Source organism: Pan paniscus, chromosome 9 (assembly GCF_029289425.2).
Source record: "Pan paniscus chromosome 9, NHGRI_mPanPan1-v2.0_pri, whole genome shotgun sequence".
Lineage (NCBI taxonomy): Eukaryota > Metazoa > Chordata > Mammalia > Primates > Hominidae > Pan > Pan paniscus.
In genome coordinates, this window is record NC_073258.2 from 124802573 (window position 1) to 124874661 (window position 72089).

The 72089-nt window shown below is 38.0% G+C and overlaps 3 protein-coding genes across 7 annotated transcripts in view; 2 read left to right on the top strand and 1 right to left on the bottom strand.

The window, feature by feature from the left end:
- LOC100976920 (olfactory receptor 10N1-like) overlaps positions 1–316 on the bottom strand; it is a 982-nt gene extending 666 nt beyond the window's left edge. Inside the window, exon 1 of the mRNA XM_003820111.2 lies at positions 1–316. This exon is cut by the window's left edge and continues 666 nt beyond it. Coding sequence (XP_003820159.2) covers positions 1–273 — 273 coding nt within the window. The 5' untranslated portion in view covers positions 274–316.
- Positions 317–9524: 9208 nt separating this feature from the next.
- Positions 9525–40743, top strand: VWA5A (von Willebrand factor A domain containing 5A). 5 transcript variants are annotated; one of them, XM_003819947.4, is made up of 19 exons: positions 9525–9684; positions 10768–10882; positions 11701–11758; positions 11877–12079; positions 12370–12592; positions 12714–12889; positions 13156–13270; positions 17138–17307; positions 17542–17630; positions 17836–17980; positions 18414–18493; positions 29075–29189; positions 29965–30129; positions 30397–30497; positions 30832–31085; positions 35410–35553; positions 36254–36384; positions 39051–39177; positions 39680–40743. In XM_003819947.4, the coding sequence occupies exons 3-19, from the start codon at positions 11716–11718 to the stop codon at positions 39757–39759; spliced, it is 2361 nt and encodes a 786-aa protein (XP_003819995.4). In that variant the 5' UTR covers positions 9525–9684; positions 10768–10882; positions 11701–11715; the 3' UTR covers positions 39760–40743. The 5 variants fall into 5 exon arrangements, with proteins under 5 accessions (XP_003819995.4, XP_034789829.3, XP_034789830.3 ...); XM_034933938.3 differs by having other exon boundaries at positions 35449–35553; XM_034933939.3 differs by lacking the exons at positions 39051–39177; positions 39680–40743 and adding an exon at positions 38781–39039.
- Positions 40744–52292: 11549 nt separating this feature from the next.
- On the top strand, positions 52293–56982 carry LOC100976596 (olfactory receptor 10D1B-like). Its single transcript, XM_003820110.4, has one exon. The coding sequence runs from the start codon at positions 52293–52295 to the stop codon at positions 53226–53228; it is 936 nt and encodes a 311-aa protein (XP_003820158.4). The 3' UTR covers positions 53229–56982.
- Positions 56983–72089: the final 15107 nt, after the last annotated feature.

Here is a 72089-nt window from a genome sequence, read left to right on the forward strand (position 1 = left end):
GACTGGGCTCTGGCCAGAGAGATACAATAGCATCTTGGGACATGTTACAGATGGGAACAATATGTCAAAAGTAGACAGGCGTCCCAAGAAGAAATACATAGGAGTGTGAAGGGTAGAGGAAGAAACAATCGCTATAAGGATGAGTAAATTTCCAAGTAGGGTGAAGAGATAGATGAATGAGAAGACAGCACAGAGTACAGCCTCCAGTCCCTCTGTCTGAGGTATTCCCCGTAGAATGAATTCATTCAGCAATGTGTGATTCCTCATGTTCATGGAAGGGTAGTCTGGGTTTTCACAAAATGTGTGAAAATATGAATTTGGAGGCTAATTGGGATAAACACAATACCAATACATTCATTGGCACCAATTTTTGTTTAAACATTAAGTTGATGTTGAAATTAAGAATTAGAAATTATTCCAAAGACATTTAGGAATTAGTAAAGCATGCATAGGCCTTCGTATCTTCAGATATATTCCTTCATGAATATAGACACAAAACAAAATGAAACATTAATATGGTGAAATGTTGGATGGGCTAAGAGAACAGAGAACATAATTAATGTCCACAACCAATTATACGTTAATGAATGCCCTAAAAAGACCAACTTGCAAGTCAGATCCTCCTGATTCCTCTTCAGAATATTTCTACAGTTACTCAAAGATGTGATCAGATGCCCTAATTATTCACCAAAAGTCAATTTGGTCATTGACACGTCTAATAAGAATGATGGATTGAGATACAATGCAGTGAGCATTAAGATTTGGGTTGTATTAATATCATTCTAATTATAGATAAACTTTATTTTTGGCATGTTCTTATTTGGAAATATTCATTTGTCTGAAAAGAAACTAACAGTGACTAATTTGGTTATTACTCTGGGGTTTTAAATTGCTTAGAGATTAGCAGCTGAGATGTATTATTATATCCTAGTTTTAGGTTTTAGTGAAGTAGTATCATATATAAAGATGCAGATATGAAACATTTAATCTTTGCTAACAATTGGAATTTTTGAATCCTTAGAATAATGAAACTAAAATATTTCAATTCTGAAGCTTTTTGTGTGTTTTTATCTTTAAATTTTTTTTTATTATTTTGTTGTGTAAGAGCACTTAACATGAGAAGTACTCTCTTACCAGATTTTCAGTATAGAATACAATATTATTATTAACGATATAGGGACAATATTGTACAGCAGATCTCCAGACTCATCTTGCATTAATAAAACTTTAGAGCCATTGATTAGTAACTCCGTCTCCCTCTCTTCCCTGCCCATGACAACCATCATTTTGCGCACAGCTTCTATGAATTTGACTGTTTTATTTTAAGGGAAAGAGGTAACTGTATGGGCTGAGAACATGTAACTGCCGCTGGGGTATGACAATGCTTGAATACAAAGGCTCTTGTGAATCATCCAAGAAGGATGTTTTCGTTTTCAGTTTTTACTTTTTTGATATATATATTTTTGATATTCCCAAATATGAAAACAAATAATTGCCCTTATCTCTACTTACAATTTCTGGTCAATTTCTCTGATCCTCTTTATAAGTAATAGTTATTGATTGATAATTTTAGCCTCTAAAAATATGGAAGTGGTAAGATAGATGAATATCATCCATATATACACAGGAAGTACTGAAGGAATTGAGTTCAGGTTCTGTTAGACTTCCAGATCCCTGAGAGTAGTAGCTATAATTTGTCATTGAATCTGCAGCATGTGTCACAGTGCTTCTGAATAGCTGGAATTTAAATATTTGTTAGAGGAATGAATGAATGAAAAGTTGGAAATTAATTTATGGATATTATCTGACTGTGAGTTCTATGACGAGACCATGTTTATTCTTGCTCATCATTGTATCACCAGGATTTAAGAAGTAGCAGCACCCAGTAAGTGTGTTTATTTCGATCAAATTTTTGAATGCTCTAGAATTATTCCTTTGGTCCTTCGACTATTTTAAGTCTTTTTTCTTAACCCCAGCAAAAAATGGTTGTAGTCGGCCTACTTTTGGCTTCAGATACATGCCTAATAAAAGGAATTTAGATATTCATTGAAATGTAGAGTATCTAATTGCTGAACTAGGAGAGATAGGATGAGGATGAATATCTTCAAAATTGCTGTAACTCATAATTACCTCTTGCTGGAGGAGAGTTAAGGAAGGCAAATGGACCTTTCTGAAGAGAAGGAAAAGAACAAAATTATGATTAGTGGAAAGTTCTGTCACAGCAACAACTAAAGAATGTGAAAAGGAGTTATTGTAAACAGTATCTTAAATAGGACAAAATTATTCACACAACCTTAGGTACCAGATTTAGATCCTATGTCTTAGATCATGTGATAATCAAATCTGGAAAAGTGTTATCACAACATATTAATGAAATTGATGCAATCTATAATTGTCTTCAGGCATCAAGTCTATAGAGATTCTGTTTATTGTATGGGGTTCTTTGAATTTTGGGGTCCTTTGGGGTTTCTTGTTGGGGGAAAGCTAGTATTCTTCATTCCCCTCCACTACCCCACCTCCTTACTCCAGGATCCTTTTGTCTTCTTCCTCTGGGGGATCATCTGGATCTGAAATCAGTTTGTATGTGTGCCTTAGTTGTTGAAGAACAAGTGCATGGCCACTGGGTGGCCTCCATGATCTGGATTAGTCATCTCTTCACATAGGTATCTTGGGAGGTTTCTGAACAATTTCAGTTAGGCTCAATGAACAGAGGACAAATAGAGTTAACTGCTATGTAGTTATTTTAACGCATTTGTAGAAAAAGATGTTTAATAACTCAGCACAGAAAAGTGGAGTGTAATATGTGACTTTTAAACTAAGAAAATCTAGGGGATAAATGGAAAAACTAGTTTGATGTTAGAAATCAAGATCAAGTCAATGGGAAAATATTGCCAAAACGTGGGATGTTCTTATAGTTGTGCTTGGTATATAGTGAGTATCCACTAATGTTTGTTTTTGATTAACTGAGATAATACTTACCTCACAGAATTGTGTAAGGATTACATATGATGATATTCCTGATATAACCTTGAAAAAGATAGAGAATTCTATTGTTCTCTGCTTGGATGAGAGGAGCCAATAAGGCAATGTTGATAAGGAAAGACAAGATTTTAAGCCAGGCAGATTTTGTTTTACATCTAGGCTCTTGCTTACTAATTCTGTGACTCTGCTATGACTTCCATTTGCTTATCTCCAAAATAAGGATGGTATTACATTCTAAGGGTTGTTTGGTAGACTGAATGGGATAATGTAATACAAGGCATCTGATAGGGTGTCTGATATATTTCAGATGCCCAGCAACTTTTACTTAGTCCTTTACTCTGACAAGGGTAAAAATATTCTTGTAATGTATTGACTTAATATCAGCATGAGTATAGCTAATGCTAAGTAACTCACAGTTTGGGGAAGTGTTTAGAAAATACCCCTGAGCACTGATGGAGGTCTCCTCTGAATTATATTGAGGTGCAAAAATAATATATGTGATAGAGGAGATTGGAAACCATGGCTTAAGTGCCTCCTGCATCCTCCACACCCACAAGCAGGAACCCCTCCCAATCGTTCAAAAATGAATTATGCTAATACATGGTATCAGTGATAGAGAAAGTGAAATGTGAGTTACTCAGCTGTTGACACGAAAGCAGTACAATATAAACATGACTTTCTGTAAGATAAAAATTCAAAGAAAAGGAGATCTATGAGAAATAGCTCATGAAAACGATACCATTTCAGGTTGAGATTTTATTAACCATGACTTTAAGAAATTTCTGTCCTTATAACTTCAAATATTATTTTTTAAAATTTTAAATATTTAAGTTCCTCACCATTTCTAGACCCACAACCAGACAGGTTCACAGCCATCAAAGAAATGAGGAACTGAGAATGATAATTTAAATAGTAATTTAGGGTTGCAACCATAATAGAAATAAATATAGCTTTCCTAGAAGATTCTATTCAAATCCAAACATTTGTCTAGAAAAGAGACATCATAGAATATTAAAAAGAACTTAAATCAGAGGTTTAAAGATTCAAGCTCAAGTTCTGCTATTTGGTGGTGTGACTATGGGCCAGTAATTTATATTCTCTGAGCCTCGGCTTCCCATCATTACAGAAGCAGAAAGTATTCCTTGCACCAGTAGCCTAAACCTTAACTAGGCAGCTAAAAATTATCATTCAAACTAGGACACTTTAAGAGCAAAGGGGAGCATGATTAATAATTAAGGCGGGACAATAAGGGTAAAATAGGACAGTTCTTTGTGTTTCACCCACCTGTATTTTGATATCTACACTATAATTGTGCTTCTTGAATATGTGGAATGTTCTTATAATTGTGCTTGGTTTATACTAAGCACCCACTGATGTTACTATTAACTGAGATATTTATCTTACAGAATCGCTGTAAAGATTAAATATGGTGATGTTCATGAGTTTGATACCTAATAAGATGTTATATAATAGTTCATTATTATTATATTTACTGTGGGGAGTCCATATAATATATATAAATAATGAATATGTAATATTCATTATTATTATATTTACTATGGGGAGTCCCATGCTAAAGAAGATTGGAAAACTCTTTAGCATGGGGACTCCCCATAGTACGTATAATAATAATGAAAATGATAGTCAATGTCTTAAGCCTGAATGATATCACTAGGAGAGATTGGTGTAGTCAAGACAAAATAGTACTGGAGGCCAAACATTGAGAAATACTACATTTTAGGAAAAAGAGAAGGAAAGGGAGTCATTTAAGAAGAAATGTACATATCCTTCAGAGAATTAGGAAGAGAACCAGAAGAATGTCTGTTATATATATATTTGTCTGCTAAAGATTATTTATTTTCTCCATGTCAAGCAATATATCCAACTAAATTTTAATTCTAAGCAACTCTGTGGGGCTTGGAATGTGATGGATGCTGAATTCATTAGTAACAACAAAAGGAAAAGAATCAAGAAATACATTCCTAAATGCTGTATGAGAAGGTGAGTGGAGGAAAAGTCTCTAGCTGCCATATAGAATGAGAAAGAAGCACTTCACGGTGATTTCTTCCAACAATTCTTGCTACTCAGGTCTTTGGAGTGAGGAAAACAAGTAAAAATTAAGGAAGTTGAGGAGAAGCTCTGAATACTTACATAGTCACAAGGATCACGACCAGCTCAATTAAGGAACACAAATGTTTTTAACCCTTCTTTTGTCTTCAGTTTCTTCTATAGAGTATGGGGCTCTCCATCCCAAACATCTCATTTCTCAGCGTGCCAAGGAGTTGGGTTTGAGTTCTCTAGTTGCAGACCCCAAACGGCTTTTTCTTTTTCATTCAGAACAATACAGAAGATATTATACATCTGATGGCTGCCCTATGGCCTAGGATGACTTCCTCAGAGTTAGCGAAAGTGAAAATATCCCCTACCTTTGTGGAATTTTAAATGGTCTCATAGTCCCTTGGAGCCTCATCTATGATCTATCCTGAGACAGGGAGCAGGAGCCCTCTGAGCACAGGGATCAATTAAATGGCAGATATTGGAAGAGTTTAGGAGTTAGCAAACAGGATGCAGTAATCACAATACCTTTTAAAGGAATTGGGAATCAAAGAGCTGTGGATCCCTCCTGACCACCCTATTTTTCTGGTTTGGGTAGATATCTCATCAGTCTCTTTTGTTCTGTGTAGACTTCAGGGATTTGGCCTGCCAAATCTGTCATTTTTCCAGTTTCTACCCATCCCTGTACCTCTTATGGCTGTGGAAGAAATTATAACATAATGAATAGAATACTCACTTTGGAGCCAGAAGGTTCTGAGTGCTAAGAACAAGTTTGTTTCTCATTAGCTATATGTCCTTGAGCAGGTACCTGGTGCTCTTTGAGCCTTCACACTGTGTTGTGTAAAATGGAGTTATGATAGTATTTCACAGGGTGATTGTGAGTGTTTAGATAATGCTTGTAAACTTTCTGACATATTGTGTACCCATGAGATTTATATTTCTTGAAATTGGATTAACAAAGATTTCTCACCTCTTTAATTTCATTGTTAGAATCCTTCCTTTTGCTTTTCCCCCCGCTTGCTCTTTTCCTCTTTTCCTTCCCAATTTTAAGATGAGGGTTTTTTAAAAACAATGTTTGGTGGTTTTGTTTTGTTTGTTTTAACGATGAGTAATTAAAACCAAAAGATGGTGAGCAGAAAAAACTACCAAACCAAAACTAAAATAATGTTGCCAGACTTAGAAAAAGTATAAGAAATCTCAGAATCCTTTTTATGAAAGTAGCCTTTCTATGTGGAAATCTAAGTGGCATGTAGTTTTCCAGATTCTCAAAATTCCGCTGGCCAACCCAACAAAAGGAAAGTGGAACTAACATTTAGAGAATGCCAACCTGTGACATATGCCTTAAAACTTATTTCATTTAATGATTACAACATACATATAGACTAGGTATTATCAGTTCATTCTACAAATGATGACATGGACTCGGAGTAGTTAAATTGCTTTCTCACAATGATACAACTATTAAGAACTAGAGGTAGGACTCAAGCCCCAGACTGAATCTAAAGCTCATAGACTTAATTATGTGACAGAGCCAAGTAGATCCTGATAAATTAGAACCTGGTTTCTTGTTTTCTCTACAATTTTCCGAACCTCTGGATGAGCAATATATGTTCTTTACAAGCCCTCATAGATTTTTAGACACTTGAGCTGCATCCTGCCTATCCCCTTTGGCATTTGTCTAGGCTTTGGGTTTGTCAGGAGCATATTTGCTTGTAATCGATGAAAATTGTTACTTTTAAGCAATGGTCACTCTCATCCAAGAAATTTCTGACAAACTACTAAGTGATTTGTGATCACAGACATTATTCCTGTCTGTAATTAATGTAGTTTGACATACTATGTAAAACACTTAGCACTGGTTTCAAATAGGAACTCAATATATAGTACTATGCATATTTTTAAATTCACTCTATCTATCCATTCATTTATGATAAGTTTCTGCTGAGCCCAGGTTGTCTGTGATATCTTCAAACACTTAATTTCCAAATTATCAGTGATCATATGAAAATTATAGTATTAATTATAATTGTTATCACCAATATGTAATAAATGCTTATAAGATTTGTGCACATGTCTGAGCATTTGTTATTTGATCTTTTGAAATCTATTCTCCAGTATCTATAGTGGATTGCAATCACAAGATCTAAGTGTATATACAACCACTGGGATTTGTATGTATTTATTCGTTAAACAAATAACTTCCTGCATTTTAAAAACTTACTTTCTTAAAGGTTTACAATTTTAAGAGCACATAAAGGGCTCAAGTATGATAAAAACTGCAGGAAGTTTTAGATGAATTGCTGTGGAAACATCAGAGGAGAGAGAACAAGCAGAACTGGACACTTAAAACTCCATGATGATAGAGAACATTGAAGAAAGAGAATAACAGAAATGAGACAATGACCGAAACGACTTATTGAAAGTCTGTTCTGAACCAATGCTAAGCACTCTAGGACAAACAGCCTTTTTATTTCAGGAAGGGAAATGGCTCTCAGAAGAACTGAAGAAAAATAAGTAGCAAACTATGATAAACATAATCAACACACAGCAGCATAATTCAGGGCACATGTGTTACAGTGGTGGGTGCTAAAATAAATTGGATATCATTCTCATAATATACAGATTTCTGTTTCCATTATAAGCAAGTGTGCTTTTCATATTCTGAAGAAGATAGTTTCCTTAAAAGTCTACTTTTTAATTAATCATAATCAAATGTATTAGGGTAAGATAAGGACCCAAAGAGCTGTTATAAACCATGGAGAAATTTGTTACTTTATCCTGTAAAATTCTGTGATGATACAGTGGCTTGCTCTATGAGAGTCTCAGGGGCTCAGGATCTTTCTGTCTTGTTGCTTCTCCATTTTTAGGGGAAATGCTCTAGGCTTTATGATCTAGTCTTTATGGTTCAAGCTGGTTCAGTTACCTGCATTCACACCAATGAGCAGGAAGAGGGTAAAGTGAATGGGAAGCCATCCTCTTTTCTTTGAAAGGGCATGACATGGTGTTGCACTTATTTCTTGTACCCTATGGGCCAGAGCTTAGTTACAAGGCCACACCAGCTTTAAGGGAGGCTGGGCAATGTTTTTATTCTGAATGGTCATAGACATTGTGAAACTTGGGGTTCCTGTTAGTATAAAAAAGAAGGTGAGAATCAACCTTGAGGAATGCCTGGCAACACTAAGACAGACTTTTAAGTGAAGATATCTCATCTGTATCGGTTTAATTGTGTATATTGTGCTAGGTTATGGGAATTTTCACATAGTTGTTTTTTCAACAACCAGCAACTTCTGTGTGTTTCCTGATTCAGTGCCCTCTAACCACGCTGCATGCCTGGTCTGTGGCAGACTTTTAGTGCTAATCTCTAAGACCAGCAGGATCAGATGATGAACTCTGCCCACGTTTCCAGCTCCTCCCTTTTGTTGCTCAGATGTTTCGGCCAATGGAAAGAAGGCACAGTCACAAGGAACAATACCAGACATGATTTCTCTCCAGAGAAAAGGATAATTTCCTCTCATAATTAGTTCAGTACATGTAAAAAACATGGTTGTAGGGCCTAGTACTGATAAAATAGAATTTGTGCTTATATTATGCTTTACTATATATGCATATATTACATGCATGTAACTGTATATACATGCATGGGTGTACATATATACACATATATACATCTATGCATGCACATCCATGTATATAAATGTGTATGTGGGTGTATATATATATGTATACATATGTATATATGTGTGTGTGTGTATATATATATATAAAACTTTTATAGCCACTAAGATTCATTAGATCTCACAAAAACAATCAGTGGAGGTTTGTCATTATCCCCGTTTCAGATGAGAGAACAAATAACTTGGGGAGAGTAAAATATCCACAAAAAATACATCACAGAGACCAAAATCAAGCTGTGTTTTCCGTATGTATCATGTATTCTTTATCCTATAGACTCTCAACAGCAATATGACACTTTAAGTCCCAGATTTAATAGGTTGTTTTGAAATAGAGAAGCCATGGGGACCTTGATCGCTTCTAATGTCCTTTAGCCAGGTAAATGAGCATAGACATTCTCAGTTACTTACATCGTTAACCCAAACATTTGGTTTCAGGATCGCATAAGCGACCCATGACAGGAAGACTTGGGCTTCCCTGGCTAGAGCTTCTCTCATTAGAGCAGATGTGTGTGCCTTATCTTTCCCCGTGCTGTAGGGGAGGGGCAACTTGGGGGAAAATGACTCACATTAGAGATAAGGTGTCAATGATATAATCTCCATAAAGCTTTGATTAACAGGGCCCAGGACACAGTAAGCCTTTGGCAATTAAGCTTTTACAAAAATATGCAGTTTTTAATGTCATTGTTGTTGTTCCTGTTGCAGCATTTTCCCTTGCCCTCTTTGCCTGTTCTCTGATTGTTCCTTAGCAAAGAGCAAAGAAAAAAACCAAACGTTCCAAAGTCGAAGACTTTTCCTTTGATACAGACAAGCGACAGTTCGATTATTTGTTTAATAATTTTCCGTTGATCCCTTAGTCTTGTAGTCGCTACTTTATAACCGGTCCCTAGAAGGGGGCGGTTCTTTCCGGAAATTATGACTGCAGCTGTTTTCACTCCGCTGTGACTCAGAGCGCTCCGGACTGCAGGAGAGGAAGGTAGGGGACCAAGCTACCGGTGCAGGGCCTGGATCCAACCCCTGCTCTGGAAGACTGAGAGCTCCACATTCTAGCTCCCTTTCCCCAGTCCCCAAATTTGTAGGGGCTCCTTGAATTGCACGCCCCGTGGGTGGAGGATTTCATCCTGATGTGTGATCCCCAGGAAGGTTCCTGCAAGTTTGGCAGTTTAGGGGAATCTTTTGGAGGTTGAAGGAGGGATTTAGCCATCTCCTAATCTCAAGGCCCTTCTTCCTACTTTCCTTCTCTTTTACTTTGCTTTTTTTCCCGCTTTCTTTCTTTGATATAGACAATTGATGTTTTCTCAGTTTCGGGATAGTGTAAGCTGAGGAAATGAGGCTGTAAGCCTCATCTACTCCAATCAGTTGCAGCCCCTAAGCCCTTCTCTATAGAAATGTAAGAGACCGACGCAGTCTCTTCTGTAAATACGTGGACATTGGAAATCTAGGACTGAATGGAAAGGTTAAATCAATCTCTGATTTTATCCAAGCCCCACTTCTTACCCCAAATCTCCTCCTTGTCTGGTTCCGAGTTCTCCACTTCACCCCTGCCACAGGCCGCAGGGGTGTGTGTGGCCGGTGGTGCCACCCAGCTCCCCTCCCTCCCTCCTAGCTGCTGAGCGGCTGGTGCTGGGACTCTGCATTCCTGAAGCAGCTACCTGGCTAGGCCGGAAGCCTTGTATTCTCCCAGCTGCCTCAGATTCATGGCTTTCAGCTTGGTGGCCAGTCTCTACCTAAGCCTTGCAAGTTGCCTTTCTGAAGTGCCATCCTAAGAGACAGAACTAATTCTGACCCAAACTAATTTTGTTTGTACTGGAAAGAGTGGGGGGCAAGGGTGCAGAATAGCAAGTTTTCCTCAACGGAGGATTTGTTCTGAGCTTAGAATCAGGAAGCGAAGGCTATTTCCTTGTAGGGGTGCCCTTTGCGTCTCTCTCTTTTACTCAAGCCAACCTTGGTGAGTATTGCCCAGCCTGAGAGCTTCTCTTTCAGCTGTTTTACTCCTGTGTGAGTCTCCTGCTTTAGGCTCTCTGCTTAATGTGTTATTAGAAATTCTTCCCTCCCCCAGCCCAGCCTGTTCTACCAGAGAACTTGCCCAGGTCAGAGGTCTGCGTAGAAGCCCTTTTCTGAGCATCCTCTCCTCTCCTCACACCTGCCACTGTCCTCTGCGTTGCTGTCGAATTGTGAGTCATTTTGCCACACTCAGTTTTTATCCAATTTCTCAAAATAAAAACAGATATGGAATGAAAAGCCTGATTTATTGGTGCTGTTTAGTGGGGGTGCAAATGTAGGCTATGTGCATATATAATATTCAAATATATTAGAATATCTTGGATGGATACAAACAAATATACTCGTATCTTTTAATTTTGGGTCCCAAAAGAAAAGCCACAAGGTAAATGGCCTGTGGCAGGAGTCCATCTTGGATCACACAGCTTCTCACGTGCAGCGCGTCTCTGAATGCCATGATCCAAAGTGAATGGTGGCAGAGGTTTATTGATTAACAGTAACAACAATAATAGGGACAATAGTGATGTCTGTCATCATTGATTAAATGCCTCCTATGGCCCATGTGCTATTGTAGGGACTTCACATGTATTAATTCATTTACGATGTGTGGATATTATACTACTCATTTTGGAAAGAAAATACTGAGGCTCAGAGGGATTAGTGACACCTACTCCATATGCCCAAGGAGTGGTGAATTAAATACACTTTTGAGAAAGTGGAATTGGTGTTTGAACCAGCCTCAGGGTGTTTCAGAGATTTCCTGTTTAGTAGATACCAGTGAATCTTACACCTTCCCCACCTGGGACTTCCATTTAAAAGGAGCCTTATGATTGAAATCTTTGTCTCCTTTTTTTTTAAAGGTTCCAACTTCCTAACTCCAACGTTAACCCTTTGAATGTATTCTTATGCCAGAGAAAGGCACATAAAGTACTGGTGTTTGAACAGATAACTTCCAACATGTCTCTCTGTTTGTGACATGTCTTTTCTGCAGAAATCTTGCATCACCATGGTGCACTTCTGTGGCCTACTCACCCTCCAACGGGAGCCAGGTAAGCCTAATTTGTGACTCTTACTTGCCATTGAATCTTTGGCACCTATCACAAGGCTTGATCTACAAGGAGGCAATCTATTGAAGCTTGATGAACTTGAACTCTGGTCTATCTCCAGTGCCGCTGAAGAGTATCTCTGTGAGCGTGAACATTTACGAGTTTGTGGCTGGTGTGTCTGCAACTTTGAACTACGAGAATGAGGAGAAAGTTCCTTTGGAGGCCTTCTTTGTGTTCCCCATGGATGAAGACTCTGCTGTTTACAGCTTTGAGGCCTTGGTGGATGGGAAGAAAATTGTAGCAGAATTACAAGACAAGATGAAGGTAGTAGAGATTACCTCCTCCCTTCTTATTTCCTTAATGCATACTCTTTATGATCTCTGCTAAATGTACCTTCACAAAACATGCTGATGTTGAAAGCTCTTTCTTCCACTCTTTTCTAACTGCCATTTTTCTAAAATCATTTGGGGGAAGAAATCAGTCAGAGGCATTCAGAGTATAGCTGTGATTAGACAAGACCAATCACACAGTCGCTCTGCACTGCTCGTCTCTTTTTCAGCCGTGTCACCTTGGATGTTCCCTTTCTTTCCCATCCCTCGCCCTGTGCTTCTCAGGCCCGCACCAACTATGAGAAAGCCATCTCCCAGGGCCACCAGGCCTTCTTATTGGAGGGGGACAGCAGCTCCAGGGATGTCTTCTCTTGCAATGTGGGTAACCTCCAACCTGGGTCGAAGGCGGCAGTCACCCTGAAGTATGTGCAGGAGCTGCCTCTGGAAGCAGATGGGGCTCTGCGCTTTGTGCTCCCAGCTGTCCTGAATCCTAGATACCAGTTCTCTGGTGAGTACCTCTCCCCTTTGAATTCTAGTGATGGGTGACATAAATGGGGAAATTTTCTTAAGGTTGAGAGTGTCATAAAAAGTGTTGGCAAGGAAAACAGAACTAAGGTCATCTTTTATAGGGTCGTCTAAGGACAGTTGCCTTAATGTGAAGACTCCTATAGTCCCTGTGGAGGACCTGCCCTACACACTCAGCATGGTCGCCACCATAGATTCCCAGCATGGCATTGAGAAGGTCCAATCCAACTGCCCCTTGAGTCCTACCGAGTACCTAGGAGAGGACAAGACTTCTGCTCAGGTAGTTAATGAGAGGATACTGCTATTGTCAGTACCTCTGTTGCTTGAGTCTTGACTTGGTCCCCACCCAGTTCTTCCCAAATGGTAACCCAGAGGGGGTCCCACATGCTCCTTGCATATCGTCATTTAATCTCCAGAGCCTTTTCTCCAGCCTCACCTCTGTTCCTAGTCATGCTGTCTTATGGAGGAGGACTGCGCCCTAACCTCAGCCCCAAGAAGCAAGAAGTTATGATTCTAATGTGGCTCCTTTACCTGTCCTCCACTCAGGTTTCCCTGGCTGCTGGACACAAGTTTGATCGGGACGTGGAACTCCTGATTTACTACAGTGAGGTGCATACCCCCAGCGTGGTTTTGGAGATGGGGATGCCTAACATGAAGCCAGGTATTTTCTTTCTTCCTTTGTAGTCATCCCCTAAGGGGCAACTCCCTGTCTTGGAATTACTGTCAAATTACTCTTTTCTTTCCTTTCCTCCAGGGGTGGTTAATACATGTGAAACACTGAAATAGTTTACACTATGTCATGCAAAAATGGTTAGGTTTAATGACTGTCATGTGATATGTCTTGTAGGCAAATTTAAGTAGATCAGTAGATAATTGGGCAAAAGCCAGGAACAGATAATTTACAAGAGAAAACATGGCCAGTTTATAAACATGTGGCAATGATCAGTCTTGACAGACATCCAAATAATCATGTGACATTTTCACCTTTCAAATTATCAACGATTTCCAAATCTGATGCCTCATGCTTTAAAAGGTTTTCTTAAGGTTGTGAGTGCGCTAAAAAGTGAACTAACCTTTTGAGGATAAATTTGGCCATATGTGTTAAATCAATGTTAACTTTGGTAATTTCACTTTTAGAAATCTTGCCTAAGGAAATAAATCCATATATAAGTAAAAATATGCACTGAGATGTCCCCCACCATTTTAATAATATCGAGTATTAGTAAGCAATCAAAATGTCTCTTATTGGCTAAATTTGCTATGCTAGGTATACTTCATGAGTTAATATGCAGCTACTAAAATGGTGTATATTGACAGATTGAAGTAATTGGACAAATGACCTCCAAAGAATGTTACGTAAAAGAAAAGTAAGTTATAGACAGATTACCACTATAAAATACTCTGTGCTTTAGGAAAAACATTTTAAAACACAGGAAGAATGCAAGTAGTCATTGTGATTAGATTGACTAAGTTTAATTCTTAATTAAGAAAGTTCTTAATTTCTTTTTTATCTAATACATAATTTCTATTGATTGATTCATCACAGCTACATGCAGTCTCAACTGAAGTTTTTTTCTCTTTTCGAGATATAATATATGTAACAAAATTGACCATTTTAACTGTTTTTAAGTGTACAGTTCTGTGGTCTTCAGGACATTCACCTTGTACAACCATCACCACCCTTCATCTCCAAAACTTTTTTGTTTTGCCCTAGCTTCTTAATTTCTAAGACTAAGTTTAGCTTCTTAATAACTTTAGTTTCTTAGTTTCTTTTAATGTTTATTACTTTTGAAATTTTCCTTAATGTACATGCACTCTTTCTTGGAATTTAAATTGGTATAACGCATGTCAGTTTGCTGTGTTCTTGGGGCCTTCCTGGGCTGCCATGCTTCTGAGTTTCAATGACACAGGACTGGAGTGCTATTGCCACTTCTGAAGCATTTACACATGGTGGAATGGACATGTCCTTGGTGACAATCATATTCAAAGTGGGACGGCTTGGGTTAGGCTCTTGTTTTTACAATTATAGCTGTTGTCAAGAAAATTCCCTGTAGTTGTTTTTCTAGAGTACCCTACTCTCTCATTGTTAATGTTTGCTTCCAAAGTAGCTTCATACTTGAGCTCACAAATTGAGCTTTTTAGTTTTCCCTCACTTGTTCAACCACTCTTCCTCAGGGCAAGCTCTCCATGCTAAGGTCATTCAAGGGGCTCCCAGCTTCCACCAGATTTGCTGTAACCATCTCCTCTTCCACGAAGCTCCATGCTCTGTCTTTGTACGTTAGTTATCTGCTTTTTCCTTTCCTTATGGTGACTATTTCCTTGGGTGTCCATGAAATATTCCCATAACAGTGACATACTTGTCAGTTAAGATTATTTCAAAGGACTATTTTCACCAGAGAAAGTTCCATAATGTTGGATCTCAAAAGGTAAGGATTGAGATCTCAGTCCCTGTTTTTCTAAGAAGTTCCCCTGGCCCCTATGCAGATTTTCTCATCTAGTCCCCATGACCAGCTCTGAAGGCCAAGGGGGGACATCAGGGACAGTCTTTACAGTCTTGTGAATCCCTTCCAGCAGGACTGCTCAAGTCTTGCTTCCCAGGTCATATATTTAGTCAAGATGACTTGCTGTTCTCATCCACACAAGGAAGCGAATGACAGCTTTAAGCGGCAGCTTGTCTCACTGAAACCGTTCAGAGTTCTGCCAAATGAAACCTACAGATATGTGACAAAAACACAGTATGTTATTTGTTTTACAGACTTAGAACAGATGTACTTACGATATTAAGAACATGTTTTTCTAAAATTAAATTTATAATTTAATTTAAAAATTGTATAAAAATAAAATTTACAAATAATTTTATAATATTGGTTATTATGGGTTTAATCTGAGTTGAGCCCTAAACTGAGTTCCTTAAGTACATTATATTACTTAGCTCTTACAATCAAGCTTGTTCAACTCATGGTCTGTGGGCTGCATATGGCCCAGGACAGCTTTGAATGCAGACCAACACAAATTTGTAAACTTTCTTAAAACATTATGAAATTATTTTGTGATTTTTTTTTTTAGCTCATCAGCTATTGTTAGTGTTAATGTATTTTATGTGTGGCCCAAGACAATTCTTCTTCTTATATGACCCTGGGAAGCCAAAAGATTGGATACCCCGGCTTAAAATAATCTTGACGTAGGTGTTACTACCTTGACTTTTCAGAGGAAGACATGAGGCTAGCAAGCAGAGGAGCTAAAGTTTGAAATGCCTCATTTGAAAACAAAGAAGCTGAGACTCATGGAGGTGAAAATAATTTGAGCCAGGCTAAAATTATAGTAGATAATCCACATATAACGCTTACAATTCATCTGGCATTGTTGTAAACAGGTTGAATATGTTACCCCATATCATACTCATGCCACCCTTTCTGACTCCTCAATATAGCACCAGCTCCATTTAAACCAGCTGTCTCTGAGAATGGAAAGGAACCTTGCTCATCACAAAAGCTCCTCCTCCATCGTATATCCAGACATCTGGATTGTGTAAATGTTATTTTTTGAACTAGTGTCCTATCATATATTTGATGGGCAACACCCATCTTATTTAGAAGCCAGTTTGGTGCCTGGCATATCCTATGGAGAAGAAATTAAACTGAGCCAGATTCTATTGTCATACCAAATCCCAGGACTACTGAGAATATAAACCTATGATCCTGGAACTGCTTCTTAGAAATGGGATAAAGGAATTTAATTATATAGCCTCTTATATTTTCTGTAAAGCTGGAGTTAACCTAGCCATTCTCATTGCATCTCTATCTCAATACTAGCATTTCAATTCCTGTATCAGCCCTCACTTGCTTCTAAAAATAGTCACAGCTGTGGCTTTGACAACATGGCCAGATAGACTGGGCTCCTGTGGTCACCCCCACACCATTGTTTGGATGATGATAATAGAATTCAACATGTGTCTCAGTGTTTCCCTTTCTTCTGGGGACTATCAGCGAGTTATTCACACCCAAAGCAGACAGACTTACCTTGGTGGGTATAATACTTATACTCTCAACACTTGTAAATTGTCAACCTAAAAATTGTCCATGTGAGTATCACTTTTTTCAAAGCTGTAATTAAAGACTTAAGGCCCATGTGATACATTTCCCATTTATTTGATTTGAAGAAATTGTTTGATTCTTCAGATAAACTTGTCTGATTCTTTTGGCAAATGCTGGAATATTTTAACCTAATGTATTTCATTCATTTGCCTAGCTGCCAGGAAACTAGTAATCAGTGACAATGTTTTAACTATTGCTTGTGTCTGCTAACTTCTATCCTCTTTCTTCTCTTTCATATCTGTTCTGTTTTTGTCTGTCTTATATGTTTATAACTCACCTTGACCCCATTGCAAGCAGTTATGGTACATGAATCATCACAGTGTTTTAGATTTGAGTTCTCCTAGCTCTTAATTGAATTCACTACCATTGATTCTTAGGTACTAGGATTCTTGAGTTCCTTTTTGTCTTACAGTGGCTTTATCCTTTCTGAACAGGTCATTTGATGGGAGATCCATCTGCAATGGTGAGTTTCTATCCAAATATCCCAGAAGATCAACCATCAAATACCTGTGGAGAGTTTATCTTCCTCATGGACCGCTCGGGAAGTATGCAGAGCCCCATGAGTAGTCAGGATACATCTCAGCTGCGAATACAGGCAGCCAAGGTAAAGCTAGTTTCTTTCCTCTTCTGGGTCACATGCTCAAGTGAGGATGAATCTGAGGGGTTAAATAAGGGTCTGTCTGGAGCCTGAGAGAGCAGCACGACCACCCTGAGGCTAGCCTTGGAATGTAAGAAGGCACAAGGTGGGGGATGGCCCACATCCTCAAGAGTCGATTGACAGGGCCCATGTGTTTTGGCGAGCCTCTCACTCTGTCTCTTCATACTCTCTTACCTTCAGGAAACACTGATTTTGCTGCTGAAGAGTTTACCTATAGGCTGTTATTTCAACATCTATGGATTTGGCTCTTCCTATGAGGCATGCTTTCCGTAAGTTTCTGGAAAGACAATAGGGAGTACAAAACGAGACTTTAAAGAAAGGGACTAAATTGTTAAAGGGGTTACTGCGGAGTTGACTTTGGCACTGGGGGTTTCGGATAAGACTCTCTTTTAATGGGGGTTTCTCAATTCAGGGACGCTATACTGGGCAAGGTTAAGTAACCCTCATGTAACTGGGTGTGTTTGTTTTTCTCAGGGAGAGTGTGAAGTACACTCAGCAAACAATGGAGGAGGCTCTGGGGAGAGTGAAGCTTATGCAGGCCGACCTAGGGGGCACTGAAATCTTGGCACCACTCCAGAACATTTACAGGGGACCCTCCATCCCAGGCCACCCCCTACAGGTAAGAAGTGGAACAGAGCTAACAGAAGAGACAGGAAGTGTGAAATCTCTAAGAATCTATGCCCCTGAGCTTCATGCAGTATGTTGAAATATAGTTTGCAATTCACAGTCTTCTATCATATAGTAAACAGAAAAAAAAAAAGATGATGCATTTGTCTTCTTCCTTAACTCCATGTGATGGACACTGGAAGGCCTTTTATGGAGTGCCACAATAACTGAGATGCAGCTAGGAGGGGAGGTGCTAAAAATTCCCAGGGTTCTGAACAGATCATGTGAGAATGTGGTGCCAGCGACTGAAACATTAGGGATTTCATGCCTCTTTGAAGAGGCACCAGAGCCTCTGCAATGAAATAGGTGGATTTTTCAAGGGCAAATTCTGGTTTCTTAAAATGAACTTGACAAAGACCTGATGAACATTTTCTTTCTTTGTATAGCTTTTTGTCTTTACAGATGGAGAAGTTACAGACACGTTTAGTGTAATTAAAGAAGTTAGGATCAACAGACAGAAACACAGGTAGGAAGAAAATGTGATTTCTGGGTGATTGGTGCTAAGTAGTGACACACAGACTCTAGTGCTACATGATGCCGGTGTTGACCTTCCTTGAAGAGGACCAAATGATTTCAGAATTTAGTTTTAGCAGCTGAAAATTTATTTCTCCCTGTAAACATTAAAAACAGTTTTCCAAATAACATCAACAACACAGCAAAACCATTGTTTCTTATTCTTTCTAAACTACAACGGACACAAGAATTGAATAGTAAGATGTTAATTTTTTTTACTATAAACATTTTTAGAGAAGTAAAACATGCTGAAAACTACACAAATTATAAGTATACAACTGGACAAATTATCACAGTGAATGCACTGTGTGATCACCACATAGGTAAAAACTGGAATGGTAGTAGGCCTCTCCATCTGTACCCTTTTCCATCATGTCCTATTCCCTGTCACTACACACTAAAACTTTCCTGACTTACAATACCATGGGTTATTTGTGCTTGTTTTTGAATGAAAATAAAGAAGTTATACAGTATGCTTTTGTTTCTGTGTATATTGTTTCTTTCCTTTCAGCAGTGTGTTGAGAGATTCATATATATTTTGAGTATAGCCATAGTTCATTTTCATTGATGTATAGTATTCCACAAAATGACTATGCCATAATTTATATATTGATTTTAATGCTGTTGGACTTCGATTTGGCTGTTAAAAATGATGCTGCTGTGAACAGTTTTGTATTCTTGTACATGTATTGTTTTGCACACACGTGTATATGCGTACATACCTATTTATATACGTAGATTTTTCTCTGAGTAGTCAGAGTTGTGGAGTTTCTAGGGAATGCCAAACATTTTTCCAAATGATTGTACTAATTTAATTCATTAAATTGTAGGAGTGTTCCAATCGCCTAATTTCCTATCCAAAACATGATATTGTTTGTCTTTAAATTTTAGTTTTGTGTGTGTGTCATGGCATCTTATGGTTTTGTTTTGTTTTTTCTTGAGATGGAGTCTTGCTCTTTCGCCCAGGCTGGACTGCAGTGGCGCTATCTCGGCTCCCTGCAACCTCCGCCTCCTGGGTTCACGCCATTCTCCCGCCTCAGCCTCCCAAGCAGCTGGGACTGCAGGTGCCCGCCACCGCGCCCAGCTAATTTTTTTGTATGTTTAGTAGAGATGGGGTTTCACCGTGTTAGCCAGGATGGTCTCGATCTCCTGACCTCTTGATCTGCCCGCCTCGGCCTCTCAAAGTGCTGGGATTACAGGCGTGAGCCACCGCGCCTGGCCCCTTATTATGGTTTTAACTTACATTTTCCTGCTGATGAATGAAGTTTAGCACCACTTCATATTTACCCGCCAGTTGGATGTCCTCTTTTGTGATGTGCTTTTAAGTCTTTTTCCTGTTACTTATTTATTTCTATTAGATTGATTTTCTTATTGATCTATATAGTTCATTCTGTAGTCTGGATACAAGCTCTTTGTTGACTGTATGTTCTAGAAATACTCTATAGTTTGCTCTTAGCTTCAAAATGTATTTGAGTAATAGTTGTTAATTTTAATGTAGTTCGATATTTTTCAGTCTTTTCCTTTATGGTTAGTGTTAGAATTCTGTGTCCTGTTAAAAAGTCTTTCCCTATCCAAAGTTTCATATTTTTGTAATGTGGATATCAAATTGACCCTATTCCATTTATGGAAAAGTTTGTCCTTTTCTCAGTAATGCACAGTGTCATCTCTTTCATCAATAAGCACCTGTATACATGTACATTGTTTCTGGATCCTCTGTTCCATTGCACTGATCTATTCATCTAGACGTGTGCTAGAACTACACCATATAAATTAGTACAGGTTCATGATAAATCTTGATTTCCAATAGTGATAAGTCCTCAATTTTGTTCATTTCATAACCAAGACTGTCTTGATTACACTTGACTCTTAGTATTTGTATTTTAGCATTAGCTTGTCAGTTTTTACCAAAAAAGGAAACCTATTGGTATATTGGCTGGAACTGCATTGACTAGATCTATTTAAGCAGGACTTACTATTTACTATATTGAGCATTCCAGTCTATTTACATAGTATATCCTTTTATTTACTTTGGTCTTTTCTGATTTCTCGAAGTGTTTGTTTCCAACATTTTATTAAGAAACCTTAAACATATAGAGATCTTGCAAAAATACAACAATGGGGGCTGGCCGCAGTGATTCAAGTCCTGTAATCCCAGCACTTTGGGAGGCCGAGGCAGGCAGACCACGAGGTCAGGAGTTTGAGACCAACCTGGCCAACATGGTGAAACCCTGTCTCTACTAAAAATACAAAAATTAGCCAGGGCAGGGTAGTGTGTGCCTGTAATCCCAGCTATCAGGAGGCTGAAGCAGGAGAATTGCTTGAACCCGGGAGGCAGAGGTTGCAGTGAGCCGAGATCACACCGCTGCACTCCAGGCTGGGTGACAGAGCAAGAATCCGTCTTGAAAAAAAAAAAAAAAGAACAATGGACACCATATACCCTTCACCCGGTTCTACCAGTTGTCAACATTTTACCACATTTGTTTCAGCTATGTTTTTTGTCTGAAATATTTGAGGGCAAATATTTGAGGGCACTCATCTTCTATGAACAAGAACATTCTGCTACATCACAATACAACTATTAAATTCAAGACATTTAAAGTTGAGATAACACAATCTAAATGCAGGCCATATTTGTCAATTTTTCTTTATGTTCTTTTTATTAAGTTCTGGGATGCATGTGCAGAATATGCAGGTTTGTTACATAGGTATACATGTGCCATGGTGGTTTGCTGCACCCATCAACCCATCATCTGCATTAGATATTTCTAATTCTATCCCTCCCCTAGCCCCCCACCCCCTGACAGGCCCCAGTGAGTGATGTTCCCCTCTATGTGTCCATGTGTTCTCATTGTTCAACTCCCACATATAAGTGAGAACATGCAGTGTTTGGTTTTCTGTTCCTGTGTTAGTTTGCTGAGAATGATGGTTTCCAACTTCATCCGTGTCCCTGCAAAGGACATGAACTCATCCTTTTTTATGGCTGCATAGTATTCCATGGTGCATATGTGCCACATTTTCTTTATTCAGTCTACCATTGATGGGCATTTGGGTTGGTTCCAAGTCTTTACTATTGTGACAGTGCTGCAATAAACATATGTGTGCATGTGTCTTTATAGTAGAATGATTTATAATCATTTGGGTATATATCCAGTAATGGGATTGCTGGGTCAAATGATATTTCTGGTTCTAGATCCTTGAGGTATCCCCACACTGTCTTCCACAATGGTTGAACTAATTTACACTCCCACAAACAGTGTAAAAGGTTTCCTATTTCTCCACATCCTCTCCAGCATCTGTTGTTTTCTGACTTTTTAATGATCACCATTTTAACTGGCGTGAGATGGTATCTCGTTGTGGTTTTGATTTGCATTTCTCTAATGACCAGTGATGAGGAGCTTTTTTTCATGTTTGTTGGCCACATAAATGTCTTCTTTTGGAAAGTGTCTGTTCATATCCTCTGCCCACTTTTTGATGGGGTTGTTTGTTTTTTTCTTGTAAATTTGTAAGTTCTTTGTGGATTCTGGACATTAACCCTTTGTAAGATGGATAGATTGCAAAAATTTTCTCCCATTTTGTAGGTTCCCTGTTCACTGTAATGATAGTTTCTTTTGCTGTGCAGAAGTTCTTTCGTTTAGTTAGATCCCATTTGTCAATTTTGACTTTTGTTGCCATTGCTTTTGGTGTTTTAGTCATGAAGTATTTGCCCATGCCTATGTCCTGAATGGTATTGCCTAGGTTTTCTTCTAGGGTTTTTATGGTTTTAGGTCTTATGTTTAAGTCTTTAATCCATCTTGAGTTAATTTTTGTAAAAGGTTTAAGGAAGGGATCCAGTTTCAGTTGTCTGCATATGGCTAGCTGGTTTTCCCAACACCATTTATTAAATAGGAAATCCTTTCTCCATTACTTGTTTTTGTCAGGTTTGTCAAAGATTAGATGGTTGTAGATGTGTGTCATTATTTCTGAGGCCTCTGTTCTGTACCATTGGTCTATATATCTGTTTTGGTACCAGTACCATGCCGTTTTGGTTACTGTAGCCTTGTAGTATAGTTTGAAGCCAGGTAGTGTGATGCCTCCAGCTTTATTCTTTTTGCTTAGGATTGTCTTGGCTATATGGGCTCTTTTTTGGTTCCATATGAAATTTAAAGTAGTTTTTTCTAATTCTGTGAAGAAAGTCAATGGTAGCTTGATGGCAGTATGGCCATTTTCACAATATTGATTCTTCCTATCCATGAGCATGGAATGTTTTTCTATTTGTTTGTGTCCTCTCTTATTTCCTTGAACAGTGGTTTTTAGTTCTCCTTGAAGAGGTCCTTCACATCCGTTGTAAGTTGTATTCATAGGTATTTCATTCCTTTGTAGCAATTGTAAACGGGAGTTCTCTCATCATTTGGCTCTCTGTTTGTCTATTATTGGTGTATAGGAATGTTTGTATTTTTGCACATTGATTTTCTATCCTAAGACTTTACTAAAGTTGCTTATCAGCTTAAACAGATTTTGGGCTGAGACGATAAGGTTTTCTAAATAGACAATAATGTCATCTGCAAACAGAGAGAATTTGACTTCCTCTCTTCCTATTTGAATACCCTTTATTTCTTTCTCTTACCTGATTGCCCTGGCCAGAACTTCCAATTCTATGTTGAATAGGAGTGGTGAGAGAGGGCATCCTTGTCTTGTGCCCATTTTCAAAGGGAATGCTTCCAGCTTTTGCCAATTCAGTGTGATATTGGCTGTGGGTTTGTCATAAATAGCTCTTATTATTTTGAGATATGTTCCATCAATACATAGTTTATTGAGAGTTCTTAGCACAAAGCGGTGTTGAATTTTATCGAGGGCCTTTTCTGCATCTATTGAGATAATCATGTGGGTTTTGTCATTGGTTCTGTTTATGTGATGGTTACATTTATTGATTTGCATATGTTGAACTAGCCTTGCCTCCCAGGGATGAAGCTGACTCGATCATGGTGGATAAGCTTTTTGATGTGCTGCTGGATTCGGTTTGCTAGTATTTTATTGAGGATTTTCACATCCATGTTCATCACGGATATTGGCCTTAAATTTTCTTTTTTTGTTGTGTCTCAGCCAGGTTTTGGTATTAAGATGATGCTGGCTTCATAAAATGAGTTAGGGAGGATTCCCTCTTTTTCTTTTGTTTGGAATAGTTTCAGGAGGAAAGGTACCAGCTCCTCTTTGTACCTCTGGTAGAATTCAGCTGTGAATCCTCCTGGTCCTGGGCTTCTTTTGGTTGGTAGACTATTAATTACTGCCTCAATTTCGGAACTTGTTATTGGTCTATTCAGGGATTCGACTTCTTCCTGGTTTAGTCTTGGGGTGGGGGGTGTATGTGTCCAGGAATTTATCCATTTCTTCTAGATTTTCTAGTTTATTTGCATACAGCTGTTTATAGTATTCTGTGATGGTAGTTTGTATTTCTGTGGGATCAGTGGTGATACTCCCTTTATCACTTTTATTGTGTCTATTTGATTCTTCTCTCTTTTCTTCTTTATTAGTCTGGATAGCAGTCTATTTTGTTAATCTTTTCAAAAAACCAGCTCCTGGATTCATTGATTTTTTGAAGGGTTTTTTCGTTTCTATCTCCTTCAGTTCTGCCCTGATCTTAGTTATTTCTTTTCTTCTGCTAGCTTTTGAATGTGTTTGCTCTTGCTTCTCTAGTTCTATTTAATTGTGATGTTAGGGTGTCGATTTTAGATCTTTCCTGCTTTGTTCTGTGGGCATTTAGTGCTATAAATTTCCCTTTAAACAGTGCTTTAGCTGTGTCCCAGAAATTTGGTGCATTGTGTCTTTGTTCTCATTAGTTTCAAAGAACTTATTTATTTCTGCCTTAACTTTGTTATTTACCCAGTGGTCATTCAGGAGCAGTTGTTCAGTTTCCATGTAGTTGTGTGGTTTTGAATGACTTTCTTAATCCTGAGTTCTAATTTGATTGCACCGTGGTCTGAGAGACAGTTTGTTATGATTTCCATTATTTTGCATTTGCTGAGGAGTGTTTTACTTCCAATTATATGGTCAATTTTAGAGTAAGTGTGATGTGGTGCTGAGAAGAATGTATATTCTGTTGATTAGGGTCAGAGAGTTCTGTGGATGTCTATTAGCTTCACTTGGTCCAGAGCTGAGTTCAAGTCCTGAATATATTTGTTAGTTTTTTGTCTCATTGATCTGTCTAATATTGAAAGTGGGGTGTTAAAGTCTCCCACTATTATTGTGTGGGAGTCTAAGTCTTTTTGTAGGTCTCTAAGAATTTGCTTTATGAATCTGTGTGCTCCTGTATTGGGTGCATATATATTTAGGATAGTTAGCTCTTCTTGTTGCATTAATCCCTTTACCATTATGTAATGCCCTTCTTTGTCATTTTTTATCAAAAAGCCCTTGAAGAAATAGTTTTTAGTGAATATTGTTTTTAGTGAAAGCAATAAATAAAAATCAATATTTGAGTGTTACGTCTGTTCCTTACTATTGGGCTGTTATTTATTCTTGGCATTTTCAACAGACAGAACTGGCAAATGTTTTTTAAAAATTCTGAAATTTTTACTTATGCCCCTGCTTCAAAGGTAGCAGTGTAGCATTCTTCCTCTTTTCTCCAATTCTGTATTTATGTCTTCTTTTCTACAGTGAGATAAACCTAGCTTCCAGCAAAATCAGTAAACTTACTCATTTCTTCAATCTACCTATAAGTAGTCCACCCTTATCCATCAGGTATACCTTCCAGGACTCTTAGTGGGCGCCTGAAACTGTGGATACTATACCAAACCGTATATGTACCAATTTTTTTATACATACATACTTATGATGAAATTTAATTTATAAATTATAAATATCTATCTGATACCTGAGGCTGCTACTAAGTGATTAACGGTGATACAGACAGCATGGAGATGCTGGACAAAGAGGATTCATGTCCAGGGTGGGATTGAGCAGCATGGCACAAGATTTCATCATGTGACTCAGAATGGGATGCAATTTAAAATGTATGAATTGTCTATTTTTGGAATTTTTTAATTTAATATGTTTGGACTGCAGTGGACCGCACATAACTGAAACTATAGAATGTAAAACTGCAGATAAGGGAAGCCTTCTGTACACACAAAATCTCTCTGTAATATTTTATAATTCTCTGTGTAGAGGGCTTTATGTATTTTTTTATTAAATTGTTTCCCTAGGTGTTTGATGCTATTTTAAATAGTATTTTTTAATAATTTTATTTACTGGATGTTTATTTCCATATAGAAATGAATTTTAATAGCTTGTTTTACCTTGACTTGTATTTAATGATGTTAATTAATTTAGATATTAATTAAATTATATATTTGCAGACTTTTAGATATTCTATGAAGAATCACATTTGCAAAAAATATCAGTTTTATTTTTCTTATTTTTTAAATTTTTCTCTTTTTCTTATTTTTTTTAAAAAAATTTTCTTCCCTTCTGGATTAGCCTGGAGAGAACCTCTAACAGAAATCTGAATCAAAATGATCATATCCTTATTTTATTCTGGACCTCAAAGGGAACATTTCAACTTTGCACGATTAAGTATGGTGTTTGCTGTAAGGGTTTCCCTTTTTTTGTAGTTATCCTTTCTATGATTAAGGAAATTCCCTTTTATTTCTGTTTTGAGGGTTCTTTTCTCTCTTTTCTTTCTTTTGTTTTGAATAATTAATGATTGTTAAATTTCATCAAATGTATTTTATGCATCTGTTTAGATGAATGTGTGATTTTATCCTTTATTCTTTTAAAGTGTGAATTCTAATGATAATTCTTAAATGTTAGACCAACCTTGAATTTCTGGAATAAACCCAAAGTAGTTGTGATGTATTAATCTCTTTCATATATTTTTTCATTCAGTTGGATAATACCTTTTTCAGGATTTTGAATCTATTTTCATGGGAAATATTGACATATATTGTCTTATCTTGTTAGGTTTTGATATCAATTTTATGCTAGTATCATAAAATGAGCTGTGAAGGTTGCCTTTTTTCCTTGCTCCAAAAGGTTTTCTTTCATAAATATTTATTAGAATTTGCCAGCAAAGCTCTCTTGGCCTGGATTTTTTTGAGAAAGTTTTTGTTTTGAACTATTCATATTTTATGTGTTCTTATTTTTTATAAAAGTTTGTATATTTTATTGAAGTTCTTTGCATGAAATTGTCCATGATATTGCCTAATAATGTTATTAAATTTTGTAGAATATATAGTGATATTACCTCTTCTTTCCTAATGTTGGTTATTTGTGCCTTTTCTATTAATATTTCTTTCCTTGCACTGGATATTTATCAATTTTAATAATAATTTCAAAACACCAGCACCTTTGGGTTTGTTGGTACTTTCTATCATATAAGTGTTTTCTATTTCATTAATATCTGCTCGAATCTATCTTTATTATTTTCTTTCTTTTACATTCCTTGGGTTCATTGGCCATCCTTTTTTAACATCTTGAGACAGATGCTTGATAGTTGATTTTTAGACTTTCTTTTCTAATGTGTATATTCAGAGCTATAGATCTAAGCACATCTGTAGCTGAATTTTAAATATGGATATGACATTTGCCATTGTCATCCACTTAATATTTTCCAATTATCATTATGATTTCTTTTTTAAGCTTGTATAATTCACAAGTACAGTGCCTAATTTCCCAATATTCGAGGATTTTCTATTTTTGTTAGTTGTCAAAGAAAAAATTATAGAAATTAGATGATCCTCTAGATGACGTCTTCCCTCTGAGAGGATTCATTCTTTTCATTCTTTGCTTCTGAATGGTCGCTGGATAGACTGGGAACAGATCATGTTAATCCAGTCGGGGTCTGATGAACTTCAGTCGCGGTGATGGCTGGTCTATTTCTGATTCACCTCTACCTCTGGGATGTGGTCCTTCAGGGTTTTATCCTAAATTCTTAGTTGTTTACAAGAACACTTTGGCTGTGGAAAGTGCAAATTGATATTTTGTTCCTCCCGCCTGCGTGTAACCACTTAGGTTTTAAGTCATCTGCTTTTGTACTTGGCACTTGCTTCAAAGGGTCAAGGAACATCAGATGCTGGGCTCATTTCTCTTGGCTTCTCTCTTCTCCCAGGTCTTGGCCTATAGATTTTTATCTTGGTAGACCTTTGATGTTTTCAAACAAATTATTGTAAATATTGTATACAGCTTTCCTAGTTCTCTGCTGGCTTGAAACAATTTACAGTGGCATTGCTGTGAGCAGAACTTTCCTAGGGTGTTATATTTTAAGTCAGAAGTCATTGATTTAAGTTACAGTTCTGCTTTCCTGCAGAAGATGAATCAGCTCATCTCTCCATGCCTTAGTTTCCTCACATGAAAATTAGAAACCTGATAGTACTCACTTTACAGATTTATTGTTATGGTTAAAAGAGTATACTTAGGGAAAGTATTAGGAACTGTGCTAGATAAAAAGTAAGTGCTATATAAAATTTTGCTATTATTGTAATATTTTAATTTTTATTATCATCCACATGCAGCACTGTCGTGAGTTCTAGTTAGTCATCAATATATTTTTGTTGTTGTTGTTTGATTGTTTAGAGATGGGGTCTGTCACTTTGTTGCCTAGGCTGCTCTTCAACTCCTGGCACTGGCTTCCCAAAGTGTGAGCCACCACACCCAGCCAATATTGTTTAGTTTTGATTTTATACAAAAGACCTTAAAAAATATAACAGCACTTCATAACATAGGCTACAATTCAAAGATCATGTTAGAAATTTAAAGGTTGTGATATCAAGATGCTGTCAGGCTGTAGTATTTAGGATGTATTGTTACACGTAGGTCCAGTTAGAAGTCTGTTCCTGAGTCTTACAAGCGTAGAGCATTGATCCTAATGCTGATGCCACTAGACTTGGGGATGATGGCTCACACTAAGAAAGACTGATACATAAACCAAAATTGCAGGGTATTAATTTACAATGAAAACTCTGTCTGTCATGCCTTCCAAAAGCGCCTGTGCTAGTACTACCAATGTATTCTTTGTTTATATATAATTCTATTTGGGAAATCGCATTATGTTTAAGAAGTTACTTGGTGCACATGGACTGAGGCAGGGCAAGAACTCTCCATTTAGAAGTGCAGGAGGCACACTTCCTTTCTCTAAGAATAGTCTTGCTAGGGGAGATATGGTACCAGCACATCATTAGGTAGGAACTGGTGTTAGTTTCTATCTTTCTGTTAGTTTGTCACAGGGATCTTGCAGTAAGACAGATCAGTGCTCCAGTGACATTGCTATCATTTAGTAGTTGCATGATCTTGGAAAGATTTCTTAAATTTCCTGGGCCTCCGTTTCTTATCTGCAAAGTGAAGCAGAAGCCTGCCTTTTAGGGGTCTTGTGATGATTAAATTGCATCATTGATTTAAGGCATTTTTATACCTCCTAAAATATAGAATATGCTCAGTAAATGGTAGCTGTTACACTTTTGGTCAAGAAAGTAGATTATTTCCTTATGTATTTTTGGCCATTATGTATTAATTTTATATTTTCACTGTTTAATGCCTTCCTCTAACCTCTGTCCTGTTACAATTGCAGGTGTTTCTCATTTGGTATTGGAGAAGGCGCCTCCACCAGCCTAATAAAAGGTATTGCCCGGGCATCAGGGGGCACTTCAGAATTTATCACAGGCAAAGACAGGATGCAGTCCAAGGTGAGGGACAGACTGACTGTGTCTGTCTGGAGGTGGCAATCCAGACCAAAGTGGAACGGGGTGGGGAACACTGTGTAAGGGCAGGGGTAGCAACTTTCCTCCAGGATACCTGTTCCTATATCCCCAAGGCCTTAGGCTGTATACTTAGTCGGGCTACTTTTGGCCTCATGTAATAGAAGCCCACTGTAGTATCTGGAAATATGACATCTGGTCCCAGTAGCTGCAAGCTCAGAGACAAGATGCTGACAGGGATCTGGGCCTTTGCATTTAAGACCAGACACAGACAAACTAAGAGCTTTGACTGTCAAGACTGCGATTCTAGGTCTGCGCTTTAGAACCTCTTTTTGTACTACATGCATCCTCCATGCAAAAGATACAAAGAAAAGGAGAAGGAATAATCATGATATGTCTAATGGATCGGAAGAGGTAGTAAATTGCTATTCCATTTCATCTTTCTGCAAAAGGAGAAGACCCCTCTGGTGGTATTTCTAAGCTCCTCTTTCCCAGTAGGTGCCACCTCTTATCTAATCCCCTTCTCCAAGGGTCTCGTTACTCAAACATTTTCTTTATTTACATTTACGTTACTAAATATTTCAGCTTTGGCTTATTCATATGCAAAGCTTCTTCATATATAAAGCCCATCTCCTAGAATAGTATTGAGGAGTAGGCATGACATGTATTATGTATCACATCTGATACATAATAAATGTCCAGTTAACTGTAGCTGCCATTGTCTGTATCATTTGTGTTTATTCTGTTCTCTTCCCCACATTAGGCTCTCAGGACTCTGAAACGCTCTCTGCAGCCTGTGGTAGAGGATGTCTCTCTGAGCTGGCATTTGCCTCCTGGTCTGTCTGCTAAAATGCTTTCCCCAGAACAGACTGTCATCTTTAGGGGTCAGAGATTAATCATCTATGCCCAGCTGACCGGGAGGATGCCAGTGAGTTCCCATTCTTATTTGTTCCTCTAGTCAAAGAGCTACCACATGACCATTCCACTAAAGCTGGTAGGTGGATTTCAATCTCAGCCAGAGACGGCACTTGCCAAGTATAGCTAGCCTACTTCCTTCCCATCATTTCAGGTCTCTGGTTTCCTAGGCTACCTGATTCTTCATCAGATATTTTCATACATTGTTTTGGGTACCTGCTCTGATCCTTCCATGGATGATCTCTTTCTTCCGTCATTTCTACTCATCTCTAATTTGCAGGCAGCAGAGACAACAGGAGAAGTATGCCTCAAATATACACTCCAGGGCAAGACTTTTGAGGATAAGGTGACATTTCCTCTACAACCCAAGCCTGATGTCAAGTGAGAATTCAGTTTTCCCTTCCTTGCTTCCTTCCTTCCTTCCTTCCTTCCTTTCTTCCTTCCTTCCTTCCTTCATTCCCTCCCTCCCTCCCTCCCTCCCTCCTTCCTTCCTTGTTTCCTCTGCCATCTTTGGGGATTAGATTTCTTCTCTTAATTCTGGGCTCCATTGTAATTGTTTTCCTACAATCATTTTTTATTTCTAAACCACCCAAGTCTTATCTCTCCCCTTATCTGACTTTATCTTAACTCTTCTATTCCTAACTTTTAGGAGCCCTGAGAAACTGGTATATGGATGTCTTTCCCTACATTTCAGTACTTTTTTTTTTCCTTTCAGCCTCACCATTCACCGCCTTGCTGCCAAGTCCTTGCTCCAGACCAAGGACATGGGCCTCAGGGAGACTCCAGCAAGTGATAAAAAAGATGCATTGAACCTTAGCCTTGAGTCTGGTGTCATAAGCTCCTTCACAGCTTTCATTGCTATCAATAAGGAGCTCAACAAGCCGGTTCAGGGGCCTCTGGCTCATAGGGACATCCCAAGGCCAATTCTGTTGGGTGCTTCTGCCCCATTGAAGATAAAATGCCAATCAGGTAATGAGTTTTATTCCATTCAAACTCATATAGAATAAAAGATTCTGACTATCTGAGCACATTATTTAAAGGAAAGGGCTGTGAAATGTTCTCAAATTGCTTTGTTTTCCTTATACCTCCACACCTAGGATTTCTGGTTAGTGTTAAATTTTTCTGTCCCAGGGAACTGGAATGCATCCCATTGGCAAGGAGATTTAAAATAATCCAAGAGAAAACAAAAAAAACAAACGTTAAAATGTAGAAAGTGCAGGTAAACCCTGAGTAACCAAACTGCCTAATCTGAAGCTGATATATCTTTTTTATTGAGATATAATTCAAATATCATACAATTCACCCATTTAAAGTGTACAATCCAATGGGTTTTAGTATGTTCACAGAGCTGTGCAACCATTGATTGCCACAATCAATTTTAGAGCATTTTCATCACCTAAGAAATAAACCTCATAACTATTAACAGACATTTCCCATTTCTCTCCCTGACCCCACCTATCTTCTCCTCCACTCCCCTCTCCACCAGTCCCAGTAATCACTTACCTACTTTCTATCTCTATACATTTGCCTATCCTGTCTTTATGTATTTGTTCTGGACTTATTTTCCTTCTTTGTTTTTGAGACAGGGTCTCACTCTGTTGCCGAAGCTGGAGTGCAGTGGCACAATCATGGCTTACTGCAGCCTCAACCTCCCAGGCTCAAGCAATCCTCCCACCTCAGCCTCCTGAGTGGCTGGGACTACAGGTGCATGCCACCATGCCCAGCTAAATTTTTTTGTATTTTTCGTAGAGATGGAGTTTTGCCATTTTATCCAGGCTGTGGCTGGCTTATTTCACTTAACATAATGTTCTCCAAGTTCATCTATGTTGTTGCAAATAACAGAATTTTGTTCTTTTTTATGGCTGAATAATGTTACATTGTGTATATATAGTACATTTTCATCATTCATTCATCCACTGATGGATACCTAGGTTGATTCCATGTCTTGGCTATTGTGAATAGTGCTGATATCTCTTTGATATTACTGATTTCTTTTCTTTTGGGTATATATCCAGCAGTGGGATTGCTGGATCATATAGTAGCTCCATTTTTAACATTTTAAGGAGCCACAGTTTTCCACAATGGCTATACTAATTTACATTCTCACCATGGTGTGCAAGCATTCCCTTTTCCCCATATCCTCGCCAGTACTTGTTATCTTTTGTCTTTTTGATGATAGCCATTCTGACAGGTATGAGGTGATATCTCATCGTGGTTTTGATTTGCAATTTCCTGATGATTGGTAATGCTGAACATTTTTTCATATACCTATTGGCCATTTGTATGTCTTCTTTTGAGAAGTGTCTACTCAAGTCTTTTGTCCATTTTTAAATAAGGTTATTTGCTTTCTTGGTTTTGAGTTAAATTCCTTCTGTACTTTGTATATATTAAGCCCTTATCAGATGTTTGGTTTGCAAATATTTTCTCCCATTCCGTAGGTTGTTTCTTCACCCTGTTGATTGTTTTCTTTGCTATACACAAGAGGTAACCTCGTTTATCTATTTTTTGCTTTTGTAGCCTGTGCTTTTGAGGTCATATCCAAAAATCATTGCCCAGACCAATGTCGTAGATATTTTCCCTTATGTTTTCTTCTAGTTGTTTGATAGTTTCACCTCTTACACTTAAGCCTTTAGTTCATTTGAGTTGGTTTTTCTATGTGATGAGAGATAAGGGTCTAATGTTATTCTTTCATATGTGTGTATCCAGTTTTCCCGATGCCATTTATTGAAGTGACTGTCTTTTACCTATTGTGTTCTTAGCACTTTTGTCAAAAATTAGTTGGCTGTAAATGTGTGGATTTATTTCTGGGCTCTCCATTTCTGTTGTATTGGTCAGCGTCTGTTTTTATGCAAGTACCATGCTGTTTTGGTTACTATAGCTTTGTAGTATATTTTGAAGTCAGATAGTATGATGCCTCCAGCATTTTGTTTGTGTGTGTGTGTGTGTGTGTGTGTGTGTTTTCTCAAGGTTACTTTGACTATGTTTTTATAATTCCATACAAATTTACAATTTTTTAATGCTGTGAAGGATGTCTTTGATATTTTCATAGGTATTGCATTGAATCTGTAAATTGCTTTGGGTATTATGGCCATTTTAGCAATATTTATTCTTCCAATCCAAGAACATGAGATATCTTTACATTTATTTGTGTCTTCTTCAATTTCCTTCATCAGTGTCTTACAATTTTCAGTATAGAGATGTTTTACCTCCTCAGTTAAATTTATTCCTAAATGTTTTAATTATTTTGTAGCCATTGCAAATGAGATTGTTTTCTTGATTTCTGTTTGAGAGAGCTTGCTGTTTGTGTATAGAAACACTAATGACTTTTGTATGTTGATTTTATGTCCTTCAACTTTGCTGAGTTTGTTTATTCTATTTAACAGGTTTTTTTTTTTTTTTGGTAGAGTCTTTAGGGTTTTCTATGTTTAAGATCATGTCATCTGCAAACAGGGGTAGTTTAACTTCTTTTTTTCCAATCTAGATTCTTTTTATTTATTTCTCTTGCCTAATTGCACTGGCTAGGACTTCCAGTACTATATTGAATAGAAGTGGTGAAAGTGAGCATCCTTGTCTTGTTTCTGATTTTAGAGGAAATGCTTTCAACTTTTCCCTCTTCAATATGATATTAGGTGTGAGTTTGCCATAATTGTCTTTATTATGTTGAGGTACCTTTCATCTATACCTATTTTTATCATGATGTTGAATTTGTTTAATACTTTTTCTGCATCTATTGAAATGATCATGTTTTTGTCCTTTTTTATGTTAGTGTGATCCATGTTTATCAATTTATGTTTATTGAACCAACTTTTCATCTCTTGGATGAATCACATTTGATAATGATGCATGATCATTTTAACGTACTTCTGAATGTGGTTTGCTAATATTTTGTTGAGGATTGTTCATCTATGTTAATCAAGGATATTGGCCTGTAACTTTACTTTTGTTGTTGTATCTGGTTTTGGTGTCAGGGTAATGCTAGGAAGCTTGTTTTTAGGGTAACACTAGAGAGCTTGATGGAAGCAAGCTGACATATAGGAAAAAAAGTAGAGAAGTCAAGAACTTAGTAGTCCAGATGAGGTCAAAGATCAGGTAAAACAGAAATCTCTAACTTAGAAAACTGGAAAAATCAGATATTATATTTTAAAACTAGGAATTTTTAAATTTTTTTTTTTTTTTTGAGTCAGGATCTCACTCTGCTGCCCAGGTTGGAGTGCAGTAGTGTGATTGTAGTTCACTGCAGCCTCGATCTCTTGGGCTAAAGTGATTCTCCCACCTCAGCCTCCTGAGTAGGTAGGACTCTAGACATGCACCACCATGCCTGGCTAATTTTTAATTTTCATATTATTTAGAAATGAGGTCTCACTACATTGCCTAGGCTGGTCTCAAACTTCTGGCCTTGCGTGATCCTTCTGCCTGGGACTCTAGGCACATGTCACCGTGCCCAGATAATTTTTAAAACTTTTTATAAAGATGGGGTCTTGCTACTTTGTCCAGGCTGGTATCAAGTTTGTAGGCTCAAGTGATCTTCCCACCTCAGCCTCCTGAAGTGTTAGGATTACAAGCATGAACCACTGTGCCCAGCTTCAATTTATTTTCTATGAGTGGAACAATTCTGCATAATAACAAGGTCTTCATGGCTTGGGAGGAAGTGGCAGAAGTAGAATGAAGTGGAAGTCATTGGATTTGATGAAGTTGAAGAAGCTTTGCATTAGGGTATTTTATAGGCTATCTACATGGGTGATGAAATCTCAAGATGATGGTAGGCCTTTTAATGGAGTGGAAGTCTATGGTCTAGTTTTCAGATACTTTAGTGAATGATTGGAAATAACAAAGAGATTGGAAGTAGACAATAGTGACGACATGTGGAAGGTAAACCACATTTAATGATCTGGATGCAGCATCAGGGACTGAAGAGGTTGCCAACCCTACCTCCCTACTTGAAGTGTGGTACATTGAGCAACAACCATTTGAGAGTGATGGAGGGAGAATAGTTTTTTGGGAGGATAAATTCAGTTTTAAGTTGAGACTTAGCTGGCAGAAGCCTCCTGTAGTAAAACTAAAGATGCAGGAAAAATTGTTTAGCATGTGTCAGGGGTTCCAGAGGACACAGTAGAAGGAGAGCTCAGAGGGTGAGGGTTTGTGCAGGAGGTGGGCATATGCGAGAAAAATAGCACAGTAAGGGTGGTGACTGAAGCCAGTGTGGATGGGAGGGTATGTATCTTGAATTGTCACGGTCCTTTGCCCACTGCAGAGAGCAGGGAGTGCCATTGTCTTAATGTTTGGATTTTTTCAGGTTTTCGAAAGGCCTTACACTCTGACTGTCCTCCTTCAGCATCTCAGCCCAGAGGGGAACTTATGTGTTATAAGGCCAAGACATTCCAGATGGGCGATTACAGTCTCTGTGGGTTGATAAGTCACAAGGATCAGCACAGTCCAGGTGAGTACCTCTATAGGAACATTTTCTCAACAATGTTTTTCTGTCACATCTATAGGACTAGGCAAGCTAAAAGCTTGTAGTTACAGCTATGACAAGAGATGCATGTTTCTCGAAGGGACCCCCCATGCATTGGAAAAGATTCATTCCTCCACCCACAGAACCAGCCTGGAAACTTACCATGCAGATGAGGCAGGCCTCGGTTCACCCCTACAATCTATAGGGACTGACAAACTAACCTTCAGTGTTCTGCTGCCTGTGGCTTTCCTTACCCAGGAGTTCATCTGTTTGAAAAGCACTGGGCAGAAGGTCAGATTTGTTCCACCCCTATGTTTCCCAGGGTCAACCTAGCTAGGTTCATTAGGATATCATATAGGACCCTGAAACCTGCTATCCCAGTGGAGTCTAGGGTGACCCCTAGTCGAACAAATACCCTTGGCCATCTCAGCTCACACAGCTTGCCTGCGGGCTGCCCTCGCCTCCCAGCAGAGCCCTGCTGCCACCATCTGTGAGCCCCTGTTCCACTGGGCATCCTTTCACAAGTAGGGTTTGAAGACCGATCTTCTGGATGTTGTCTGATGACTTTCTTTCTATTGCATTCTTGCTGTGGCCTGTCTCTGAATTTAGCAGCCCTAAATTCAAGTGTGCTGAGGTGCCGATAGCTCCACAATTTCTCATTCTTCCCTTTTCTTTCTCCTCAAAGGCTTTGGAGAGAATCACCTTGTGCAGCTGATTTACCACCAAAATGCAAATGGTTCCTGGGATCTGAATGAAGATCTAGCCAAGGTCCTAGGTATGAGTTTGGAAGAAATAATGGCTGCACACCCTGCCGAGGTAAGATTCAATGGAAAAAGGAGTATGTATGTTTTTGAGAGAGAGGTCATCATTGAGAATTGAGGTGATTCAGGACCTACCTGAGGAAGGAGAATATAGGGGGCCATAGACTAAATTAATTTGTAGTAAATAGAGGCTGAAGGTTTTTCCGGTCATGTTAGAGCAGAAAGAGCAAGGGATTAATGGGGAAGCTAGTAGGAATTGATGGGGTTTTTTTGCTGGTGGATGACAAAGGGGAAGCAAAAATCCTCTTCCACTTTAATCGTATTCCCTGCCAATCATCTTGGTTATGTAACTAATATTTAGTGAGCAACTACTCTGTGCCAAGCACTGTGCTAAGCAGTTAATATTCATGAGCTTATTTATTTCACACATTAATTTAATAAGGTAGATCCCGTTTGTGTTGCTGTTTATAGATGAAGAAACTGAAGTTTAGGGAGGTCTAAAAATGTGTCTGAGTTTACCTAGCCCATCAGTGGCAGAGCCAGATTCAGTTCTAAGAGTATCTGTCTTGAGAACCCCCAATAATAACCTCATTATTGCTCCTCTTCATACCGATGAAAGTGGTCCAGACATTGGCAAAAGTTAACTGAAGTCAGGATAGGTAAAGTGTTGTTACTAGGAACCACCTAGTTGTTTCAGATGTATTTAAATATGCTGATAAGGATAAATTGCATTCCAGAATTTCAAGGTAACTTGCAAAATCTTCTAACGCTCATTGAGAAGTTGTTAGGCATGAGACAGGTGCAAAAAGCCTGAAGGACAAATATCATTCTAAACTTTCAAAATGTGGAAGGAGATCAAATAAATTTCAGATATTCTGCAATTCCACTGTCCAATACAGTATCCACTAGTCACATGTGGCTATTGTGCCTTTGAAACGTGGCTAATACAAATGAGGAACTAAATTTTTAATTCAATAGAGGTGTGCTATGGTGGGAAATACATACTAATTGCAAAGACTTTTATAAAAAGGAATAAAACATTTCATCAATAATTATTTTTATATTGATTGCATGTTAAAATGATGACTTTTTAATAGATTGGGTTAAATAAAATATATCAGTAAAATAATTATACCTCTTTTACTTTTTAAAATTTGGCTACTAGAAAATTTAAAATTACATATGTGTCTAGCATTATATTTTTATTGGAAAATGCTGTTCTAGAAAAGTAATTAAGATGATAATTCATACACACTTGGAAGAGGATACAGGGATTATTAGATGCACTGGGAACAAAAAACATCAGACTGACATTTCCTTCTTTGGAATGGTAACCAGGCCAATGAATCAAGTGAACCAACAGACCTGGTATATCTGAATTTCAGTGAGGAATTTGATTTTTTTTTTTTAATGATGAGAACATGGACCAAGTACAAATCAGTTGAAAACCCATGGCGCTGAATGATGAATTGATTTCCAACTTGAAACAGATTTTTAGACCCACCAGGCTCTGAATTCTCTGGAGGTCCACAGTTTCAATGAAGATTTAGATGAAGATAAAGACCAAGACTTTCCTATTTGTAGATGACAAAACTGGGAGATAAACTATCAGTCAAAAGAATCAGGATCCCAAAAAACCTCTGAACAATGAGTTGCAATTTTTCATTAAAAAAAAAAGAAAAACAACATAGTAGGAATAAAAGCTAAGTACTGTTTTGGGTTCCAAATTCCCAACTCTACAGGTAGAGAAGAGAGCATTTGCACATGAAAATCAGAGGTTTTAGATGACTGCAACTATGTGAATCAGAATATTTAACTAAGAAATGGAGGACAACAGGGTTACCTGAAATGGGCTGTGATTGTAGAATTCTATAAGTACATTTACCTCCAGATAGACCATTTAAGGAGATATATTTTTAAAATCATTATGCTCTTTGTTTTTAGACTAGGAGAACAAGCGTGGGGACGCTTACTGCTTTGACATAAGCAGTCCTCTTAAGGAAGAAATGGAGGAATTAAGAATTCTAATCTGAAATAAGACCACTCAGAGAGGACATGATAGCCATTTCCAAGTTTTAAAAGTCATGATATAAAATAGGAATTTCCCTTGATCTCCTGACTCTGAAAGCTGAAGCTGGGAGCAGTGAGTGAAAACTCATGGGAGACAATTTTCTGCTGCATGGCTGAGATTTTCTATTGAGAAATAAGAGAACATAACTAGAGTCAGAATATTTGGCCTTTAGTCTCACTTCTGTCATTTGCTAGACAGCTAAGTTTGAGCAAATCATTTTGTTAATACTTCTATATGAAATCAGTTTTCTTTCTTAAAAATGTTTATTGATATTTTTTCATGATTTCTTTGGTGGGGGGGTATAAGGGTTACAATTAAAAAAAACTCATGAAGGTACTTTATAAACTATAAAGCAATTTTGCCTGTGTTTCTCTTACTAGAGCTGGCCTTGTCTTAGGGGTTTCCAGAACTGTCCTGGTGGTTACACTGGATTTAAAACTTAGGATTTTCTATTTCGAGACTCAATGGATTGCTGCCCTGAGGTTTAAGGCCTGGCATTATGCCTTGCAAGTAGTATCTGGAGGTAAAGAGAGACCAGGTAACTCCATCTAGTGACATTTAGAAGGATGCTAAGTGAGGAGGGAGTGAAGCTTTTTGCATCCTTTTGAGGGACTTCCTGTGCCAACTGGAGCTCTCTATCTACTGTGCAGCTTGTGGATTCCTCAGGCTGGGCCACCATCCTGGCCGTGATCTGGCTGCATAGCAATGGTAAGGACTTGAAGTGTGAATGGGAGCTTCTGGAAAGGAAGGCCGTGGCCTGGATGCGTGCCCATGCAGGTAGGAGCACAATCCTAAGGCCTGTCTCCTTCCCCTTCCCTGGCCTGGCGGAAGGTGACCACAAGAGAGTCCCATTGTCACCTGCCTCCACCATCCTGCTTCAGATCTTTACTAATCTTCCTGCTAGTTCTTTTCTTGGGAGGACAAGGGTGAAATATTAAATTGGGGACAAGGTAGGTGGGTGAGTAGGGAGGGAGAGGGACACAAATGGGGAGTGTGAACTGTGAGAAGGACAAGTGGCATTGATTCTCCTTACTGTCTCAGTACCAAGCTGAGTAGAAGACTAGACTTGGTGCGTGTTCTCCTGGCTGTTTGTTATCTCACTGCAGCTGAGTGTATCTGGGGCCAGAGAAGATTCAAGGAGAATCTGGGCAGCAAGAAAAGAAAAAGCAGGGATATTGAGGACAGATAAAAGCACAACTCAGGGTAGATGATCTGGGAGGTTTGGAGGAGCCTCTAATTGCAATCCTTCATCCCTGCTTCTTGTTTTTCCTCACCACAGGCTCCACCATGCCTTCGGTTGTGAAAGCTGCTATTACTTTCCTGAAGTCATCTGTGGATCCTGCTATCTTTGCCTTTTGAAGATACCCTCCAGAAAAAGAAGTGCCTTTAATTTGCTACTGTCATTTCCTCTAGTATCACTTTTGCTGTGATGATGTGTTCTTGTGTTTTATAACTCTTTATTTTTTGCCATAAAAGTAAAGGATGCTTACTCCACTTTGCTTCTCTGCTCCAGGTTCACTTTGGATATGATCTTTCTTTTCCCAACATATGCCCTCAGAAAAGGGACAGTGGTCCCAGAACCTATTCCCTTTCTTGAGGGAGTTCAAAACATTCATAGGCAGTAATGTTCCTCCCAGGGTTTCCAGGGAAACAACATGAAAAACAGGTGACATGAACTACAGACTAAAGATTGCAGCATTTATGTTAGAGAATGCTTGAATTAGAGAATTTTCTGCATTATCTTTGTCTGTTCACTTTCTATCTTATATACTTATCAGGGCCATACTGGTAAGCTTGTGTAGGAGGAGTTAGAGGGAAGTTGAAAGCCAACATCTGGATCAATGTAATGTCAAGATCACAAAGAGAGAGACTGCAGGGGTCCACTGTGAGAGGTGACACTGTTGGGGACCTTCCTGATTCATTCTTCTTGGGCTTTGCTAGCCTGTACAACCTACATGTCTTTTCTTCCACTGCCTGAAAGACTTGGGTTGAACTATAACTGTTGGAGAGAGATGTTCCTCTTTAATCATGAAACACCTTAAGAAGTCTATAATGCAATCCTTAGTCCTACCCTGAACCTATGTGTCCTCTAAGTCAGGCCCTGATCTAGTGCAGTAAAGGGAAGGGTGGGCTTAATGGGAGCTTTGCCTGGGACCTGAACCTGGAGCACTTACCGCATTAGGAAGAAAGGAGCTCCCCGTAATCGTTCCTGACCCTTGTGTCTCATATACCCTATCCTAGTGGAAATGACCCTATTTGATATGCTGTCCCTTAAAATAACTTGTATCAATGCTGTCCCTTAAAATAACTTGTATCAATATTAAAATGACTATTTCTACCCTTTGATGAGTAAATGCAGTGGTTCTTAAAGTGGTCTCGTCTCCCTACCCCACAATATTTTGGTACTGCCACTTGGGGAAGCCAAGCTAGGATAGTAAATTGACCAGAACACAGTTGTGGAAATTTGACCTGAAGTTAGTGAAATAAAACTTAGTAGGGAAAAAAAGCTTAGCAAGAGGTCTACTCTTCCATAGATTCATTTATTGAACTTACATTGGTTTTATTATCCCTTGTTTTCTGTTCCAGCTTTTCTGATGCCTCCACTGTTCCCATGGTATCCTGACCCTCTATCTTCTGTTGTAGGCTGACTTCTTTTATATGAAGCAAGTAAAGGATACTAATAAGAATACCACTGTAGAATCCTGACCATACCCTTAAATAGTTATGTGATGATGGGCAAATGATTTCACCCTCAGGCATTTAATATCCTCATCTGTAAAACTAAGGGATTAAACTAGAACTTTATTAACACTTTCGAGTTCCACTCAGAATTCCTAGAGGAACATCGGTGCCTTTTCACTCAGAAAGTGGGTGGACTAGGCCTGAGTTTCTTTAAGTTGTTGAGTTACCTGGTATTAGGAAGACTTGTGTGACTTGCATAGTGGAGTCTAATCTCTCAGTCTTTCTTCCAAGTTTGTTTATGCTGAATGTGATCTGCGGAACAGGGTTGTTAGAAATGCAGCTTGTTAGAAATGCAGAATTTTAATCGATACCAGGAACTACTTTATTTAACAAGGCTCCCAGGTAGCATGCATGCACATTGAAGTTTGAAAAGTAAAGGCTTAATATTTTCATGAAATAGGCTTATATCCAAGTCTGCTATCTAGATAGACCCTACCTATGTAATTTCAGAAAATAGTTTCTTAAGGACCGTGAAACTTGTATAGTTAACCTCTGTGCACACAATGCTGTAACTTTACATTTATTATGCGGAGCGTTTATCGTTTATCTCCTTTTTTCTCACCCTTCAGCTTCCAGACTGGGGCTTGTGGACTTAGTACAGGGCGTTCTAAAACAAAAGCTAAACGAACTAAAAGAAACAAAAAAAAATTATCAACCTGTCTTTTGACCTCTTTAAAATAAGACAACTACAGTTTTAAAGTGGCATGGTTTTATTTTTCCATTTGGGCTCCTGCACAGTGAAATGTTGTGCCAACTGTAAATTCCTTGAATCTAAACAAGTGTCAGTCTTCATAATCAGCAAATGGCATTTTGGCACATTTGTTGAAACCCCATTTCAAGTCTGATGCTTTATGTTTTGGGAAAGTATAAAGAACCATCTGTAATTTCAGAAACTGGTGGTCCAGGCAAGGAGCCCAGGAGAGAAGCTGTTCTCATCTCCCATTAGTTGCCTTTATCTAGTGCTTGTTTCCCCCACAGCAGCAGACTTGGCCACAGGAAAAGTGGCAGATACCATTCCCTCAAGATTCTTCCACTCAAACAGCCCAGGAGCTCCCCTGGAGGGTTCTCTGTTCTACACAGACTTGTTAATGAAATCCATCCTCTGTCTTCCCCAACTCTAACACAGTCCCACTCAGGGTCACTGAGCATCTGCTCTTCCTCTCCCAACTCACAGCAATTCCTTCCTTAAAAACAGTCCATCTGCTTTCTGGAGTATCTGATTGACCAGGAGAAAACCAAGAAAAAAACCCATGCAGTGAACTGTGTATTTTATCAGTTTTTGCCTCATATATTTTGATATTCTCCTAAGTGCATATACATTTAAAATTATCATACATCCTTGGAAAATTGACTCTTTTATCATTATTTAATGCTCAGCTTTATTCCTGATTTTTGTTGCTGTTGTTCTGAAGTTGGCTTTGTCTGAAATTTACGTAACTACTGCAGCTTTCTGCTGATTGGTTTTGGCAGGGTATATCTTTCTCCATCCCTTCACTTTTAGCCTATATGAGTCTTTTTATTTAAAGTGGATTTTTGGAAACAACATGTGGTTGGGTCTTATTTATTTGTTTTTGTTTGCTTTTAATCCACTCTGGCAATCACTACTTTTAAATTATCTACCCATATCATCTATATTTAGAGTAATTATTGATAAAATTAGGTTAATATCTACCATGTTTGTCAACTGTTCACTATTTATTGCATTTTTTTCTTTTATTTTTTCATTTTTGCCTTTTCTCACTTTAACCAGGCATTTTGTGTGATTTCATTTTATCTCCACTCAATATATCCATCATATTTCTTAAGAATTTTTTTAGTTTTAGCTCTGGGGTTTGCAATATGCATTTATCACTAATTTAAGCCCACCTTCAAGTTACACTATATCACTTTACATGTAGTGTAGTTACCTTATAACAGTATTCCTAATTCCTTCCCATCCACTATGACATTGCTGCCATTCATTTCACTTATGTCTATATTTTAACTACCTAATTGTTACTATTATAACTTTAAACGGTTATCTTTCAGATCGATTAATAAGAAAATGAAAATATGTATTTCACTTTTATTTATTTCTTCCTGACATTTCCTTTCTTTGCATAGATCTGAGTTTCTTACCTGTATCCTTTTTCTTCTTCCTGAAGAATTTGTCTTAATACTTCTTGTAGAACAGATCTGTGGGCAATGGATTCCCTTAGTTTTTCTTTTTGTCTGGGAAAGTCCTTATTTCTTCTTCACTTTTGAAGCATAATTGTGCTGAACTTATAGCTCCGTGTGTGTGTGTGTGTGTGTGTGTGTGTGTATTTTTTTTGAGACAGAGTCTCGTTCTGTCACCCAGGCTGGAGTGCAATGGTGCGATCTCGGCTCACTGCAACTTCCATCTCCTGGGTTCAAGTGATTCTCCTGCCTCAGCCTCCCGAGTAGCTGGGACTACAGGTGCATGCCACCACACCTGGCTAATTTTTTTAAATTTTTAGTAGAGACGGGGTTTCACCATGTTAGCCAGAATGATCTCGATCTCCTGACCTTGTGATCCACCTACCTTGGCCTCCCAAAGTGCTAGGATTACAGGCACGAGCCCCTGCATCCAGCCGTCTTGTCTTTTAACACTTTAAATATTTTACTTCAATCTCTTTTAGCATGAATAGTTTTTGGCAAGAAATATGCTGTTATTCTTTTTCCTCTATAGGTAAAGTGTTCTCCCCCTCCTGCCCCACAGAATTTTGGGATTTTCTCTTTGTCTTTGGTTTTCTGCAGTTTGAATATTGTATTTGTAAATGTAGGGCCTTTTGTATTTATCCTTTTGGTGTTATTTTAACATTCTGAATCTGTAGTTTTGTGCTTTTCATTAATTTTGGGAAATTTTTGCTATAACTTCAACTATTTTTCTGCTTAGTTTTTTCTTGTATTTCAATTGCACGTTACACCGTTTGAAATTATCCTGTAAGTTTTGAATGTTCTGCTCTGTTTTTCCTATGTGTTTGTTTTTTATTTTGTTTTTGTTTATATCTTTACATTTAAGTTTAGGAAGTTTCTATTGGTCTATCTTCCATTCCAAAGATTCTTTATATAGCCATGCAAATGTGTGTTTATTTTTTATTTGGTTTTTGTTTTTATCTTTACATTTAAGTTTAGGAAGTTTCTATTGGTCTATCTTCCATCCCAAAGATTCTCTTCCGGTTTGTAAATGTCAGCAGTGACTCTGAAGTCACCTGTCTCTCAGGATTTCAGGATGACTATTTGCCTGTGTTCTCAGTTTCTAAAGGGTACACAGAAATGAGTTTTGTATTATTCCATTCTTGCATTGCTATAAAAAGAAAACCTGAGACTGGGTAATTTATAAATAAAAGGTTTAATTGGTTCACAGTTCGGCAGGCTGTACTAGAAGCATAGCAGCTTTTGGGGAGGCCTCGGGAAACTTAGAATCATGGTAGAAGGCAAAGCAGCCGGTGTCTTCATGTGGCCGAAGCAGGAAGACGAGAAAGAGGAAGGAGGTGCTACCCACTTTTAAACAACCAGATCTCGTGAGAACTCTGTCACAAGAACAGCACCAAATGGGGAAATCCACCTCCATCATCCAATCACCTCCCACCAGGCCTACCTCCCACAGTGGGGATTACAATTCGACCTGAGATTTGGGTGGGGACACAAATCCAAACCATAGCATGTTGGTTCAGCTTTTTCTTGTGGTAATGATGAGAGTGATGATTTCCAAACTCTTTGCATGTTATAGTTGAAACTGGCCTCCAAGTAGTCTGATCTACCAAATCTCCACACTTCACTGACCCTTCATTTACAGAATTGTACTTTTTGGAATTTCAGAGGTAGAAAACATTCTTTTTTCTATTGTGGTCTATCCAAAGTTAAAAGTTTGGGTTTGTTTGTTTTGCACATAAACCAGTTTTTATTGCTAAGTGATGTAACAAACAGACATCCTTAATGGTGAGATATGAAAATGAGGTGAGCTGTGGGGAAGAATTCAGTAATGCAGTGAGGGTCCATAAATAGACAGAGTCTCAGGTAGGGATGAGGGTATAATGTTAGGCAATTCTTCTTAAATAATAATAAGCATAGTCATAAAGCTGAAAGTGGAATTGTATAGAAGTATAGTCAGGCTTACTTTTAAATATATATATATATATTTAAAAGTATATATATATACTTTGTCAGCGATCAAGCCCTATGTAGAGTTTAGAATCCATGCCTTTTTTAGTCTTTATTTCACCTTTAAAAAAAACAGCTTAGTGAAGTGTAGTTTATGTACTGTAAAATCCATTCATTCACTTTAATTCTTTTTTGAGGTATTGTAATTAACAGTTTAACATTCAGTGGATTTTTAGGGTAAAGATGCTTAAGCTTACAAGCATGTTTTCTGCTTTACTGAGGTACAATAGACAAATAAAAATGATCACTCTGTGTCTTTTGATTGGAGAATTTATTTCATTTACATTTAAAATAACTATTGATAAGTGAGGACTTACCACTGCCATTTTAATTGATTTCTGTTTGTTTTGTAGTTGGCTTGTTCTTCTCTTGCTTTCTTCCTTTATTTGATTTTTTTTTGGTAGCAATTTGCTTTGATTATTTTCTCTTTATGTTTTGAGACTTTTCTTTGTGGTTATCTTAAGGCTTTCATAAAAATAACTTGTATTTATAACCATCTATTTTAAGTTAGTAACAACTTCAACTGCATACAGAGACTATGATTGAAAGTATTATTATTTTTTACTTTTAAAAATAAAAAATGTGAAATAGCTACTTGTTTTGAATATTAAGAACAAAGATTATAATACTTTATTAATAAATTAGCTGAATTATCTGGTTTTGGGAGAATCTGTAATCACTAATAGATAAAACCATTAAAATGAATGTTACAGATACAATTAATACACAGCTATATATTTTCCATTTTGTACCAAATATTTATACAATAATCATCTTATAATAATGTTCAAGTGTAAATAAATATATGAATGACACTACCACCCTGGTCCAAGATACATAGTGTTGCACATATTCAAAACAACTTTATCAATTATGATAGATTAAAAATTAGCACTTCTGCTGTTGTGATTTCTTAATGTCCATGGCTAAACAGACACACATTAAATGCAGAAGATATTGTAAAATGAAGCTGTAGTTCAAGCAGATCAGATTTATCTGAGGAATAGATAGAAATATTCTCTTATAACTATCTATTAGAATGCATGATCAAAGGACGTGTGACGTTTGAAGGCAGAGATTCTGAATTTGGGTTCAATAGTTTCTGAAGCTCCAAGAACTGATAGTTGGTTCCAAATGGCCTTAATATTGATTGAGACACCAAATACTTTCAGGCTCACATTTCCATTGAGAGATGGAAACTAGTGATTCATTTTAGACATCAAACTGCTCCATCTGATTCCAAGGACTGGTCCGGTGTTCTAGCCTGTTATGGTTACCTGACTTATATCCCAGCAGGTTACAGGCTTTGAAAGTGGGAGTGGGATCAGATAGAAGCATGAAAATTTGTTTAGGAATTAGTGATGACTGAGGATTTCAAATCACTCAAGAGAGTTTCCAAGGATTCAAGTCCCTGATATTGCTTTCATTCCCATCTCTCCCCAGTAAAAATGCAGAATATTTTCAGTTCTATATTCCCCCACTAGGTGGGTCACACCTCTTCCCTAGAAACCATCAAATTTTTAGGATGCCAAGAACTTTTCCACCAGGAAAAAAAAAAAATGATAGGAAGGGAGGAAGAACAAAAGGAAGAAAAGGAAATAGCAGCTTCAGATATGTGTCACCCAGTAAATAGCCATCATTATGCTCCTTTCCATTTTTGGGCTTACAGCCTAATTCTTCTCCACTGGGTTACCGCAGATAAAGGAAGAAACATGATTGACAATTCACCGCAGACCCTTATCCTGCCAAGAAACAACAAAGCACCTGTCATTGGATCAAGAATGCCTAGACTTAAGCTTGCTATTTATAAACAGAAAATTTTGCTGAAGGATTAGTTGAGGAATCAGTTGTTGCTAGACTATGTCATGACTTACTTGAATACCTGGAGCAGGAAAAAAAAAGGAATTAAATTAAGCAAACTAAAACAAAGATGATGCAAATATAATGCAAATTTCCTCACAAGTCATACCATAGAAAGTGACCTCTTCTAAGAAATATGTAGTAAACTTTCCAGTGGGATTTTTTTCCCTAGGAAACAGAACATGAGCTAAATAAGTGTCTCTCTCTCTCTGTTTGTTTCTCTGATGCTTTATCTTATGATGATGATGATGATTATTATTATTATTATTATTGAGACAGACTCTCACTCTGTCACCCAGGCTGGAGTGCAGTGGTATGATCTCGGCTCACTGCAACCTCTGCCCCCCTAGTTTAAGCAATTTTCCGACCTCAGCCTCCGAGTTGCTGGCATTACAGGCATGTGCCACCATGCCAGGCTAATTTTTGCATTTTTAGTAGAGATGGGGTTTCACCATGTTGGCCAGGCTGGTCTCGAACTCCTGGCCTCAAGTGATCTGCCTGCCTCGGCCTCCCAAAGTGCTGGGATTACAGGCATGAGCCACCGTGCCCAGCCTATCTCATTATATTTTGATGCCATAATCTTGTCAAGGAATCCAGGATAAAAACAGTAATAACCATAAGGTTATATAGAAGGCTTAACCAAATATCCAAATGAATCTATTAATAATTCATCTCTCATCCAGAGACAGCTGCTTTCTGTATGGAGTCACTTTGGGAAGCAGTGATGATGTAGTGGAAAGAGAGCTAAACCTGGGAATGCCTGCTCTTCTACTGTCTAACTTTAGAAAAGCCAGAATTGCTCTGAGGTTTAACATCCTTATTTGTAAAGTGGAGTTAAGAAAACCCACCTGACACAGCTCTTAAGAATTAATTAAAACTACAGAAAAGTGTATTGGAAAACTAGAACAACTACAAATGTTAGGTGGTATTAGTTATTAACGAGTATTTGAAAATCAAAATTAGTGATAAACTTATTTGTCTTCAAAACACAAAGGGAGAAGTCATATTATTCTGGATTTGAGATACAACTCCATCATTAACCAACTCTGTTACCTTAGTTATGTTGATTAAACTCTTTGAGATTAAGCTTTCTACTATAAAAAATGGATAGAAATACATTTTTGGTAAATATTGAAAGATATTAAATACAGAGCCCTCATCACAATTCCAGTATATAACAAATCCACAGAAAATGTTAGCTATTATTAAAAATGTGATGTACTTACTAAGACATCCCAACAAACTGTGTCCACCCTCTGAGACCCTATCTGAGCAGTATCTGTACACGCTCCACAACCTGCTTTTCTCTTCTTTTAAAAATGCTTCAGCAACAGCTTTGGTATTACAATGGTAATAGTTTTGTAAACTTTGTAACTACATTTGTAACTACTATGGACATATTCATAATTGCTTTTGCTTTAGGGGTTAGTTGAATTATCATCATTAATTTAAAGCTCCACTTTTATTGTGTTAGGTCAGTATCTTTGAAAAGTTTTATGGTGGAAATAAAATCAAATAATTTTATACTAAGAAAAAATTTTAAGTTTTTTGAATTTATGTTATTCATTCAAATTGAGAATATCCTTAATGATATACCTGAAAGATGGTTCTCTTTACCTCTTCTTGAATACTTCCAGTGATGAGATCATTACATCAAAAGGTTGCTTGTTTCATTAATGTACATTTTCTAATAATTAAACAATTCCTTTTTACATTGAAAATAAATCTATCTTTCTACTACATCTGCCCATGATTCTTGAGTCTGTGTAAAATAACTCATATTGAGTCTACCCACCAGCTTTGCAAGCATTTGAAGACCACATTAAATCTCTCTTTCTCTTCTTTTGGTGCAAGACTTAAATCTCTGTAATTCAGCATAGCCTAGTGCTTAAAAGAATTGGCTTTGAAATTACAGTCTCAGCTCGTTTACTTTCTAGTTGTGTAATCTCTAGGTTATTTAATCTGTTTTTCAGTTTCTTTGTCAAATAATACCGTCTACTTTATAAAGTTTCATTTGGAGATTAAATGTAACAATGAATTAAACAAATTAGCATGACAGTTTACGGTAAGTGCTTACAGTGGATTGTTAATTAAATAATGGCATTTTAGTTTATTGTTTTTTGGTTTATAGCTCCTCTATTTATACTAGTCATCTTCCCAGCAATGTGTCCAGTATGTGAGACTGTTATTCTTTAGGAGTAATGACCTGAAGATACATCATGATAGTAGATGCAGAATAAATATCTACTGATTAGGCTTCTGTCTTGAATAGTGATGTTTATTAGATATAGCCATATAGTCAGAGGCATGTATAGACAATTTCAAAAGTGATGAGGCAAATGGTAACACTAACTATCATGAGATCGTGAGCTTATGATATTGAGCTGAATTGGAGCAAAGACTTGAAGGTGTAAAAGACAACTAAACAAAGGGATAGCAATGCAAACGATCTAATGTTAAAACTGGTGTTTTTCTACTATGCAAACAGTCTTGGGGGAACATATTTCCCACTTTAGAGCATCCCTTTCCAATGATATTATTACTGTTATCTCGTGATTGGGTGATGAATGTTATTGACAAACTAATTGCTCCCTCAGAAGTATCACTGAGTCCCAAGTAGGGCTTAAGGGGATCTGAGAAGAACTTTCAAGAAAGCAGTCCAGAGAGAGTGAGTGTGTACAGGTCTTGATTGTACAAATCCTATGAGACTTGATTCTTTATAAATAGGAGAATTAAGGCTCCTTTGGCTGGAGCACATTGTGCTCTGCTGAGAAAAAGTAAATGTGAGATCTTGTTATAACAGTTGGAAAACTTGACTATATTCTCAGGTGGACTATGTGAGTGTTCAAACTTCTACCCATGTCTCATTGTTAGCCTCTTCCCCTCACACACTAATGGGTTCACACATGGAGAATTTCCTGGTCTTTGGTGACTTCTTCCTGAAATGGACTTAAAAATCAGATTATGGAATCACAGGATATCATGGTGTCTGATCATTGGCAAAACCAGATTCTCTCTTTCTTGCCTTTGCTGACCAAGGAGATGAAAGCTCACAGGAATCTGTGCTGCTCAGAGAGACGATTCAGGTGTGGCTAGAATTAATAACAAGGGGCAGGCTGCAGAAGCATTTCTTCCCCAGAATGTCACTGTTTCTATATTGTCTTTACTTTTGCCCAGTTCTTGGGTAATATGTGGGTGACTCATTCTGGCTTGGTCGCTCTCTTTAGAGATGCTTTTCCATGACACTTGCCACAGCTTATGATTGGGATCCCCATGTTGAACGTGGCTCTGCAACTTGAAAGCTCCTGTATTGGAGCTGATACTAAGATCTAGTGTTAAAGGGATAGAAAACACCTGTTATGTGATCTCTAAAACTAAATGAAGTATTTATCAAGTGGGCTCTAAAGTCAAGACTGGAAACGACCAGGAGGAAATAGGACATGAAGACTTTTCCCACCTTAATATAAAGCAATGATGTCAATGCATCTGGAAAGAGTGTCATTGCCGAGCAATGGGACAGGCTGTCTTAGAAAGCAGAGGCAAACAGAAGGCACAATTTCCTAATGATTGAGGGCACAGGAAATGGAATTAAACCAATCTGTCACATACTAGCTTTTCAAGCTTGAGAAATTTGCTTGATTTTTCTAAGCTTCACCTTCCTATCTATAGATAAGAACAGTGATAATAATAGTAATTTCTTTTTATAGGTATACTTCAAAAATAAACAGCAAATTTTAAAATGCTGAGCCTGTCCTTGGAACACAGTAAGTATTCATTAAATGGTGTGAGTGTGTGTGTGTGTGTGTGTGTGTGTGTGTGTGTGTATTACCATTATTATTACTAAGTGAGTAATGAGAGATCCCTGAATCTTTCAGGCATTATACCCTGCTCCTGACTTATATAACCTACCTCATTAGTGCTGTTCTTTGCCTTTCTTTACATGGATCACTGTATTTCTTACTTCATTATGGTAACATGAATTGGATGCTTTCCTTGCTGATACTGTTTCTCAATATTTCAGTCATCTTAAGTCGGCTTAGAAATGACTATAAGAACAAGAAGAACCAGAACAGCATCTCTTATTAGAGTTAAAGATCTTCGACCTTTCAAGTCTAGAAAGATGTAATCTGAAGAGTATGTAATCTTAAATCTATTCAATGATGTTATTTAATAAAATATTTTTTGCAAATAATTACAGGATACCAACATTAAAGGAAAGTGCTTAAATAATTAAGTTTAAGATATATAAAATAAAGGGAACTAAGCTATGAAGATGCAAAGGCATAGGAATGATATAATGGACTTTGTGGACTTGGGGGAAAGAGTGGGAGGGGGCGAGGGGTAAAAGACTACAAATATGGTGCAGTGTATACTGCTCAGGTCATGGGTGCACCAAAGTCTCAGAAATCACCACTAAATAACGTACTTATGTAGCTAAATACTACCTGTACCCCAATAACTTATGGAAAAAGAGAAAAAAACTTTTCATTAGGGTTCATAGTTTTGCCAGACATTTTAGCAGACGCTTCATAAACTTTACTATAATGCTAGGATATTTGTGTTACCGATGTTGTTATAGTAAGTATGATTTCCATTTGGCAGATGATGAAACTAAGTCTATGAAAGACGTCATGTAAATTGTTTTAACAAGTATCGCTAATAAATGGAAAGGCCAGGATTCATATTAAGTTTTCTGGTTTCTAACCTAATTATTTTTCTGTTACATTGCAGAGGGCAATGAATAGTGGAAGTTTCTTATGTAAAGACATCACAAGAGTTCAAATAGTAAATATGCTCAAAAAGAATAAATCCATGGTACATAGGCTTCTAACTTAAGTTGAAGTGTTTTAAATATACCTCTAAACTTCTCATCCTGTAGAAGACAAGAATCTGCCTTTACAAAGCACTCCTTCCATGAGTCGAATAGACTGACTCTAAAATAGGCATTTCCTTATTATCTGATTTTTTTTTACATGGATCTCTCTCTTGCCTTTCATAAGAAGGCAGGTTGTTCCTTGTTAAAAACATAGCCAAAGCACTCATCAGCAAAAAGCTTGAGAACTTGACATTGGTATTTAGACTTTGGTGTCTTGGGTACCTTTTCAAGGTTGGATGTTTTCACAGCCATGAGGAATTTCTCGGTGGTGTCCGAATTCATCCTGCTGGGCATCCCTCACACGGAGGGTCTGGAGACTATTCTGTTGGTCCTGTTTTTGTCCTTCTACATCTTCACCCTTATGGGGAACCTGCTCATCTTGCTGGCTATTGTCTCCTCTGCTCGGCTTCACACGCCCATGTACTTCTTCCTGTGCAAGCTGTCTGTTTTTGACATATTTTTCCCTTCTGTGAGTTCCCCTAAGATGCTGTGCTATCTTTCAGGGAACAGCCGAGCCATCTCCTATGCAGGCTGTGCATCCCAGCTCTTCTTCTACCATTTCCTGGGCTGCACTGAGTGTTTCCTGTACACGGTGATGGCCTACGACCGCTTTGCTGCCATTTGTCACCCTCTACGCTACACCATAATCATGAGCCACAGAGCGTGTATCATCCTAGCCATGGGGACCTCATTCTTTGGCTGCATTCAGTCTACCTTTCTGACCACTCTCACCTTCCAATTGCCTTACTGCGGCCCCAATGAGGTGGACTATTATTTCTGTGATATCCCAGTCATGCTGAAGCTGGCTTGTGCAGATACCTCAGCCCTGGAGATGGTGGGGTTCATCAGTGTGGGCCTCATGCCCCTCAGCTGTTTCCTTCTCATCCTCACCTCCTACAGTGGCATCGTCTTCTCCATCTTGCAGATCCGCTCTGCTGAGGGCCGACGCCGTGCCTTCTCCACCTGCAGCGCCCACCTCACCGCCATCCTGCTTTTTTACATGCCAGTGGTCCTCATTTACCTGAGGCCTACCCCCAGCCCCTGGTTGGATGCAACTGTTCAAATTCTGAATAACCTGGTCACCCCCATGCTGAACCCCTTAATCTACAGTCTCAGGAATAAGGAGGTGAAATTATCACTACGGAAGGTCTTATATCAGCTGGGCTTCCTTCCTGGGCAGTTGTAGAGAGAAATAAGTAACTAGCGCTTCAACCACACTTCATAGCTTATAACCATTTTTATTTAGTTGTCACACATATTTTTGAAATTGAGGGCACAGGTATTATTATTTCCATTTTACAATGTGGAGACTAAAACTCAAAGTAACTTGTCCAAGGACATGTAAGCTGTGAATGGCAGAATGAGGACTCTAGAGCTGGTTTTGTGACTCTGGGGCCTGTGCTCTTTTGAGGAAATCATACTGCTTGAGAGGGACGGGGAGAGAGAGAGAGAGATTGAGAGAAACTCTTCTCAGTAGGCAGAACAGCCTGGAGCTTCTGCTTCTCAATCTGTATTTTCTTCATCCTCCTACATCCCCTCCTCCTCTTCATTTCCCTCACACCATGACATTTATTCATCTTGACTGCAGTGACTATATCCTCAAATGCCTGCATTGGATAAGCCCTCATTTTTATGCATCTACAAGTTGTTAAAAATGTTATTCAGTCAAAAAGGAATGAAGAATGCCTCCTACAATGTGGATGAACTTGAAAATCTAATGCTCAGTGGAAAAAAAAGCCAGACACAATAGGTCACATATTGTGTGATTCCATTCCTGTTAAATATCCAGAGCAGGTAAATCCATTAAAACAGAGGAAATTGACCTTTTTTTTTTTTTTTAGTTTGACTGTGGGGTGATGAAAATGTTTCGGAACTAGGTAGAGGTGATGATTGCACAACTCTGTGAATGTGCTATGTACAACGTGAACGTGAATGTACAAAATTCCACTGATCTGTTCACTTTAAAATAGTTCATTTTTTATTATGTAAATTTTACCTCAATTTAAAAAATCATTCTCTCAAAAAAAGAAAAGAAAAGAAAAACAAAAAGTGTTTTTTTTGTTGTTGGTGGTGGTGTTGGTGGTGGTGCATCCCAATTTATTTAAACAGCATCCTGTTATTTCTGAGCCATAAGGAAGTTGTATAAAGAGAAAGGCATCTGGCTGGGACTTGAGGCAGTCTCTTATGGGTAAAGCAGAGATACTAGTGTGCTGTATCACTTCCAAACCCTGCCTGCCAGGCTTAGACCTGGAAACAGGCCCTGGGTGTGAAGATGCAGCATGTGAATGAGATGCGAAGGTAGGTAGGGGAATCCAAACAGGGGCAACTGTACTGTGATCCCACATTAGAAAGTCTGGCTTTGGGCAGGGCACGGTGGCTCACATCTGTAATCCTAGCACTTTGGGAGGCCAAGGTGGGTAGATCACCTGATGTCAGGAGTTCGAGACCAGCCTGGCCAACATGATGAAACCCCATCTCTACTAAAATACAAAAATTAGCTGGTCATGATGGCAGGTGCCTGTAGTCCCAGCTACTCGGGAGGCTGAGACGGGAGAATCCGTTGAACCTGGGAGACAGTGGTTGCAGTGAGCCAAGATCACGCCACAGCACTCCAGCCTGAGCGACTGAGTGAGACTCCATCTCGAAAAAAAATAAAAGAAAGTCTTGCTCAGTACAACGAAGAGGCAATGCTGGGTCCAAGATGTCATTGTTTGGTGTCTTTGCCTTCTCTGTTGACTAAAAGGGTTCGATTTTGGACTCCCTCTTACATTTCTTTATTTTTTGACTGAAATATGCTAATAATGAGAAATGAGCTATTGTTTTCATAACTGAATTCATTGAGGATCCTATCACACTGGGGAAATATGTTGCTGTGAAGTTTGCTCTAACAGGGCTGTAAAGAGGATGATGGAAGAGGAGAGGGCAGAAGCAGAGACTAGTGCTTTTTCCCCACCTGCACTTCTTAGAATTAGAGAGCAGTAAAGAAATGGCCAGAACAAATGAGCAACACTGTATCCGTGCCTCCAGCCAGTGGGTGAGCCTGCACAGCTCCTGGAAGGGAGACAAACGTTTGCCTGGTCACTATGCAAACTCCTAAAAACCTCTTTCGGTGCTGTTTCCCCCTTGTTTTCCAGTAAACAAGAGCCTAAAAGGGAAGCTAGAAATACATCTCAAATTATTTCAAATTTATTCCAAATCGCAAGCCCTTGTCAAGCCTCTTTGAGTCCACTCTGAAGATCCCTTCCCATGCCTCAGTGTACTGGTGTAGCTGCACAGTCAGTAAAAACAGACAAATTTGTAAAGATAAAAGATGAGATCTGATTCCTTTTCAAATCTTCACTCATTCAGATGTTGTTTGATGAATAACTCTGTGCAAGGGCGAGGAATGCAAAATGAAAAAGATATGACCCCAGCTGCGCAGAAATCAGAGTCTGCTGGAGAAACAGACATACAGCTAACTAGAACATCCCATCATTAAGCTATGATCAAGATGTACAATACAGCAGAAAATCTGGAGTACATTTTCCTCATTTGAAGAAAGGACCTTACAGAAAAGGTGTTGAAGATTGAAAATGTTGTGTTGTTTTTTCCGTATTAAGAATGGCGGAGGAGTCTTTTCCAGGGAGAGGCAACATACTTCTCAGTCTTTATATGTGCGGGGAGAGCGGTGAGAGATTATTTGGGCAGGTATCACTTAAGTATTTGCCATTTGTGACTAAATGCCTTTGCAGGAAAAAATAAAATTTAGTGTGCCTTCTGTTTTCAGGGTTTTTCTCCAGCTCAGTTCTTTGTTCATTGGACTTGATGTCTTGAATAAAAAAACTATATCCCTATCTCCTTAAACAAGTTGACTTCTCTGCTTGTCCCAGCCGTTCTGAGAGATGCTGTTCTTAGGTCTCCAGGTAGTGTCTGAGTTCTCTTTCCACCTAAGCAGGAGCCTAGAATGCCAGCCCCAACCTGGAGGTGTGCAGGCCTAAGTTGGGTGTGAGGGTGAGGTGAGATTTTTCTGTGTTCTATAATCTAAGGGGTAGTGTGAGAAGAACTTGAGAAAAACTGTGAAAGGGAAAACCTCAAACCAAGTAGACAATCCAGAAGGATATTTAACCCACAGGGGCAAAGCAAGACAAAAAAATCAAGTGTCAAGACCAGGGAGGCCAGAGAAGAACAAGAATATTGAAGCGGAGGATCAGAGGATGTTTTGAGCAGAACAGGCTCCAGCATAGCCTTTCCTGAGACAGTGGGTTCAAGCATGGTCTAAGAGGGGCGTCCAAGACCTGATGCCAAGTGGATTCTAGTTTCTTTAAAGGCTTCTTTGTTCTCCCCCAATTTTTTTTTTGCAAGACACTCCTGTATTCTCCAGTCACTGTTCCTTTTTGCTCTTTTCTAAATTTTTTACAAAACTGATGCCTGTTCTGAGTTTCATTTAGGTGTTTTGTTTTACATATAGTCCCAAGAGCGCAAAACTATGATGGGAGCATCCAAAATGAAAACCTATGATGTGGACGCTAAAAGTGAAGCTAAGGTGATGGCCACTGACATGGCAGGGGAGGATTGTGAAGAGGAGTTTTCAAAGGAGTGTTCACAGGTGTTGGGACCTGTTCTGTTTATTTCCTGCCCTCTCAAGTCCCTTGCTGGTTTGTTCTAAATCAAATTGATTGAAATGAATGAATAACCAGTCAGAAATAATGTTTTCGGTCACTAAATTTGCAATTACTTTTGGTCAAGGATACTGACTCCACCTTTGCAAAAATAACTAGCCAAGCTAAGAGAATAGCATTATTACATTATATGTTGTATTGGTTCACTTAGGGTAAGAGGGGCAATAATACTTGTTATTGTTGGAGTGCTACATTGGTGAGAAACAATTGAGCCTACTATATATCATTCCTTTATTTTACATTCTGTTTAAAATTATTATTTTAATTATTGTTTTGCTAATAACCTATAATAATGATACCATCAAAAAGCCATTCTTTATTGTCCTGTTGGATGTCTGTTTTTAAAAAATATTTTTATTAAATATTAAACATTTAGAAAATAATACTCATGAAAAATATGTAAAATATAAGGAACTGTGATACAATGATACAATGAACACATGCATCCCATTACCTAGTATAAAAAAAAAGAGTAATGCTAGTGCCTTGGAAGTTCTCCGTAGACCTTGGCCTGATCACACATCCTTCTTTCTCTCTAGAAGTTATCATTCTCTAGAGTTTTGTGTGTATTATTCCCTTGATGTTATTTGCATTTCACCTGCTATGTCTGTGTCCCCAAACACCTATGTTTGTAACACTTCTTTGCAAAGCTTTGAACTTTTATTAATACAATTCAACTGAAATTGGCTTTTTTCACTTAAATATTACATATATATTTCAATTTCCTCCCCTTTTATTTTCAGTTGACACACAATAATTTTACATTTATGGGATACAGAGTGATTTTCAATATGTGTGCACAACGTGTAATGATCCAATCAGGGTAATTAGCATATCCATCACCTCAAACATTTATCATTTCTTTGTGTTGTGAACTTTCAAAATCCTCTCTTCTAGCTTTTTGAAAGTATATAGTAAATTATCGTTGACCATATTTACCCTATTGTGCTGTAGAACACTAGAACTTCTCCCTCCCATCTAGCTGTAACTTTATATCTATCAACCAACCTTTTCTTATTCTACATTTTCCCTTCCCCTTCCAAGCCTCTAATAACCACAATTTAGGATCCCTTAACGCATAAAGAAACTCTCTGAAGTTAACTTCTAGAATAGGCTGAGGAGATGTGGACAGAGGTCCTAAGAAATATTATGGTCATAATTCATTCACATCCTAACGTAGTATCTTTCCACAATGCAAACCACATACTACTACTCTGTTTCTTTTGGATTTTCAATAATTGTTTGTTGCATATAGGTTGAATTAAAACAATTCAGTACTGTATCTGCAGAATTAATAATCAAAACAAACCTATCTCTTTAGTTTCCTCAAAGCCATAAGTTCCCCCAGCAACACCCCATCTCTCTTCTTCTTGCCATTCAGTGTTTAACATAATATGTATTAAATAGATACTGGTTTATTGAAAGAACAAATCAATGTATGAATAAAAATATGAAATGGTATATTTAAACACTGGAGTTACAAAGATCTGTATGTCTTATTCTTATGAAGCTCATAGCTAAGGATGGGAGGCAGATATAGAAATAATTAAAATAATATGTGATAAATATTTAATGAAAGTATATAAAATTTAGAAAAGCAAAATGAAGGCAGAAATGATTAATTCTGTGCAGATTTTAGAGAAGACCTAAAAACATTTAAAATAGATTCATTCACAGTTCTGTGACCTAATACTTTTTTTTTTTTTTTTTTTTTGAGACGGAGTCTCGCTCTTTCGCCCAGGCTGGACTGCAGTGGAGCTATCTCAGCTCACTGCAACCTCCGCTTCCTGGGTTCATGCCATTCTCCTGCCTCAGCCTCCCGAGTAGCTGGGACTACAGGCGCCCACCACCGCGCCTGGCTACTTTTTTGTATTTTTAGTAGAGATGGGGTTTCACCGTGTTAGCCAGGATGGTCTCGATCTCCTGACCTCGTGATCCGCCCGCCTCGGCCTCCCAAAATGCTGGGATTACAGGCGTGAGCCACCATACCCGGCCCTTAATACATTTTAATGTCCCCTCTTCGTATGCCCTTCCCTGATTCCTCTGCTGGACAAACTTCAACTAATCCTTCAACATCCAAGCTGACAAGTCATTTTCTTTAAAATTTTCCCATCTTAGACATAATTTTTTTTCTGTGTTTTAGTTTTATATCATGGCATAAAACATTATCTTACTATGTCAAAATAAGGTTGGCAAAATGACTTTTAACAGTTAACTAGAGGCAGAGAGGTAAAGAAAATAAGACAGATGAGTAGTCACAGTTCAGAACTGTCCAAACCTTCATTTGTTGAATAAATAAATGAAAGAATGGTTTGTGGAAACATTTCATTGATGATCAGCACCTCAGTCTATACATTTATTAGATGTTATTAAATGTCTTCTAGGAACAGACTCATGCTGTACTTTGAGAATACTAATGTTTATGCTGACAGAGGTAACAGAATCCAACATACATGATTTGAATTTCATCTTAACATGTATGAACTTATGATTTTAACATGTTACTTAGCTAATTTAAATTGCTGTATTGTAATTTTGTAAAATAGTAATATTTAAACCTACTTTAATGGTGAGGATTGACTTAGTCTTTTTTTAAACACTTAATATTGTATCTTGAATATAAAAAAGATTTGATAAGTATGTTACCTTCCCCTCTTTTTTTAAAACTTTTTTAAGTAAAAAAATAAAAATAAACAGTAACAGCAAATCAGTGTTCATGGTAAAATGATTTGTATTCCTTTGGGTATACACCCAGTAATAAGATTGCTGGGTCAAATGGTACTTCTGTTTTAACTCTTTGAGGAATCACCACACTGCTTTCCACAATGGTCTAACTAATTTATACTTTCACCAACAGTGTATAAGCATTCCTTTTTCTCAGCAATCTTGCCAGCATCTATTATTTTTTCACATTTTAATAATAGCCATTCTGGTGTGAGATGGTGTCTCATGGTGGTTTTGATTTGCATTTCTCTAATGATCATTGATATTGAGTTGTTCTTCGTATGCTTGTTGATTACATGTATATCTTCTTCTGAAAACTGTTCATGTCCTTTGTCCACTTTTTAATGGGGTTGTTTGTTTTTTCTTGTACATTTGTTTAAGTTCCTTATAGATGTTGGATATTAGACCTTTGTCAGATAAATAGTTTGCAAAAAAACTTTCCCATTCTGTAGGTTGTCTGTTTACTCTGTTGGTGTGTGTATATGTGTATATATATATATATACACATATACACACACACACACATATACCTATATATATATACACACACACACATATACCTATATATATACATACATATATATACCTATATACACACACATATATATACCTATTTATATACACACATATATACCTATATATATACACATATATATACCTATATATATATACACATATATATACCTATATATATATACACATATATACCTATATATATATACACATATATATACCTATATATATAAACACACACACACATATATAAATATATATATATTGCGGTGCAGAAGCTCTTTAGTTTAATTAGATCCCATTTGTCAGTTTTTGCTTTTGTTGTGATTGCTTTTGACATCTTCATCATGAAATCTTTGCTCATGTCTATGATCAGAATGGTATTGTCTAGGTTGTCTTTCAGGATTTTTATAGTTTTGGGTTTCACATTTAAATTTTTAATTCATCTTGAGTTGATTTTTGTATATGGTGCAAGGAAGAGATTCAATTTCAATCTTCTGCATATGGGTAGCCAGTTATCTCAGCATCATTTATTGAAAACGGAGTCCTTTCCCCATTGCTTTTTTTTGTCACCTTTGTCAAAGATCAGATGGTTTTAGGTGTGTGGCTTTATTTCTGGGTTCTCTATTCTGTTCTATTGGTTTATGTGTCTTTTTCTGTACCAGTACCATGCTGTTTTGGTTACTGTACCCATGTAGTTTCACATCTGGTAACATGATGCCTCCAGCTGTGTTCTTTTTGCTAAGGATTGCCTTAGCTATTCAGGCTCTTTTTTGGTTCCATATGCATTTTAAAATAGTTTTCCTCTAATTCTGTGAAGATGTCATTGGTAGTTTAATAGGAATAGCATTGAATCTGTAAATTGCTTTGGGCAATATGGTCATTTTAATGACATTAATTCTTCCTATATATGAGCATGGAATGTTTTTCCTTTTGTTTGTGTCATCTCTGACTTCTTTGAGCAGTGTTTTGTAATTCATGTTTTAGATCTCTTTCCCCTCCCTGGTTAGCTATATTCCTAGGTATTTTATTCTTTTTGGGGCAGTTGTAAATGGAGTTGTGTTCCTGATTTGGCTCTCAGCTTGGGCGTTGTTGATGTATAGGAATGCTAGTGATTTTTGTACATTGATTTTGTATCCTGAAACTTTGCTGATGTTGTTTATCAGCTGAAGGAGATTTTGGGCTGAGATTATGAGGTTTTCTAGATATAGAATCATGTTGTCTGCAAACAGGGATAGTTTGACGTCTTCTCTTTCTAGTCAGATGCCCTTTATTTCTTTATCTTGCCTGATTGCTCAAGCCAGGACTTCCAATACTATGTTAAAAACGAATGTCGAGAGAGGACATCCTTGCCTTGTGCTGATTTTCAAGGGGAATGCTTCTAGCTTTTGCCTATTCAGTATGATGTTGGCAGTGAGTTCGTCATAGATGGTTCTTATTATTTTGAGGTATGCTCCTTCTACCATAAAGACATATGCTTGTGAATGTTCATTGCAGCCCTATTCATGATAGCAAAGACATGGAATCAACCTAAATGCCTATCAGTGACAGATTGGATAAAGAAAATGTGGCACATATACACCATGTAATGTGATGCAGCCATAAAAAAAGAATGAGATCATGTCTTGTGGAGGAACATGGGTGGAACTGGAGGCCATTATTTTTAGCAAATTAACACAAGAACAAAAAACCAAGTATCACACATCATCACTTATAAGTGGGAGCTAAATGACAAGAACTCATGGACACAAAGAGAAGAACAACAGACACTGGGGCCCTTTTGAGGATGGAGGCTGACCAGAGGAGGGAGAAGATCAGAAAAAGTAACCATCTGATGTGGCAGCACTGCTCATATGGGGGCACCAGCTGTGGCGGGGTCTGTCCCTTGCAGGCCCCTGACCCAGCAACGGATGAATGAAGTACACTGACACACAGATATTCTGCTTTGCCTGTCCAGCTGAGTGTGTCCAAGCTGCTTACAGATTCCCTGCTGAGTCCTGTAAACAGTTGCGACTCGGCCTGATCAGCTAGTGAGACTCGCATTTATTCAGTAAGATTAATTAACAAAGGCTTGAGTCAACACCATTAGAGGGTATTGACATTGTGGACTTCCCTAGTAGAAAGCACGTAAGCACCCAGGATACATCAAAGTTTAGTCTTAGATCACAGAGTAGTTAGGTAAACTGCTCTGCCTTCCTTTGTTACTACTTTAATTTGTTTAGCTAAAGGTAAAGGGACCAGGTTGCCTTCAGTCAGATCTATTACCAAAGTTATGCAAACTTCTCAGCCTTCCAAGAAGATTTGTGTCTATCTCTATAACTATCTCTAATATTTTTCCCACCAGCTTGATTGAACCCCAACAATCTGGTACTAGGCTTAGTACCTGGGTGGCAAAATAATCTGTACAACAAGTCCCCATGGCAAGAGTACCTATATAACAAACCTACACATGTACCCCTGAACCTAAAATAGATAAAATAAAATAAAAAAATAAAGAAAATCAGCATTCAACTTATAAACTTTTTCTTTGGAAACAACTCTTCAAGAATACTAGTGACAGTGTTTAAGAATGTGCTAGGCTTTGCGGTCAGACAGATCTGACTTTAAGTTTCCACAAAGTCACTGATCATTTTTGTGGCCTTAGACAGGTCCTTTGAGTACAGTCTTGTCAAATGTCTTACAAGGACAATAAAAGTACTTAACTCATACGGTTATTGTGAAGATAAAATTATGTTATCCATGCAAAGAGCTTAGTGCAGAAATTAGCATGCAGTACAAAATTAATGTGTTAACCAGTCAGGCTTCATAAAACAAACAGAACCAATAGAAAAAATATATATAAAATAAGATGATAAGGAATTGGCTCACATGACTATGGAGGCTGAAAAGTCCCAAGACCTGCAGTTGGCAAGTGGAGGCCCAGTACAGCTGATTGTGTAAGTTCAGTCTGAATCCAAAGGCCTAAGCACCAAGAGACACAATGCTGTAAGTTTTAGCCTGAGGGCAGAAGTCCCATGTTTCAGATCAATCAGTCAAAGTACCAAAGTTGTATCTTTCTTAGTGTTTTTGTTCTACTCAGGCCTTCAACTGATTGGATGAGGGTCACCCATGTTAGGGAGGGCAATCTGCTTTACTCAGTCTACTCATTCAAATGTCAATCTCATTAAAAACATCTCCACAAACACACCCAGAATAATGTTTAACCAAATATTTGGGCATTCAGTGTCCAGTCAAGTTGACACATAATGTCAACCACCATAACCAGTATCGAATCTTGAATATAATTCCTAGCCTTCATTTTAATTTCAAATACTCACTTTATACGTTATTTTGTACTTATGCAATGTGTTGGGTTGAAGCAAAATTGGATGAGACTCTGTTTCCCATTATAGTTCTCAGAATTACTTTTCCTTCAAATGAAGTTACTGAAACGCTGAACCTTTGAACATGTGACCCCACAAAAGTAATAGATATTGGAATTACACAGTCTGTGTCAACCCATTGTATATTTGGCCTTTAGCTATGCTAACAAATTATAGGTAGATATAAACAAAGACTTAGTAAGAAAAAAAAAAAAGCAGCGAAAAAGACCCTGTTCTCAATTTGCCTCAAATCCTCAGGAAACATGAGAAATGACAAGTGTTACTGGTAAATACTACCAGAAATTAAGAATTTCTTAAAACAATTTAACACAACAACACAAGATTAAAGGTTACATTGGATTAAATAGGACTTAGATTAGATGAGCAAACTGATAGGTTTATTAAAATTATAACCATCAGGAAATGTTTGAAATACCAAAAAAAAAAAACGTAAAATTTTGTTGTGGTAACTAAGATTTATAGAGCATTTCCCATGCTGTGAACACTATGCTTAGTCCCTTACAATCTTATCTTATCTGGGTCTTATAATAACCCTATTGTGTCCGGAATTGGTGGGCTCTTGGTCCCACTGACTTCAAGAATGAAGCCGTGGACCCTTGCGGTGAGTGTTAACAGCTCTTAAGGTGGTGCCTCTGGAGTTTGTTCCTTCTGATGTTCGGATGTGTTCGGAGTTTCTTCCTCCTGGTGGGCTCGTGGTCTTGCTGGCTTCAGGAGTGAAGCTGCAGACCTTCGCGGTGAGTGTTACAGCTCATAAAAGCAGTGTGGACCCAAAGAGTAAGCAGTAGCGAGATTTATTGCAAAGAGCAGAAGAACAAAGCTTCCACAGTGTGGAAGGGGACCCCAGCAGCTTGCCACTGCTGGCTCAGGCAGCCTGGTTTTATTCTCTTATCTGGCCCCACCCACATCCTGCTGATTGGTAGAGCCGAGTGGTCTGTTTTGACAGGGCGCTGATTGGTGCGTTTACAATCCCTGAGCTAGACACAAAGGTTCTCCACGTCCCCACTAGATTAGCTAGATACAGAGTGTCCACACAAAGGTTCTCCAAGTTCCCACCAGAGTAGCTAGATACAGAGTGTCGATTGGTGCATTCACAAACCCTGAGCCCTAGCTCAGGGTGCTGATTGGTGTGTTCACAAACCTTGAGCTAGATACAGAGTGCCGATTGCTGTATTTACAATCCCTGAGCTAGACATAAAGGTTCTCCACCTCCCCACCAGACTCAGGAGCCCAGCTGGCTTCACTCAGTGGATCCTGCACAGGGCTGCAGGTGGAGCTGCCTGCCAGTCCCGGGCCGTGCGCCGGTACTCCTCAGCCCTTGGGTGGTCGATGGGACTGGGCGCCGTGGAGCAGGGGGCGGCGCTCATCGGGGAGGCTCGGGCCGCACAGGAGCCCACGGAGGGGGTGGGAGACTCAGGCATGGCGGGCTGCAGGTCCCGAGACTTGTCCCGCGGGAAGGCAGCTAAGGCCCGGCGAGAAATTGAGCACAGCAGCTGCTGGCCCAGGTGCTAAGCCCCTCACTGCCTGGGGCCGGTGGGGCCGGCCGGCCGCTCCGAGCGCGGGGTCCGCGGAGCCCACGCCACGCCCACCCGGAACTCACGCTGGTCCGCAAGCGCCGTGCGCAGCCCAGGTTCCCGCCCACGCCTCTTCCTCCATGCCTCTCCCTTCATACCTCCCCCTTCATACCTCCCCGCAAGCTGAGGGAGGCGGCTCCGGCCTTGGCCAGCCCAGAAAGGGGCTCCCACAGTGCAGCCGTGGGCTGAAGGGCTTCTTAAGTGCCGCCAAAGTGGGAGCCCAGGCAGAGGAGGCGCCGAGAGCGAGCAAGGGCTGTGAGGACTGCCAGCACGCTGTCACCTCTCACTATGAGGTAAGTACTTACTGTTATTATCTGCTTTTTACAGTTTAGAAAAATGAGACTGAGAGCTTGGGCAACTTGCTCAAAATCACACACATGTCCTGTAGCCGTCAGCCCTCATTTTGTCTCACTTTGAAACCCAGCTGTGCTCCAATGCCTCTCATGTACAATGTACGATGGGTACTGTTGACCAAAGCAAGTGCTTTCCATAGTCACTCCTATTAACATCGTTTGTTAAAACTCAGTAAATGGTCATTGTTTTTTCAGTTGCATAATGGAAAACTCCTGGTAGGAAACACATTTACAAAAACTTCTGTTATCGCTTACATCCAGCTATAGAATCTCTCGAAGGGAATCATTGAGAAGAATTTTTTTTTAGTTAATTAATCTCAGAGGTATTCATTTCTACGAGATGCTTTTTATGCTCATTATGATTTTGGCTATTTTGCCCTTTAATTGTTGGTTTCCATTTGTGAGCTGTGTCATGAGGTAAAGAGGATTAGTTTAGCCAATGCAAGAAGGCTTGTTACAGTGTTTATGTCTTGGATTCACTCTGCAATTGTTATTCCAAGGAAAAACTAATTATGAGTGTAACACATACATGTTAATATACAGCCTCCTTTCTAGACACATGTTCATGGATAATTTCATTTACATCAGTTTTTCAGCATTTCCGAGGTGAGGCTGATTTTTTCTAAATCACTGTATTAAAAAGCAAACAAGCAACTCCCCTGCTCCAAAAAAAAAAAAAAAAAAAACTTCTAAAAACTAGCTTTCCTACAGCATTATTCTCTCTTGTGGTAGTTAGTGGAAAAAATGCCACTTGTCAATTGCAATGCAATTAAATAGACTTGGTTGAAATTGACAAGAAAGAACAGCGAAAATATGGATTTTAAATGTCAAAGCTCTAAGTGGCTGCATATTCTGAGTGTGGACTTTTCTCACTTCAAAGAAGCATCAGTGGAACCTGTCAATCATATTTCATTCCTGACAGCTGGCTTTGATCAGCACATGGTGAAAAGCTCAATTAAAACCCCACAGTTAAATTGAGCAGCTGGGCCAGGGTAAGCAATTTGAGACTCAGTGTGAATTTCACGAGGGACTGTTAACCATGACCGTCCTCATAGATTAAATTAGGTACTTGCTAATTTTTTCCGTCAGTACTTGCTGTGAAGATGTATTACACCGCATGACAAACCGCCTCCCCACCATTCTGAAGTCCCAAAGTTAGAGGCACTTTATGTTCTTAGTTAAGTTTCATGACATTAGGGAGTATTTAATTACCTTAAATACCTACAAAGAAACACACACACACTACATGCACACACATACATGCACACACAATATAATTAATCAAGTTAACAATTTTGATAACACACACCAATAGAATGAAATCTGTTGCTTTCAGTTAAATATAAGAAAAATCCTTTGGGGTCCACAATAACAAACCATCTCTATCAAAATAGAAGATAAATGCTTATGTCCTTATAAGTGGATAGAGGTGGATGGGACCTTAAATGTCACATAAAGTTTAAAGAAAAAAAAGTATAAGACAACTGGACACAGAAAGACCAAACAGCATACACAAAATAACACAGAAAAAGTGAGAACAAAGTGAGGTTCTCTGTTATCCAAGGTTACTTCAAGAAATGGATTGCAATCTATCCAGGATTTAAGTCTTCTATTGATCTTGTCTGATTTTGAATAAGGTTTTATAATTATCTTTGTATTTGTCTTATCTACTGCATACATTGCAAATTCCCCAAGAATAGGCACAGTGTGCCCCATATGTCTTCTTCCACTAATCCTGTCTTTATTTCTACTGCAGTGGTTCAGCACAAGAGCCCAAGCAGAGCTGAAAGTCTATTAACTATTTTTAATATTGAGTTGGCTCTCTCCTTGTAAATGATATCCTTATGTAGCCAGCCCTCAGGCCTCTGCCAGTTTCATTACTTATAGAGCTGACCCTATCCACTCAGAAGCCAATGGTGAATAGCATTAAAGAGAAACATTCAGACTAGACTTCACAAAAAAAGCTTACTTACATGCACCATAATCATATCTTATTTTTATATATTATTATTAAACACAACTTTTGAACTAAAAGGGACCTCAGAGATCATTAATATAAACAGCTCTTTTAAATGAGGAAAAAATTCTACATAGCTAGATGAGTGCACAGAAACGAATATACTAAATTGGGAGTTCTGCCTCTCATCAAGATATCTGAGGGATAAGTAGGTTTCCTCTTATTTTAATTAGCCGATATATTAATTTAGCAAACATTCATTGAGGATCTACAAAGACGCTTAGCTAGGAGCTATGAAAAATATGAATTAGACAGAGGCCTTTATAAAATTAGCAATGCAACAAATTATATATTGTCAGTCATAAGAAAAATACAGTTAAAATTTGAAGTGGGTTCAAATGAGAAAGGTTAGTTTGATCTGGGTATATCGGGGTAGGCCTGAGGGAAGACATGACATTCAAATTTAGCTTTATTGGCTTCTAGAATTCGAAAATTTGGGAATAGCAGTTGGTTTTAGAGAAAAAATCCAGCAAAGGCTAAGGCATAGAAATAAGAAGAAAATGAAAAAAATGTCATTAGTTCTTATTTATTTTTTCTCTAATTAAAAAAATCAATAACATAGAATACTTAATATATATAGTATTGTATTATTATATAGTATACATTATTTTTATTTTTTATTATTATTATAGAGTAGTATTTTTTAGTGTTTATACTTATAGTATTATATACTTATGTTTATTTGGTATAAATAATATTTACTTAGCCATGCTAAGCCATTAGCTCTATAGTCAGGACCCAAGGAAAACAAAACAGCAAGCTTGAAATTGTTAGGCTACCTTCCTGTGCTTTCCTTTCCTCTCTGCATTTGGTTTCCATGGAGACCATTCGAGAGAGGACCCAGTGAGTCAGCAACAGACAAAGCTAGTTCACTGAGCCCTGTGAAATTAGGAGTAAGCTTTAAGGTCAGTGAAATGTTGCAAGTGAAATACACTGCTCAAATAATTTTCAACGTTCATTAAATTTAACTAGGCCTGTTATCTTCTGCTCGTAATTCTGCTGCAGCCATTATATTTTCAGGCCCTTGATTCACACCCAGGTATATGTGATAATAGAATTGATGTCGCTGTCATACCTCTTGGGGAGCCACAGCAGATTTCAAATACACGGAGAGGATACAAAATGGGTAAACTATTGTTCATATGCTGCAAACTCAGATATACAAAAATGTAATTTCCTTTGATTTTTTTAAACTGAGCTCATTTTTATTCCAAGATTTCATTTCTGTCAAATGATAGGAAAAAATAATCTAGTTATCTTTAAGTAAACCCAGTTAATTTTGAGTTTTCTATCCTCATCTTCATCTTCACAGAGTTCTGGGACTAAGCTGTGGGACTTACATAACACCACAACATTGGTGGGGAGGAGTGTCTACTTTTCTCCTTTGATACACCTTCCTTTGCCCTCTTATGATATGTACAGCATCTTGTGATGGCATTTGGTCATCTAGAGCCATCTCCACATATTCTGGGATTAACCTATTCCTGTTATGGTTCTTATACTGACATTCAACACCACTCTTCCTTGGAGAATTCTCTTACTGTAATTTGAAGACCATTTTGGATTGATAGTTTTCCTTCAAAATTTTATTTTCTTTTCTTTAAAATTTAATCATTTATCCAGTAAAAATATTATCCTGGTAAATCAAAAAAGTCATTTTTAAAAGAAGTAAGATTACAACAAGGGTAAGAAAGATGGCTCAAACGATGGCCAAATATATTTTAAATTCTAGAATCAAGTTGACATGTAAAACACAAGACTCACAAATATAAATATTTTAATATAAAATTTAGTATCAATGATTTGGTTTCAGAAATACAACATAATATGTTAGAGCAAATTAATGTTATTTATTAGAATTTTATTGGTTCTATAGTTTTTTTTTGCATTCGTTCATTTTTGTTTCATTACCGTAGAAATGTGGTAAACAAGAGTTTATATCTAGCTTTGAGTTTGAAACAACATACATGTAAGGAAATGAATAAGTCAGTATGAATTTTTTCCCTTCTGTGTGTAATTCAAATCTAAATGCCAATAGTCTATATATCCAGCATTTCACCTCTGGATGTATACCCAAGAGAACTGAAGACCTATGGCCACAAAAAAAACTTGTACACAAATTTTCATAATAATATTATTAATAGCCCAAAGTGGAACAAACTCGTGTGTCCATAAATGAATGATAAATATGTGGTATATTCATACAGTGAAATATTAGTGAATCACAAAAGGGAACGCAGAACTGATAAATGTCACAATGTGAACAAATCCTGATAACATTATGCTAATTTGAAGAGATCAGATACAAAAGGCCTTATATTGTATGATTCTGTCTATAGGAACTGTCCAGAAAAGACAAATCAATAGAGACAGAGTGTAGATTAGTGAATGAGTAGGGCTAAGTGTAGGAACAGGGGGCAACTTCAGATGGGCATGGAGAATCCTTTCAAAGTAACAAAAATATTCTAAAACTGGATTAAGGTATTGCTGCAAAGCTGTACATTTACAAAACATAATTGAATTCTACACTTTAAAAGGATATGTTTCTGGTATGTGGATTATATTTCAATAATCTTGTTAAAAATTCCGATAGTTTAGGTCTCTTCAAGACATGATGCGAACCATTTTAATAGTGCTTATTAAATAAAAATAATTAAACTAGTGTCAATTCTTCACATTTGCAGATAATTTCTATTTCAAGAAAATGCACACACAATATTTCATTTGAAATTCATAAAATACATGTGAGAGTTGGTATCATAATCTCAATTTTGTAGGTAAAGAAATTCAGTGACCCTGAGACAGTTTAAGTAACTTGTATATTCTTATACATCAATAATTGCATGATCAAGATTTGAACCTAGAACTTATGATTCAAAATCTTATGCTATTATTTCTCTTTAAAAAACTAGATATTCTTTCCATAATTCACTTAATTCCATGGATAAACTAATGATTTTCTTTTAACTAGGACATAACCAATTGGTTCATGTACACAACATGATGAGACTTTTACTCAGGACCACTCTGGAAGATCTACCAGACACCTCAGAGAGCATTCACTTTAACTCAACTGGTCAATTTTACCTGAAAAGCAAAGAGATAGTCTTCTTTCAAAAATTTTCCTTCCTGACACTTTCGAAACTCTCAATGATTGATAGCTCCCCAAACCAATGATTGCTACATGAAAACCAGAGCATAAGATTTTGAATCATAAGTTCTGGGTTCAAATCTTGATCATGCAAGATACAATTATTTAATCTCAGCTGGAAGGGTTCCCATTCAGAGTGGATCCCCTCCTGCTGTTTTTGTCTGGCTGCTCTGTGATAAAAGACATAATGTGTGATGTGTTGTATGTGCATGTGCATTCTCGTGGCTCATTTGGTGGTGGGGCCAGGCCCTGTGAGAGGACAGAGAGGGCAAAAGAATGATGCCAGAAGATATGGAGCATTATGCCCTTTTATCTTCACAGAGAAACAAGCTCTGTTGGCAGTGATAGTTCTCTAATAGAGACTATACACTTAGCATCACCTACACTGGGACCCTGCCTAGTTCTTGTATAACTAACTGAACTAACTGGGTTACTAGAGTGGAACTGTGAACTAGAGCTGGCCTTGGTCTGACATGATAGATAGATAGATGGATAGATGGATGGATAGATATAAATAGTTAGAGATAAATATAGATATAGATATGTAGTCTTTTTCTTTTCTAGCCATATTGGGCTAACTTCTCCTCTTTTACTTCCTCATGTCCCAACAAAACCCCATGATGCCAAGCCCCACTGAGAACTAACCTACTGAGTCCTCCTGACTCAGTAGATTAGAGCTCCCCTTTTTGCCATTCCTAAATCCCTGAAATAATGAAAAATATACGTTATTCCAAAGTAAAGAAGCCAAATGTTACAGAACACACAGCATAATCTCACTAACTACTGATTTTGACCTTTTCTAAAAACATTGTTACTCATCACAGGTATTTTGGCTTCAGTAGAAGTTTGCACGACTATTACTCTTAAATCAATGTTATTTTTTCTTTATTGGCCTGTTTGTATATTCCTTCCTTTCTACTCTTGCAGTTATCTCATAGAGGTTTAGAAAAGAATTACGTATCTGAATGTTAAGATCCAGTCTAGGGAAGTGACAGAAGAGAAAGACTAAAAGAGTGACTCAAGAAAAATGTTCTGTATGGGGGAGAAGTACAGAGAGAAACATGGGGCAATACCAGTGGTCACGCTGTCTTCCTACATTTGCTAATCAGCCCATTACAGGTTTTTATTGTTACAGTCCTTTCTTTCCGTTACTTTCATCTCCAGAGGTGATGATGCTGTTGCCTTACATCTCTCCTCGAACACACTCTCTTGGATGAGCTTAATAGTGGAAAAATCTAAACCACCAGTGCCCAATTCTTCCGAAGTTCATACTTTTATGTGAATACCATCTTATTTCTCTTGTATATGTAATTATGAAAACTCAGTACAGTTTCATTTTTCCCCACTACCACTCTGCCCTGTCATCTTCCCTGCAAGAGGGAATATTGTTTACCTCTAGGCCACATGCCATATGTATTATTTGGGAGGGCATCCAACAAGTCCTAGAATTATGGAACTGGAAGAGATCAATGTGTCTTATTAAAATGAGACTCAGAGCATCCAAGGGTAAACACTGAAAGGAAAATCTCCAATTAGGAAGTGCTTTTTTTTTTTTTTTTCAAAATGACCTCAAATCTGTTCCTGTGTGTCTCACTTTCCACATACATCTCCATCGCACTTTGATTAATGTTTCTCCCATTCCACAGGTACATGCATAACATGTACATGTTACCATCA

Bases quoted from the DNA above. Each gene is read 5' to 3' on its own strand.
- VWA5A (XM_003819947.4), top strand. From the start codon at position 11,716: ATGGTGCACTTCTGTGGCCTACTCACCCTCCAACGGGAGCCAG. The intron at 12,593-12,713 runs GTGAGTACCTCT...CATCTTTTATAG, and splicing joins TCCTAGATACCAGTTCTCTG to GGTCGTCTAAGGACAGTTGC. The intron at 39,178-39,679 runs GTAGGAGCACAA...TCCTCACCACAG, and splicing joins CTGGATGCGTGCCCATGCAG to GCTCCACCATGCCTTCGGTT.
- LOC100976596 (XM_003820110.4), top strand. From the start codon at position 52,293: ATGAGGAATTTCTCGGTGGTGTCCGAATTCATCCTGCTGGGCATCCCT.